Here is a 70863-nt window from a genome sequence, read left to right on the forward strand (position 1 = left end):
ATACTCTCTTGTGAAATGCATATAACGTTACAGCAACGCTGGGATACGCCGTAGCGATACGTACAGAGTGTACGGATATAAACACACGTTCGCAATGCAGCACAAAGGCAAAAAGGCCGAATATCTCACAGCGGTCAATAGGTTCCGACACAGCGGCCCAGACAATCCAGAAAAAGTACCATGGAGATCGGATCCCTTCGCTTTTCCAGCAGAACAAAGTGAGATACTTGGGACATAATCAATTTTTATTTTTAAAAAAACAATCCATAAGCAGTCTGACGCAGAACATTATTTCGTAAACATCTGTGTGTCATGGAGATTAATGTGTGTCGTCTTACATCTCAGAAAGAGGTTGTGTGTAATGCTCCTCCCACAAGTCAGAGTGAATTTGTCTTGTTTTTGTGAACAGTGTGTATGTTAATTGATTGATTGATTGATTGATTGATTGATTGGTACTTTTATTGGCTTTATAGCGATGAAGCTTCTTGAACTGACATGAAAACAGTCAAGTAAAATGCAGCACAAGTTAGAATTTGGCATGTGTATGGTTGTGTATCCCTGGTGCGGACAGGTGTGTGTCCTGCGGCAGCAGATCAGCTGGGGAGCAGCTTCAGAACTTGTAGACGCTCACCGAGAACGGAACGCAGGCCGGGACGCACGGGGCAGCTTGTCCCCCCAGGTGTGCGAATGTGTGTCGAGAGGACACCGGTGTGTGAGGGTGTATAAAGAAGGCAGGGAGTGTGTTTGGCAAACGGGAGAAATCAGCGGCGTGTGTGCATGGCTGGAAGGTCTATTTGAGCATTAGAGGTGAAACTAGGGAAGGGATCAGTAACTCCAAACAGCAACAAGTTTGTTTGATTTATTTATTTATCTATCTGTTTATTAATTTATTAACATTCTTGGGGCAAAAATGGTGTGAAATCATGTTCAAGTTTCAAGTTTTTATTGTCATAGGTACAAGTACCGTGTACAAGTATCATGAAATTCTTCTTGAATGCTTCTTCGCAGACAATGGACAAAAACAACAGAAATACTGCACAAAACAATGACAATGACAGTGAGTAATGCTAATAACAGTACATAATGGTAGCAATAATAACAATAAATAACAGTAGACAGCCAGAGAACTCAGAACGTGAGAATGCTTAAGTGGCAGTGTAATTTACCAATCATGTGCTTGGGTGGAACAGTCCAACTCTAGTTACTGAAGGTGGCACATTGGTGAGTGTTGTATAGTCTTACAGCAGTGGGGTAAAAGCTGTTCCTCTACCTAGCCGTGCGGGTTCGAATAGACCTGAGTCGTTTTGCAGACGGCAGGGAAGGGAAAAGTGCCCGTGCGAGGGTGACTATGATCTCTCGTGATGCGCGTCGTCTTTCTGATGCAGCGTCTGCTGTAGGTGTCCTCGACTGCTGGTAGCTGCGTGCCGATGATTTCCCGAGCTCTTTTGACCACCTTCCGTAGGGCTTTCTTGTCCTGTATGGAGCAGCTGCCACCCCAGGATGTAATACACAGGAAAACAATACATGGGTTTCAGCTGAACAAAAATCATTTGGAAAATGATCACAGGAAAAGCTTCCTTCCTCAAGCCATCTACCTCATGAACAGCTAAATGCCCCCCAGGGAGTAAACTGGTGCAATAAACAATGCTATTTATATGTACATTTATTTCTCACACCGTATCTCTTATTTACTTTCCCTTGCATTGTATATAACATACCTGTACAAACATATAATGTCTAGTCTCTGTTTTATATATTGTGTACTTTATACTCTATATAGATATTTATCTTTTATTAGCCCGCTCTATTTTTATTATCTGTGTCTTGTCACTGTCATTCTGTCTGTGCTGTGGAAGTTCCTGTCACCAAGACGAATTCCTTGTATGTGTAAACATACTTGGCAATAAAGCTCATTCATTCATTCATTCATTTGTATCCAGTGATTCTGAAGATCAGCAATTTTCACCACGTGACTCCAGTTTTACTCCCCAAACACTCTTTCCGGGTTTGCTGCACATTGCTGTGCTTTTCATTACTTTCCAGCTGCTGCATCACATAATTCTGCACCTCTGTGGCTGATGTACCTGGAATTTTGACACCGACTGTTGTTCTGTTCTCTTCTGTCTCTGGTTGCCTTGGAAACGCGGACCAAAATACTGACTGTCAGACCTCTTCTGTGGACACATAAAGGTACGAGACGATCAGTGTCAGACAAATTGTGATTGTCATCTATCTATGAATGTCTCTCTTTCCTCCTCTGTTTTTAAATGTTCTCCCTGTGTCTGTGTGGGTTTCCTCCGGGTGCTCTGGTTTCCGCCCACAGTCCAAAGACATGTTGTTCAGGTCCACCCATAGCGTGTGTTCCACTGATGTATGGATGAGAGACCCAGTGTAAGCGGTGTATCTAGCAGTGTAAGGCACCGCGGTGAATGAGGTGTGTGGGCTGATCACACTACATAGAGTTCATCGGGAGTTGCTTTGGAGAAAAACGTCTGCTAAATAAATACATGTAAATATAATATGCACACAGACACGGCTCAGCAGGTAGCATCGGTGCCTCAGCTCCTGGGCTGTGAGTTTGGATGCGGGTTCTTATCTGGCTCAGTCTGCGTGTTCTTCCGGTGTTGATGTGGCTCTCCATCAGGTGCTCTGGTTACCTCCCACAGTCCAAAGATGTGTTTCAGATGAACTGCTAACTCCGAATTGCGCTCAGCGTGTGTAAGCGTGAGGGTGCATCCTTCTGACCAACAGGACCTAGATAACGGGACCACTCACTTGCTCCATGTCATCACTGACACTCAGCATCAGGCTGCTGATTCGGTGCTGCCCCATCGCTCGGCTGAGTAAAGGGCGCCCCCTGCAGGCACTTTTGTAGAAGTGCAGTAACCGGGACCGCATGCGTACCACACATGGACCAAAGATGCAGGTAGATTAGCACTAAACACATACACACAGTGACTCCTCACATTTACATGACACTTACTGAACAAATCTAAGAATTTTTAGAAATGTATTAGCCATATTCCACATGGCAACACAAAATAATGAAATTGAAGTACTTCAGAATTGAAGCCTTTACTGACTGATGTGGTAGCAAAAGTTACTTTGGAGTTATGAATAAAATGAGTTATGAACAGCCTTCCAGTCCCAATTGTGTTATTGTGCTACATTCACAGCTATTATAGTGTAAAAACAACGTTTTAGTCTGCAGTGAAAATTAAGGGGACAGGAGAAATCGGAGGAAACTATATTTTATTTTACTCCACCTTGAAACATCTGCAAATACAAAGGAAAAACTAGACTTTAAAGGGACACACTACAAACTCATTAAGTACTGAAAAACGTACTGTACACAAAACAAAGTTCTCCCACTGGGGACATCACTGACATGAAGGACTCATCATACAGACAGAAAGAGCAATGCTGTGACCTGTAATTTGACAGATTCCACTTGTTCATTGAAGATGCTTTGTAAAAGCTTGGGTCAGCTGTGATTCCACGTGATGAAACTGATTCACAGTCAGAACCTGCAAGTATCTCAAGTACACAAGTCTCACAAAAAAAAGACTGACAAGAGTACACAAAGCTCTGCGTGTGTGAGGTGAAGATGACCAGGTCAGCAGCACTCCTCCAGCAGCCCCTCGGACCCAGGGCCACCCCGCTCCAGGACAGTGGGAACTGACAAGTGCAGCGGTCCACTTGAGCATAGCTGCGGATCCACGTGATGGACACACAAGTGCCCTTCACTCCAGGAAGCCGTCCAGGGTGAGAAGCTTGCCCTGCGGTGGCCGAGACACCTTCTTCCTCTTGGCTTTGATGGCAAGGGGACGGATCTCGGAGAGCGGCGACTGCGAGGGGAACACAGGAAGACAAACAGCTGAGAAACTAAGATGAAGCGCTGAGCAGACAAAATTACTCGACTTTTACATTCTGATCTTGACATTCATACCACATTGAAAATGACAGAAAACAGGCTGATTTGCACTGCAGTTGTGCAGGAAGAGCTGCTCATCTAGTTAAGAACATCTCCTCACACAGGGCGCGCGCACACACACACACACACACACACACACAGCGGTTCCTCAGCTTTTACACACAACAGTCTGTAAATTTATTTGGAAACCGATGTGGTAATAAATCCAGTGACCTTTTCCATGAGTTCACTGAATAAAGGCTGAATACTGAATATTTATTTGCGGGTTATATTTCATAAAAGCTATTATAAAGCTATGCAATATTTAAATAAATAAAACTATAACAAATGGAAAAAAATCTCAGTAAGAATTAACTTCAAACAACACTGAATTTAATTTAAAAAAAAAGACAAAATAAAAGCCCCTAATTTCAAGAATCTCCTGATCAACTGCAGCAACTGATCAGTTCATCCCATAAGAAATGCAGGTCAATTAATTTAGAAAATAGGTAAGTGGGGAAAAAACGTCATTAAAAACAACTAACTGGGAAATATCACCGTCTTCAAAAATCCGTAATTCAGATGTTATGGATCTGTTATGAATCAGTGTACATTTCACTAAAATACCACATTAATAACAGCTTTCATACCGGCTGGATGAATTTAGCTCTCCCTCCAAGGCCATCAAATCCAGTTCTCACCTAAAACAAGGAACAAAAAGAACGAGAACACCTGAAGGGCTGTTGGTTCGGAAGGGAGTTCAAATCCACCTCAGTCTGCATGGAGTTTGCATGTTCTCCCATTGTTTGCATGGGTTTCCTGCAGATGCTCTGGTTTCCTCCCATAGTCCAATGAGTGTTTCTGATGAGCCGGTGTCTCTAAGTTCCCTGTTGTGTGCGAGTGAACGGTTGTGTACATCTGCACTATGATGGACTGGTGTTCCGCCCACTTTGCCTCACACGCTCTGTTTCCAGGATAGACTCTGGACTACTGTAACGCAACATGGACCAGTGGTTACTGATCATAGACGGATGGGCGTGGCAAGAGGGGAAGAAACAATGCGAAGGTCAATGTGCTCAAACTCACGGTGCCCACTCTGCTCCGCGTGGGATCCAACATGCTCCCAAAAGTCTTCTTCCTGAAGAGGATGGAGTTGCGCAGGAAGGGCTCAATGAGGATCTCTTCGTCTCGGACAGAGCGGTTCTGCAAAAAGCATGGTGAGAAGCAGCGCTGTGTAGATGGCATCGTGGCAGCAGCGTGCGAGTGCTCCAGCAGCAATACCTTGCTTCCCGTTGAGGTGTTTTCTTCGTGTCTCGAAGGAGCCGAGCTGCAGAGAAAGCAGCGTTTACAACACACACACCAGAGACACGCGAGGGTCAGGAACCTCCAGGATTCCCTGAGAAGGCACTCACTCCGCAGCATCCATGCGCATCTTCTTGGATGGAACCGGCCCAGGCTTTCTGCCACCAAGCTCAGGGGTGGAGATGTCAAAAGTTACGTTGAGGTCAATGTCCTCACTGTCTGCTGGCTGATGGAGACGAGGCTGCTTCAGTTCCACTGGGGCAGGGCTGCCAAGGAGACACGCGAGCCATAAATGACGGGCAGTGACACCTAAACTGAGCACCAGTGTCCAAACGCAGAGCCGAAGGACTCGGATCGGGGCGTAGGTTCGGCTTTAAGAAAATATTTCCATTTTGGTTGGGTTTCTTCACAGTCAAATCGCTGCACCCCAAGGAGACTGCTACGCTCTTCCACTTCTACCCGCTTGGTGGTTCCACACACAAGAGGTCCAAAATCGAAAACCCAAAAGTTTTTGGTTGTCTGTGACCATGTGAGAAGAACGCTCTATAAAAACAAATGGAATTGAATTGACACACTGGTTCATACAGCGGTCTGAGACAATCGCACTGTACTCAACAATTACGTGTCTGCATCCAAATCGCTCCTTCTGCTGGCACAATGCCCTTCGCGTACTGTTGGTACTCTGGGATGCACGTGTACGAAATGAAGTCTCACACTGGACCGAGGCAGGTGGGGGGGGGGCACTGACTGATTGCTGATACTGCGACCGCATTTCTAACTAAGTGGCAGCAGCGCAGGCAAATGGCAGCAGCTCCAAGAGTTCAGAGGAGGCCTGTCGGCATCACTCCAAAAAAACCTCTGTTAATGTAAAGATCATCATGCAAGTTTTTATCCATACAAAGCATGAGTACAGCTCCATTTTGCTTTAGGAACTCTGTCTCAAGCAGTTATTGCCAATTGTTACAGTGCACTTTGTACTACATGGCTCCCGTATGCGATCCGAAGCCCCCTGTAGGGCCTCTCCGATGGCAACACGGGCTAATGGAGTGCGAGCAGGTTGTTCCCACCTCTCGAACACCAGCCTGCTGAGGGCTTCGTTGGTGCGAGTCGGTGTGCTGAGGGTCTTCTGCAGGATCTCAACCTTCTTCTTCAGACTCTGACGGAACACGAATGAATGAATGAATGAATGAATAAATAAATAAATGTCATTAATCCAAGAGGGAAACTCACTTTGGTTGCAGCAGCGTACAATTTACAACATACTCTATACACACGTAAAATGGAAAACAGGCAAACATGTTCGTAGAACAGGCAACCTGTACTCATAACCTGCATTTGTAGCACAGAGGAGCCCTTCTACAGGAGGTGTGTGTGATCAGAAATGGCTATCAGTGTGTTACTGTACTTTGACATACAAAGTGGCCTTTTCAACACATCACTTTCACTTCTCAGAAACAAATGAAGTATCTGGAGAAGCAGTAGAACGAAAGCCTGTCTGACATACTCTTGTGCGTGCTGCGTGCGTGCGTGCGTGAGAGAGAGAGAGAGATTGCTCTGTGACAGCCTGGTGCAACAGCAATTAGCAGGAGAGTAATGACATCACTGAACACAGGATCAGTTCACACCAATAGGGCCATCGCTGCAATGAATGAATGAATGAATAAATAAATACATAAATAGTGACCAATCACTTTGTTTTGTTTTCATCAGTACTTACAGTGATCTCCTTATCTGCGTTCTTCAGGTCCTCCTGAACTGTCCTCAAGTCCTCCTTGGACCTGTTCAGTTCCAGCATGGTCTTCTGCACCTGGAGAGAAAGAAGCCCATATGGATGCACTCAATCCATTGGTTTTGGTAACACCCATGTGCAGCTGCTCTCTTCCGGTCAGTAATATCTTACATCACAGGACAGAGTAAAGCAGTAAGGATCTGAGACCCGAGATGTGAGGACCACCGGTCCAGCACACAACGAGGTCACAAAAGAACATGAGAGTATGAGGACATCAACCACTGCGGGGGGGGGGGGGGGGGAGGGAGGAGAGAGAAGGGCTTCTTCTGCCAATGCCAGCATAAAGTATGAAATAAAGTGCATGAAAGTATGAAATGAAGTAAAATGACATGAAAATCACCTTTGAACTAGAAGCAAAAACTTCCCTCTTCAGTTTCTCACACATCTCGTTGGTGCTCCGGTAGCTCGTTTTGAGATTCTCGTACTCCCTACAGAGACAAAGAGGACACAAGAGCTCATTAAATGTAACGCATCACAGAAGCGACATGATGTGGGGGCAGCTGGTAGCATAGTGATTAGCGCTGCTGCCACCTTTGGACCCGAAGGTCACAGGTTCGAATCCCAGCTGCAGTACCCTTGAGCAAGGTACTTACCCTAAAATTCCTGTAAGGCACTGAAAAGAGTCAGCTAAGTGAATCAGTGTAAATGTAGAGGAGCTCTAGTTTCACTATAAATGTCACCCATTACTAACAGAAGCATCTTTTATTTATTTATTTATTTATTTATTTTTTTTAATTTATTTATATTTTAAAACACAAACCAAACTTTGCGAGATTCACATGGAAGCAGAAGCAGCACTGCTTGCTGTATCAGAGCTTTGGGGTTTTAAGCATAGAACCCCTAACACACGTCCTTACTACAGAAATGATCAATAAAGATGACTGCATTTTATTAACATAACTCATTAACCTGATTCTACATTTATTAATAAACGTGCAAACCTTGGATGACACACTACACTAGAGCAAAGGTGGAACTGAGAACAATCAGCACGGTGTCCGTCAGCCATTGCCACCCACTGCTCCTCCACAAAACCAGACAAAAGTGTAACCACGGTAGGAGAAGAGAGGGTGAACAGACTGAAGAAGCTGCTGGAGAAGCTGCGAAACAGGAAACAGCATTAGAGCACACTTACTTCTTGAGGGAGATGCAGTAGATCGAGAGCTGCTCCATAGCAGACTGTCCAACACCCATGTCTGCAATCATAGCTTCCACTTCAGCCCGCTGACCCTGAAGGAGCAGATCCAGGCTGGGGGAGCAGAAGCAAGTGTGTGCAATGATGCTCTCCATGCCACACTCCTAAAAGACCACCAAGTGTCCAAAAAAAACAGAGAAAACCACAGCAGGAGAACCAGACGCAGCATCTCAACCTCTCATAGGTCTTCATTTTAGTCCTCAGCTGTCGGGCCTCCTCCTTCGCAGACAGGATTTCGTTCTGCTGGTTCTCCAGATACTTCATTTGTTTCTGAGAAGTGAAGGCGATGTGTTAAAAAGGCCACTTTGTACGTCAAATTACAGTAATGCACTGACAGCCCTTTCCGATCACGCAGCACCACAATCTCTGCTAAATTCCCCGAGACCGAAACGTAAAGAGCGGAGACGTCGAAATACCCAACGCTTCAAATGACCCGTAACTTTGATTTCCAAGACAAAAGATGGGAAACATTTCTCCTTCACCGAAACGCTACGCAAATATATGACGGGATGGAAGATTTTTCCACTGCATGCGACACGAGTCCTTACCCTGAGCACAGAGCAGAGCATCTCCTTCTCTCCAACCTCCTTCCTGACACGTTCCAGGTCCACCTTCTGCCTCTCCACGGTCTCCCGCAGGCTGTCCACAGTCTTCTGCCTGTCCCTCCAGTCCCTCTCTGAAGCAAGGTTCATGTCAGAAACAGCACAGTAAACCAAGTGCAAGTGTTGTAAAAGCACCGCGCGAGGAAACGGGACACGTTCACACATACCGCTGCAGGAGACACATCGGAACGCTGGTTTTTCCGTACCTTTCGAACTCAAAAGAGCTTTCAATCTGTCCAGCTCATTCTGAAACGGGAACGGAGCAGCACGTGTCAAACTTTATCCTGCGAGGTCGGGCGAATATGAGTCCAGCAGATTGCGAATGAGAGGACACCTCACCTGCAAACTCTCTGGATCCACAGGAGAACTGTGCTCCTCCCCTCCCACATCGAAGAAGAGCTTGCTGATGATGTGCCTGGTGCTGACCTGTGAGGCGCCTGCCATCAGTCATTGGTCATCATCACAACACAGCTATTGTCAATTCTGCACAGCTCAATCAATGCACTTCCCTGCACTTCTCTGCTCATTTTCCCCTCACGTGCAGGAAAGACGACGTCACAAACCTGTTTCCGACACTGTGGACAGGTCTTACTGGGAGCTGTCTGGAACCACTGGAGAAGACTGAGAGAAAGCAAGTGATCAACAACCACCACGCCACACAGACTCAAATGTCAATGTGCCGCGTCCACAATTACGATCCGCGCTGTCCCGCGAAAGCGCCGAGTGCAGAAGATGATGATCCACAGCGAAGATCCACAGCGAAGATCCACACGTCGTCCACGTGACGTTTCTTTCTCTGATCACTGTGTGTGACTGTAGGGGCCACGCGATTCTCGCGAACATGATGTTGTTGACACAGAGCATAAAGTGAAAAGTAACCCTCAGATATTTAGCATCTGAAAACCTGTAACAGTTGAGTTTCCCCATGAACAGTTATGAGTTTTGCACGTCTTGAAACGCGGCAGAAAAATCTCACCATTCATGGTGGAAGGTGTGGCCACAGTGGATCGCCGCCACATCTTTACAGTGATCGAAGAAATCCGAACAGATTGTGCAGTAAGCTCGGATCGGCATTCTGCAGCCCAGCCTGTCAAACAAAGACAAGTAAACCCAAACGTGAGTTTAACTCCGACAACTGGGACATTCGCTCGCTCGCTCACTCACTCACTCACTCTGAGCAATTCTAACCCGAACACCTCCAAACCTCTTAACTTAAGTAAGAGAAAGTAAACAAAGATGAAGATAGAATGTATAGAGATGTTAGAAAAAAATAATAGAAACACTCCTCCTCGATTCGATGTTTCTCCCCACAAACTTCCCAAAAGAAGCTGGTCGGATCCGATCGTTTCGGAAGCGGAAACTTTAAGCTTCGTCACGATAAAACTGTGTCATGATGATGAGTGGACACGATCGTGACGACGATGAGACCGACCAAATCAAATGATCAGTGGATCAATAATTACACCTTTTGAGGACGATCATACAGTAAACGAGCATCACGACACATCGCACAAGAAAAATTCCCACCTTCCAATTATTACTGAAGGAACATCATCATGATGATGGTTATCAATCAAGTACGGAAATTTGCAACACCGTATAATCTCAATCCACCACAACGATGCCAATTTACAAAGCAGTTACTTCTTTGGCTTGATGAACAGTAAATAAAAGTTCTAACAAATGCTGCTATTTCCAGACGCGCAATTAAAACGTTTCTAAAACACTAACTAAGGTTTCCTGGCGACCCGGGCCGGACTCCGCGGCGCGCTCAGTTCAAACGCAGCGTTGGCTCCTCCTGCTCCTGCGTCATCACCTCTCGCCCGCCGTGAACAGGACAACCAATGGGAAGTTGTTTTACTCATCGAGGAATTCGCTTTAACCTAATAGGGAGTTGGTTTACTTGTGGAGTGGTCCACGTTCAGCAGTAGTAATTGTGGAGTTACGAACGCCTTGCCTTGTTCTCGAATTTGACGCTTAAACGAAAAATTTGCAAGAATGAGCTTCTTGTAATATTCTAGTGAAAGCGTTTTTATTTTTGATACTGGCATTAGCTTTATTTCATATGGGACATAGACATTTTACCTTGCATCTTGAGACCGCTTTCAACAGCAGCAGTTAGTAGAGAAGAGTGGACTTTTACTTTGTGTGTTCTAAGTCTTCAGTACAGCTGTATTTAGTAGATTAATTTATGTTTATGTGCATCCAAAACATGCCAAATGCACGTAGCTTGAAGAAAAGTACGAGAGTACTGACAGGTGGCGAAATTTAACATTTCAGTGATAGAAGGATGTACTTACTCCTGCATCAGTGTTCCAAATTAATTTTTCCCCTCCTCCATTACTTGCCGAGCTACAGCCTACGAGTGAGCCGTGACTGCCCAGTTTAGTTGGGTGGACAGACTTTTGTTTTTAATTCGTAGGCATATCCTTCTTTCTATTTGAGGAAACTCTTGTCTTGTGTCTGCTCTCGGCTCTGACACGGCTTATCCATAATTATTACATACATGATACATTAATTGAAAAATACGAAGTTCCTCGCGCTTGAGGGCACTGTCTGGTGTTTTAGTTTACAGATAATACATTTAGTTAAAATGTTACGTCATTAAGGTGACATTTAAGGGTAAACTACAGGTGAACAATAGGTTCAGTACAAAAACAATATTAGAATCTCCCAGGGGGAAGGCGTCAGAAAGATGTCGTTTAAGTCACATTGGAAAAAGGAGTCAACTAAATGCTGAATAAAATAACAAATGGAAAAAACGGCTAATATAAGTGTGTGCAGACAGACAGAAGGAAGCGGACTTCATTTCCCACAATGCCGCGCGTCCCGCATGTGGCAGCCGCGACCTCTGTGACAGATCCCGATCCCGAGTTCCTTTCACAGCGAGAGCGAGCGAGCGAGCGCAAGGAGATCATGCACTGTGTCGTGGATCACTGAGAGGTTTGTGCGTTTCTTTTCCTTTTCTGACACAGCGCAGTGTCGATCGCACCTTTCAGTTTGGCGCAGTTCAGCACTCTTTTAAAATATAAGTGCGGCGTCCCTCCGCGCATGGCATGGCATGGCATGCTGCCCGGCCTCGCGCTGCGCTAAACCTAAACTAGCGAACACTCAAGAGTGTTACACTCACTGACTGACATTCCGGGATTCCCCCCGAGTCCCAGTGGCTCCCGGAGAGACCCACACTGGGAAGCCCTTACTCTCTGTCTCAAACATGAATTTGCTGCATGTGAAGTCACAGTGACCTTTCCCTGAATGTGAGGAGTCCAGGCTGAATTCGGGTGTGCCCCCCCCCCCCCCATCACTCACTCCCCCCATCCTGGCTACTGGGCCCAGTGACTCTTTTTCCCCTCTGGAGTCTGGATACCTGATAAAACAGGTTTTTTTTTAAAAAAAAAAAAGTGGTGTGCTGCTGCACAGTTGAGCTGCTTCATATATTGTAGTTTCGCACAAGAAGTCACAGTTATTGGTGCATTGTGTCACTGCACATATCAGTCTGTAGGAGAAATTGCAGTGTAAAAGTGGAATACTGCAGAGTGCGTCAATATGACATGTTTTAAAGAGACTTTTACAGTGAAAGTACGGTAGGATGTTCCAGACAAAAGTGCTTCATCAGCTCTATTAATAAGTGTGATAAACGACGATACAAGAAGTGTCTTTCATGGCCTCACGGTGAACGCGGCCATGTGTTTGCAGGCGTTTGGAGCCGGTTACAGCGATGGCAGCTGATGTGCACAACAAAGCCGTTCCGTGGGAGACCGCGAATGGCAGCCTGGCCCCAGTGGAGCGCTTGCGCCAGGACAGGTGTGACAGCCCCACTCCAGGACTGGTGGAGGGGACAGAACCAGGTACAGTACTGCACCTGCACTTCCCTGCGATGCATGTCACCACTTCTTGGGTGGAAAGGTGTCTCAGGTGCTCTTTTGTCACATCACCGGGGTGAAAATAAACATTGGTAGTGATGCTGTCCACTGCGCTGAAGGACACTTAAGGTTTTGGATGGGGTTCAAGACCCAGATGCATTATCAGTAGGATGGTGGAGGTGCATCCATAGTTGAAATAGTGTTCACTCTAACAACATGTTAAGCTCTACAGTAATACTATATATACACACATTTAGATATGTTTTATAGAATACCAGTGGAAACTTTGGCTGCATTTGGCCAGTACTTGTACGGGATGGACTGGACAGAAGGGTGAAATCAAAGCAACCCACAAGTGTCCTACGTCTTGGGGAAGTGCAGCAGAACAGCTGGGATGACATGGCAGCTCATTTACTGATCAAACTTGTTAACCAAAGGCCTTGTGAAAAAAATTGTTTCCAGCAAATGTGCTAAACCTTTGAATGGAACAAATGGTGTGTGTGCGTACGTGTGTGTATATATACACAGTATATATTAAATATAGCTGTGTGTGTGTTGGGGACAAATCCAGTTCAGTTTGTTTGAACTTTGCATGTTCACACCATATTGCTGTGGGATTCCTCCAAGTGCTCTAGGTTCCTCACGCAGTCCTCAGATGTGTTTTTCAAGTGAACTGGTGGCTCTGAAATGCCCTTTGAGTGTACGTGTGTGTGTGAATGAGTGTGTGTCCTGCGATAGACTGGCAGTCTGTCCAGGTTGTACCATGTCTCACAAGCTATGCTTCCCAGATAAACTGGAAACCCTCCTTTGAAGAAGCAGTTACTAATAATCGATAGATATCTATGTGTGTGTATGTATCTAAAATGAGGGCCCTTCTGTACTTAGAAAAAGCGTTTGTTTCATGCAGAAGCCTGATGACAAATGTAAAGCATATCTCTTCCTATTATCCCAGATCCTGTTCAGACTTGTGAGATGTTTCCTCATGGGGGGAGCTGTCCTTCTCCATTCCTTGTTGTTACACAAGCTGCTCATCCAGAGAAGCGAAAGGTGCTGGGGTTGTGCTTCACGTGTTGCAAGTTCCTGACTAACTTGAGTAAACAGAACTAGTGCGAACTAGACTTGAATAGACTGACCTAGTGTGCTTAGGAATAATATAATATCCCAGGTGAATAAATTTTCACCCACTGATAAATATGAGCATCAAAAATGACCAACTGAAATTTTTCTAACTGAGTTTCCGGATGATTGGTTGTGTAATCATCACACGTGGAGGAGGAATGTTCTTGCTTGGAAAACTGCTACTTTGATATGAAGTAGAACAGAAAGTATCAATGGTGAAACAACTAGGTGGAAGCACTAATACTGGTCACAGAACACTGTTCAGAAAGGCTTCTGTTCTCATATTTTGAACATAACAGACAATAAAAATCAATGGTGTATGTTCGCTATACTCCATAAGAGAGCGAGGACACGGGGCAGATGGCTGCCATGCAGTTTCTGCAACATTTTCAAATGATAATTTACACACACACACACACACACACACAATCGTCTGAACCGCTTGTCCCATACAGGGTTGCAGGGAGCCGGAGCCTAACACGGTGTAATGCTGGAGGGGGAGGGGACACACCCAGGACGGGACGCCAGTCCGTCACAAGGCACCCCAAGTGGGACTCGAACCCCAGACCCACCGGAGAGCAGGATGAGGTCCAACCCACTGCACCACCGTGCCCCCCTCAATGATAATTTAATTTAAGGAAAAAAAAAGTAAAAATTGTACGCTGTTATCTAAAGATGGCTGCGAGATGCTGTAGTACTAATAGTGACGTGTGACTCTGGCTGCTGGTGGCTCTTCGGTGTGTACTGATCAATAACTGTAATGAAACACTCTTTGTGACAGCACAGGGAAACTGGCCACATTTTCTGTTTATCGTGTGTGAGAAATATTACTGTTGTAAATGTATATGCTGTTACAGTTGGACTTTGACTGCCATTTATAAAAAATATCCGTTTTGTGTTAGGGCATGCGCTGCATAACCAAAGTTGATATTGATGTGGTGCTGCTGTTTTATTGTGTGTTTAAGGTCACCTTTGCTCTGGGTGAGTTTCAAGTAGGACTTTTACTGCCGTAGTGATAAGACTCAAGTCTCTAAGGCCGGCGACACCCTTTCCTAGACATGCAAAAGGCAGTACGGGACATGTGAAGAAGCCCCGGGGAGATCAGTGGAGGCTCTGTTTTAATTGCTATTTTCTAAATTACCTGAATTCCTTTAACAACGATTTACCCATTTATACAGCTGGGTAGTTTTTACTGAAACCATTTAGGGTAAGTACCCTGATGAACTTGTGATTACAGCAGCAGATGGGATTCAAACATGTGTCCTCCAGGTTCAATGGTGCCATCTCTAACCCCTGTGCTACCTGATGCAGGTAACTGAATGTAATCCACCCAGTCCATCCAATGCATCCAATCCATCCATCTGTCTTTTCAAGTGAGAAAGCCACCTTTGGGTCCCAGTTAAGTTTTGAAGTCAGGGGACAACTGCAGTTATGAGCTGTAGTTCTACACCACTGCTGCCCCTCCCCAAGTGTGTGTTGCTGAGGCGTCCTGCTGCTTTCTTTTGGAATGACAGTCACAAGGCACAGCTGCAGCTGGAGTTTCCCAGCAACAGAAATATTTATGGAGATGAATGAGACTCTCATGCTTGTGTATTAAAGAGGCACAAAGAATTGTTGAAAGTGATGTACAGTGAGTGTACGACCATTAGACGTGAAAAGTAATGCGCTGGCCATGAAACGATTATCATGGTGGCTGAGCTGCAAAACATGAATAAGATTCTAACTGGACACTCTAGGATGTTCTGGAAAAGAGATTTTCCCGTGCAATTCAACTTTGTGTTTTTAACCATGAAAGTTAGACAGTGCTTCTGCTATCAAACGCTGGAACATTTCAGAGAAAAAAGTTCTTCATAAAGGACCAGATCTTCATCCCCACAAGTGTGTCATAATTGTGAAAATGCCTTTTCCCATTCATTGCTACCCATTTTCAACACGCACCCAGTTTGTCACATGTTGTTGCTTGTGATGTTCCTTTTGATTCTGAGAGTGAAAAATTCTTGTGAGCAGAGAACATATTGCAGATGTGTCACACATAACTAGCAGATGTGATTAAATGTAGGTTTTCTTGAAATGAGCCTTAAGAATCACACATCTGCATATATGTCTCTCTTCCTGCTAATGTAATGCACACATAGTATTTTCTGTGATGTTCATCAATTTGGAGAAAAGTGCCTGCTAAATGAATACATGTAAATGTAAATGAGCTGCTTTGTGGCCCTTGCAGTTTGGTGGAAAATGGCAATTTGGCATTTGAACTCAGACTGAGTGGTGGACAACTTTTGTTACAGGCGCTGGACAAGACAGCCACATGTTTGTCCACGCGCAGTCGTTTGAGGACCTGACGGCCGATGGCGATGACACCCGGGCAGAGGCTGCTGGGTCAGAGAACACGTCGAGGCTCGGGGAGCCGGCAGACGAAGGAGCTCAGGGTTTGCCGAGTGAGGAGGAACAAGTGGAGGAGAAGGAGTCGCACCCGGGCAGCAGGGCCAAAGAGGAGGACGTGACCAGCGAAGCGTGGCGCCGCCACCGGAAGCACGTGTTTGTACTGAGCGAGGCGGGGAAGCCCATCTACTCCCGCTATGGCACAGAGGAAGCCCTGTCCAGCACCATGGGTGTCATGATGGCACTCGTCTCCTTCGTGGAGGCGGAGAAGAACATCATCCGGTCAATCCACGCAGGTGAGGCAGGAACTCCAGGTGAGATTTAGAACCTGGCATGGGGTGGGGTCATGTTAAAAGAATTTAGTACAGTACCATGTATGTGATGGAGGAAATCAGTAATATAATTACAAAGCAACTGTATTGTATTCATTTGCTTGTATCAGCAGCACATTTTGCATTGTGGTTAGAGCTGCTGATTTGGACTTGAAGGACTCTGGTTTGAATCCCACCTCCTAGTGTGGTACCCTTGAACCATAGTTGCTTACCCTGAACTGATGAAGTAAAAATTACTCAGCCTTATTAATGGGCAAAACATTGCAAGTTCATTTGGAAATAAGAAATGTGTCAGCTAAGGGAGCCGCTTCCGTTTCTGTTGTTTTATTTAACGTGTTTGTGGAATTCTTCCAGATGGCTACAAAGTGGTGTTCTTGCGCAAGAGTCCTTTGGTCCTGGTGGGTGTGGCCCAGACCCTTCAGTCTGAGAGGGATCTGTCACGTGAACTCCACTACATCTACTACCAGATCATCAGCCTGCTGACCTTGACACAGCTCAACCACATCTTCCAGCACAAGCAGAACTACGACCTGCGCCGGCTACTCGCTGGGTCCGAGCACCTCACCGACAACCTGCTCAAGCTCCTGGACCGCGACCCGGGCCTCCTGCTAAGCGCGGTCACCTGTCTGCCGCTGTCCAGCTCAGTCCGGGATGTCATCTCCTCCAGCTTGCAGGCCGCCAAGGCCAAGAACCTGGTCTTCTCCATCCTGCTGGCAGGCAGCCACCTGGTTACACTGGTACGCAAGAAGGACCAGTACCTGCACCACATGGACCTGCACCTCCTCTTCAACCTGGTGGGCTCCTCGTCCTCGTTCCGTGAGGGTGAGGGCTGGACGCCCATCTGTCTGCCTAAGTTCAACACCGCCGGCTTCTTCCATGCACACATCTCCTACCTGGAGCCTGGCACTGACCTCTGCCTCATCCTGGTCTCCACTGATCGCGAGGACTTCTTCAACCTGTCCGACTGCAAGCACCGCTTCCTGGAACGCCTGCGCCGGCGCACTGCCTATCAAGCCCTGCAGGAGGCGCTGAAGAACCCCAGTTACTCTGTGTCCCAGGTTGGCATTCCAGAACTCCGACACTTTCTGTACAAGTCCAAGAGCTCGGGGCTCTACACCAGGTAAGCGTGATGGCGACAAGCAGGAGCACTTGCGCACAGGTCTTCACAGCTTCTTTTACAGCATTTGGACTCAGTATTTTTGCAAATGTACAGTAGTTTTTTGCACTGTTTTCATTATTTTATCATTATTTTGTTCTTAACAGGGTGATTTAGCTTAATCGACATTTAGGAGGATATTATATAAAGTATGAAGGCATTCAAATTATAGAGAACAAATGCAGAGTGGGGGGTCGTGGTGGCACAGCAGGTTCAGCCGGTGCCCGCTGTGTGGTGGGTCTGGGGTTCGAGCCCTGCTTGGGGTGCCTCGCGATGGACTGGCATCCCGTCCTGTGTGTATCCCCTCCCTCTTTGGCCTTGCGACCTGTGTTGCTGGGTAAGGCTCCGGCTCGTCTTGACCCCGCTCAGGATAAGTGGTTGTTGACAATGGATGGGTGGACGGAAATGCAGAGTGACGGATTCCACGCAAGGAAATCCCGTTATGAAAAACTGAAAGAAAAAAATTATCGTACTTCAAAAAGGTAAAAAAAAAATTAAGCTTTCTTTTTAGTTTTGCACCTCCTGTGCTTTTTCTGCACTGTTAAAGGAAAAAATATATCATGTTGACAACTTGATGGTCTTCTTTGAAACGTCATTTGTTGAGCAAAACGGATTGGACTTGACCTTGTCCTCGGTGCCTCCAGACCTCTTCTAACCCTTTCCCAAACATGTGCAGACTACATGAATCCATAGCTATATAGAATCATTTTAAACTATTAAGCTTTTTATTTCCATTTGTCCAGAAACATTTTGAAAAGTTCCAATTTTTGCACAGTTGTTGTTTTTGCACATTAATAAATGGGACCATCTGGCAGCACTCTCCATGGGAGCAACTCTGTTCAGCATAATGGGGTTCAGTCTCGCTGTTTCAGCAGCTGTTCCCTAAATGGAGCAATTAGCATAGTAGTTAGAGCTGCTGTCTTTGGACCCTAAGGTTTGAGGTTTGAATCCCACCGCTAGCTATAGTATCCTTGAGTAAGGTACCCTAAATTGCTCCAGTGACATTACCCAGCTGTATAAATGGGTAAATAATTGTAAGTAGCTTAACACTGTAAGTTGCTTTGGAGCATCAACTAAATAAATAAACGTAAGATGAATCTCTGCAAGAAAACACACAGCTGTGTGAATTGAGTCTGTGTGGATATTACATGTTATCAGTGTAATGATATGGAGTTTTATTTATTTATTTGGAGTTGGCCGGGGTGGCGCAGTGGGCTGGACCGGGTCCTGCTCTCTGGTGGGTCTGGGGTTCGAGTCCCGCTTAGGGTGCCTTGCGATGGACTGGCACCCTGTCCTGGGTGTGTCCCCTCCCCCTCCAGCCTTACGTCCTGTGCTGCCGGGTTAGGCTTCGGCTCCCCGCGACCCCATGTGGGACAAGCGGTTCTGAAAATGTGTGTGTGTGTCTCTATTTGGAGTTGTGGTTTTTAGTCACTTTCATCATTTCTTGCCTTTCACCATTACCCCACCCCCCAACTTGTTTTGGCAGCCCGGAGTTCCCAGTGCCATACCAGTCTGAAGAGGAGCAGGAAAGGATCATGGAGCTCTACCAGTACCTGCACAGTCGCATACATCACCCAACCCGTCCTCTGCGGTTCATTTACTGTTGCGGCGAGTCGGAGAATCTGCTGGCCTGGGTGAGTCCATGCTCATCACTTCCTGTAGAGAGATGGGCAGCCGCTGGTAGCTGGACTTCTACAGGTTTATTTTTCTCCCATTGTTCAAGTTGAGATTTTTTTTGTTTTTGTCTCTTCAGTTGCCTTAACACACTGCTGGTAAACCAGTTTGCTTGATTCTGTTTTCTTTCTTTGCTTGTGTCTCTAGTTCAGTGCTGTGCATAATTCTTCTTAGTAGAGCACTTTTTATAAAAACAAAATTAATTGATTATGTAAGGGCTAAAATAAAATAATTTGAAAAACCAAATTAAGTAAACTTTCAAATGGAGCCATGTATTCCAGAAAAGGTTTCCTGCACAATTTCCTAATTAAGTATCTCCATATGCCATGGGGACAGCTGGTATTGTAATAGTTGGAGCTGCTGTCTTTGGACTCAAAGGTTGCAGGTTCGATTCCCACCCCGATCTGTAGTACCCTTGTACAAGGTCCTGACTTTAAAGTGCTCCAGTAAAACTACCCAGCATTAAAAATGGGTAAATAGAAGATCAGCATTGGAAGCCACTTTGGAGAAAAGTGTCAGCTAAATGAATTAATGTAAATCACAGACATTTTTTTGCAGTTTTTAATGAGCAACCCCTGGATTCCATAAACACATTAATATGTAAATACATGAAGAGTATAGAATTGTAACAGACGAGCCAAGGATTAGTCACACACTCCCTCCCTGTTCCTCAGGTGACAAGTGGCTTTGAGCTCTACCTCTGTTTCAGTCCCCTGGGGACGAAGGCGTTGGCGGTATCTGCTATCAACAAGCTGCTCAAGTGGATCAGGAAGGAGGAGGACCGCCTCTTCATCCTCAGCCCACAGACCTACTGAGCCCCTGTAAAGGGAAGAAGCCCAGGCCGTGGCAAACCCTGTTGTCATTCTTGTTCTAACTCGTGCCACAGCTAAACTCAGTGGCGCGCTTTGGAATACCAGAGCGGAGGTACAATGTTAGCTTTGGGGTGTCACGTGTGGTTCTGCACACTTCTTTAGTCACACCCCATAGCTGCTCCTGTCTTTTTAAAGTGGTGGGTGCAGTTATAGTGCAGTTTGTGCTCTATTTCAGCCTGGTCACAGCTACTCTGATATTACCTGAGCTTCAGCAGTCATCATGTATCAGCGATGAAGCTGTAGGCTTCTATGAATGATCGTACTGTGTACTGATGGGTACACACTGGACACACCACTGAAGCCATAAGTGGAGGAAGGGCGCATGATTGTCTATCGCAAAAGAGCTTTGGTATTGTTTTGGTTGTGGTTGCAGACTGCTGTGCATTTCAACTGAAGATGGCAGTGATAACACTGGTAAAAAATTGTGGAAGTTCTTAAAATGCCTGAATTGTTGAACAAATTTTGTTTTTATATAACTGACCTTTCACTGTACTGGTTTGCTGTCCTAACATATCAAATTAATTTATTTTACTTTTTTTGAAAGGAACCAAAAAACTTTTAGTGCCTCACAATTTCAAACAGCTCTGCAAATCCTGTACAACTGAGGGCAGGTTTGAAATAACCAAATGAAAGTTAATGTTGAAGGCAACCTAACATGGAATTTGCTCCCATTTTGGTGTCCATCTTCATAGTATAACTGTACATGTGGAATTTCTTTTTTTTTAAACTTGTTTGAAATATGTCTGTGTGTGTTATATATAACATTACATTTTTTTTCTTTAAGGATGAAGGGGCCAATTATCTTTAATTCCTGTGGTGTATGTGGTGATTCTCTGTGCTTGTACAGTACCTCTCTTTCTTCCATCATGCTGCAGGAGTTCGGTATTACCTTTCAAAACTTTGCGCACCTGTATTTCTTTTGTGACCTAATACCTTCTTATACTTATGATGAACACTTTTTTTTTTTTTTTTTTTTTACTGTTTGCACCAATCAGCTACTTGGCTCAATTAATTTCAAATTGACATGTTCGTAGCATTAATTTGCTTTCACCATAAATTACTATTAATTATAAAGGGCAAGGGTAACTGAAAAGAAGTGATTTTTCTTTGTTTGCTTTTATTAGCAAATAGAGGTCTTGGTGCGTTAATTTACTGTGTTGCACATGGTGTGCTACTTGTTTTGGAATTGGAGAGCAGTCGAAGATAAACAGCTGATTGTCTCATATCACATGTAAATGAAAGCAGACCCCCTGCAAAGACAGTATGTATGAGGACTTAATACATCAATTCTTTTAATATTCATGTTAAATGAAAAAGAACTGAATTATTAGTGATTCTTTTCACTCCCTTTAATTTGTATCAAAATAAATACTATATACAGTGTACTTGTCTATTGTAAGTTGTGTTTTAAATGCTTTGTATGTAAAGGTACGCCTCCTTTGATTTGTTAATCTCCTGTACAGCTGTACCATTACTTATTAGCCAGGCACGGGTCAATCTTCAAGCGAAATCCTACACGCTGGACACTTTGCTTTCAGTGATAACTGTCCTGTTTTTCATTCAATTAACAATCACAGTTGGAAACATTTTAAAATGTACTTTAAGAAACTGTGTCATATAAAACAGTTGACGATATGAGTTCGCATTTAGCTGGGTACACAGTCAGTGTCAGAAAAGTTACTACCTCTTACTACAGTACTACTAATTTTATTATTTAACTGTCTCTTATCCAAAGAGAAAAACTGTACTCGATCCACTGATGCAGCTGGGTATTTAACTGGAGGAAATTTGTTGGTAAGTACGGTTCAAGTGAACCACAACAGTAGCAAGGTGTGTGGCCTGAACCCAAATGTTCTTTATAAAATTCTTTTCACCATAAAATGATAGAGGATACAGGTGTGAACAGGAGCGATACTCTGATTCTAGCAGCAGTACAGGGAAAGGAGACCAAAAAGTGGAAGTGAACGACCGCTTACAACATTACACCTGCATGACTCGGACACACACACACACACACAGGGAGTGCTGTTTGAAAGTATGCGAGCCCTGTGTGACCCTTAGTTTTACCACAAAATTATTTTGTAAGGAGAATCAGTCTTTCTTGTGATATAACAAGTGTGTCATGACCAATTCTATATGTTGCTTTAGAGGAAATCAAGCGTGTTGTAAAAATGCAATAGGTGCAGGTGCAAAAATAAGTGAAGCCCAAGTTGCATTGGTTAAATCAAGTGGGTAAGTAGAGTGAGGAGTGTAAAGAATATGTTAGAATCTTTTATTCATTTTATGAGATTTATAAAAGAATAATCACAATCACTATAGGGTTCACATACTTTCAAGCAGCACTATATTATTTTTATATTATATACCGGTATATAAAATGTGCACTTATACCAAGCATGCAGAATTTAAGTTAACAATTTGCAAACAGACAGAGAACTAGACTGGAAAAGTGTCGGTGAAGGAACTCACGGCGGTAAACCGGTAGCAACAATGTTTCAGCAGAGAAGGGCACCAGAATCATGGACTGGAGCCGACGTCTGTGGGTTCGAATCCCGTCTCAGGTGTCCAGGCTGTGCAGGGTTTCATCCCGGCCCCACCGACGCCTCTCCTTATTGCAATACGCACCCAAAAACACGCTGAGATCAGGACAGCCGCGTTTCGAGGACGTTCAACACTTTGAGCTGCGCTGTGTCACACTCACACTGTCGCTCGCTGTCACTGGAGGCCCGCGCGGCCAAAAAGCCACAACTCAACTGTGAACTCACTCAGACTCACTCACTCAGTGTCCAGCATCGACTTTTAGTGTGTTTTCACAGCAAACGGGCCAGCGTTGGCCAAGAGTGTCGCGAGCAAGCGAGCACAGGTGCGTGTGACCAACGCCGGGGGGTGGTAACAGTGGGCAGAAACACGGTAACGAAGGCGCTCTCTGAGGTACTGACCGAACGACCCGCCGTCGGGCCTTCGCTGCCCCGCTGCGGTGACGTCAGAGCGAGGAGGAACGCGCTGGAACGTTCTCGTCCGCAGGGGAAACTTCAGGGATACGAGGCCGTGTCTCAGACTTGAAAAACTGAGGCAAACTAAATCGGCCTTCATCTTTCGGTACAGTCTACAGGCGACGCCACCAATCGGGCTCTGTAGGGCGGCAGCAGGTTTCCGCGAACCGTCCGTGTGCAAAGCGAGTGTAAACGCTGTAAGAACGGTGTACGGAAGCGTAAACCGCAGCTTTGAGGCAGAGCGCAGCGCGTGCAGCTCCAGGTGAGGCGGGAAAACGAGACTCGCGGAAGGAGGAGCGTGGTGGAGTCGCGCGACGCCGGCGACGGCGAGCGCTGCGGTTCTTCGGCTCCCCGATCCGATGGTGGTGAAAGGAGCGTATGACTGAGGCGATGATGGATTTCACTGTACGCGCAACTTGCCGGAATTAAAGACGGAAAGACAGACACAGGGGGACCCCTGGCCGACAGGTGGCGTCGCTCATGGACCAGAACCGTTACAACAAAAGAACTTCTTGTTGTGGACAAAGAAAGAAGTCGCGAACCGCGAGTCTGATCGGGCGCCGACAGGTACAGGTAGGTACGTGCTTGCTTGCTTGCTTAGTTAGTTAGTTCGTTCGTAAAATACACACACTCACTTGTATCATGTATGTACTACGTGTGTGTGTATACGTGATGATGTGTGTTACACACACACACACACCTGGACTGAATGAAAAAGCTCTTCTTTCAAACACCACCGTCTAAACTTTTCCAAAAACAGGTTTTCACATTTAGGGAAAAACCGCCCGGTTTCTTCTAAACCAGACTGAAGTTCTCGTTTATACACCCATTATTAATGTGAAATTATCATGTGCATTTATTATTGCATTTTCCGTTCAGTTTGGTTGACATTTCGCCCTGTGAAGTGACACTGGTGGAACTAATCTGTTGTTTTTCTCGCTAAACCTTTGTGAAAATCAACGCAAAAATGGACAGAAAGAAAGAAGAACTTTGGGTGTCACCGGCGGCGTAGGATCCGATCAGTTGAGCACAAGTTTACATAATTTAAACTTTAATAGTTGAGACACGTGCGAATCGAAATGTGTGAATCGACGCTGAAAATTGAATTCTCTCGAACATAATAATTCCATAAAATTTATTTTTCTTTCTATCCGGAGGCAGTGTTGCAAAAGTCAAGTGACACAATCCGTGTATATAGCTTTCTACACGTGACACGTGTGTGTGTGTGTGTGTGTGTGTGTGTGTGTGTGTGTGTGTGTGTGTGTGTGTGTGTTTTCATTGATGGTTCATTGATTGAAACGATGCCTTCGTTTCCTCCAGTCCAGATCCACGGACAGAGTCACAGTGAGTGTATAAGATTTGTACAGAAGTGTTTCCCCTCATTTCCTCCCTAAATATCCCTTGCTTTTTCACCATTTCCTACACTTTCTTACACTTCTTGTTGAAATTCTCTACTGTCAGCTGTACCTCCCTTATGCTCTCAACACCCCATCATGTGTCTGAGCTATTTGTCCACCACTTGTTCACTTTGGGTTGGGGATTCAATAATTAAAAAACAGCATTCTACAGGGCATAGGTTATGGAATTTGTAGCACTTTTCTTTGTGAAGCTTTGTGCTTCCAAACTGATCATGTATCTGTACATTCAGTGCTGACTTCAAATACTGTACTTTTGGTGCATGTTACTCATTTTGGGAGGGACATTTTTATTTGCAAAAGCTACAAAATGAGTCTGAAATCAATGTCAAGTGTAACATATTGCTGTGTGAACATTAATGGGAATATCTGTGAACTACGTGTAAAAGCAGGTAGTGTTCTGCTAGTGTTTGTTGGTTGCTGGTTTGAATCTCACTCTTGCTGTAGTACTTTTAATCAGGGTACTGAACTGCAGCTGATACTGTGAACATACCGAGTGGCATAAATGTTGTAAATGAATGTGAAGCTGCGCATCTGGCATCTTTTATGTTGCCAGGGAATAATGACTTTTGACTTTTTCTTTGGCCGTTTGGGTGGTTTATCTGACTGTGTTTTCTGGGGTTTAACACTGGTTTGTACATCTTACCTGTTTGCAAAAGATTTTGGAAACATACGGTGGTATCGGTATAGAAAAAAACTGCTTGTTCCCTTTGACTGTGTCCTCTTTGGGAAGTAATTTACCCCTTGGTTCATTTGTTCTGATTAAACATTTTCAAGCAGTTAAGAACAGTGCTTGTGTTTGCACATGGATGTCACCATCCATTCATTCATCCATCCATCCCCACACAGTCTGTTTTTTGTAGCAGATCCCTTTTTATGCATCATTTCAGTGTCAGTTTGTAAGAAAATGGCAAATGAATGTGTTGCGTTGAAATATTTACAGAAGTAGTTTCTGTAGATTTTCCTACTTTTTTATCAATTGACACATTCGGAAAGTTGCAAAGGCACTAAAGGTTGAGTTTTTTTTTTTTTATTACTGAGTTCAAATGTACAGTTGTGTGATCAAGGTTAGGTCCTTGGTTACTGTGCTGCCTATTGCTTGTAAGCACTGTTTCAAAGTGTCTTTCATGACCAGAAGATGTAGAGAATTAATTGAAACCTCTTTTTGCTTGACTCTGGGTTTTATTGGCCAAGAATGTAAAAATAGAGCAGTCTGTCGTTGCTATAAATATGTATACTCATGTCCTTCTGCCCTTCTTCAACATTTAGCCCTTGGCTGGAGCCAGTTCTGTGGGGGAAAGACACGTTAACATATAACGGTCCTCATAACGTGACTGTACATATCTATACATATATTACACATTCCATGAGACCACTGAAAACAAAAGCTTATTTGTTTTGTAAAACAGTAAAATAGTTGCAATTTTAAAAATGTGTTTTTCTTAGTTTTGCTATGTGGTACAGTTGTGAGTAAAAAAATTTATAAGGGATATAAGGCAGTCTACCCTCTCAGACACACACATACAAGCACTCCCACACATAGACAGAGGCACTTAATTCTCCTGCTCCAGCCATTAAAATTCCACGGCACGTATTTGAGCGACCAGTTCATCTGTAACTATGGAAGACAAGTGTTGCAAAACCATCGGTCCGTGTGCATCTTTTGCTGTGAAAAGCACGCACGACTGTGACAGGAATGCCAAGTGGAGACATCCGAGGTCTCGCAGGCGGCCCGTCTCTCTTATTCTCTGTTAATTAATGTCCATGGAAACACTGGCATTTACAATTTACTGGCCTGTCTAAAAGCAAGTGACATGTTTTCATAGGAAACAAGGAGGTGCAGTTAACCTAAATAGCACACATAATTGGTGTACAATCAAATGTTACACAGTACAAAAGGAAGTGTTTAGAAAACTTTGCTGTGGAAGTTATACATACTTACTGCTCAGCAGCCTTTATGCCTGAAAGTGGGAGAAGAAAAATCCAGGACTCATACTCCTTCAGGAAAGCAGCCATTTCTGAAATTGTACTGAATTATATTTTTAATCTTTCATAGTTTCACCAGCGGGCAACTTGGAATGGAAAGTCTTGACTAAGAGGCTGGTTGCACTCTTGGTCACTAATGTCCTTTGAATGTCTGCTACTCCCTATATCAGTACCAGTTGTTGCTAAATACATTGCTAAATAAAGGGGGTGTGGTGGTGCAGTGGGTTTGGCCGGGTCCTCTTCTCTGGCGAGTCTGGGGTTCGAGTCCTGCTTGGGGTGTCTTGCAACGGACTGGCGTCCCGTCCTGGATGTGTCCCCTCCCCTTCCGGCCTTGCACCCTGTGCTGCCGAGTTAGGCTCTGGTTCATCGCAAGCCCCGTCAGGACAAGTGGTTTCGCGCGCATTGCTAAATACAGAAATGAAATGGAAACACGTAGCAGTAGACAAAGGTACGTCAACAATTATCTGCAAAAGGCTAATTCACTTTTTATATTTTGTGGGGACCTGGCTTTACTTGCGCTTAAATTAATATCAAGTGCCTAATAAGGAGTTGGGCCTCCCTTTGCCTTCACTCTACCCTGGTGCTCATCAATCCACTCCTAAGTTACTTCAGCAGTATGTATCGGGGTGTTATCTTCCAAATCCCACAGCGCCCAGCTTCGTGAAGCTCCCGGCATGTAGTTTCTCTAGAGACTGGGTCACAGAGTTGCTGAATCACATCTGTGCTAATGTTTGCTGCTGTACATTTGTGGTTTTTAGGCCCTGCCAGTAAACTTTGACTCGTGACTGCTGTTGCTCTTTGCTAATGCAGCTTGTTTACGTTTCACATATGTTTTCATTATTTTTGAGACTGTTCTTTTGCAGTTTTTGTGACCGATGCACATGCGATTCGGCCACCGACTGCTTGGCCTTTCTGGAGCTCTGTGGTTTGTTGAGTCCTGTTGTTTTGAATGCTCTATCAAAGTGGTCATTTTAGAGCTCTTTTACACATGACATATAATTGGTAGTCAAATTAATGACTCAGCATTGCAGCTGCCTTTTGAGAATGTGATTGTTATTCAAAGTAAATCTCCTTCATTACATGATTATTTTTGTCCACTCCTTTGCATGCCTATCTTACATTGTCAGCGTGAATCACAGCCATGTTGTAGATACTCGGCGGCAAAGTTAGTAACCTGGATTCAGTGGAGCAGGATGAGGGCCTGGTTTATGGTTCCAGAGTAAACTAACTTACCAGCAACACAACCACCTTCTGCTGTTCATGCACGCAATGTGTGCTGTTTTTGCATTAAAAAAAGCAATAAGTGCAGCGGGTTCATTTCATTTGTGTGGGGACCTGAGTAATCAATAACAAGCAAAGCACATGGGCTCCTCATTCACATACACATCTGCAAGTGGCTCCAAAAGGGATTTAAGCATGAACTTGCTTCCCTAACCTTTGCACCTGTATACGTGATTATGTGCATGTTGTACGTTGCGCTAATAAGTGTTCTTTTCATTTCACACAGATTTCCAAGAGAGCTTCAGAATGACCTGTGCCAAGCTGCCCACGTGCAGGTAACCTGTCAAGTTGCGTCTCTCCTTCACTCCTCCTGCTGCCAGAGAGGAGATGGTTCGTGCAGCTCTGCTGTGGGTGACGTGCATCTGGATGCAGAGTCTCGTGGCCTCTGGTCTGCTCACCTGTCCCACGACACCCCCTAAAGTTGTGGACTTCTCCGTAAAGTACAGCCTGCCCTACTTCGAGGCGCACGGTCCCATACAGAACATAGTGACCAACTTGTACTTCCATGAGGTCTACGTGGCCTCCCAGAATGTCATCGAGGCGGTGAACAGCAGCCTAGCTAAGGTGTGGGAGCTGCGCACGGGGCCCGTTGGCAGCCCAAACTGCACATTCTGCAGCTTGTGTGACGTGGAGAGGGAGATCAGCTCGCTGGAGAACACTGACAATGAGGTCTTGCTGCTCGACAACTTTTACATGTATTTGTACACGTGTGGCAGCTCCCAGCATGGTGTGTGTTACTTCCACCAGCTCATCCCCAATGAAGTGCCTTCGTCTTCCAAGTGCATGTTCCGAAGAGAGCACAACTCGCCGTCCTACTGTCCTGACTGCATTGCCAGCCCGCTCGGCACCAAAGTCACTATGGTGGAGGAGGGTCAGACGGTCTACTTCTTTGTGGCGGCTACTGTCAATGACAGCATTGCTCAGAAGTATGGCAGGCAGTCCATATCAGTGCGTCGGCCGCTCGCCACAGAGGACGGCTTCTATGCCGATGTGCGGGGGCTCACGGTGCTGCCGGAGTTGCGCTCCTCCTACCACATCCACTACATCTACAGCTTCTTCACGCAGGAGTACGTGTACTTCCTGTCTGTGCAGCGCGAGAACCCGTTTCAGGCCGGCTCGCCCCTGCAGACGCGTCTCGGTCGGCTACCACGCAACGAGTGGGAGATGTGGCGCTACCGTGAGGTGGTGCTCGAGTGCCGCTTCGAGCCCAAGCGGCGGCGTCGCCGGAGGAGTGACGAGGTCTTCCGGGACACGGTATACAACGTGCTGCAGGCGGCACACTTTGGCAGGGCCGGCAGGGAGTTGGCCGACGAACTGGGCACCGAGGAGGAGGACGACATCCTCTTCGGCGTGTTTGCTGTCACCAGTGAGTCCGGGGAGCCTAAGCATGACTCGGCGCTTTGCGCGTTCCCCATGGACAACGTGAACGTCGCCATCGACAAAGGCGTGGACGCCTGCTGCACTTCTGGCCCGGAGCAGCTCTCCCGTGGGCTCTGCCACTTTCAGTCCTGCGAGAACTGCCCTCACGAGGTGAGTCCTGTATCCTGTAGCCTGTGAGGCCAGACCTGAATAAACGAAATTGGAGAGCAGCAGGGTGTTGCTCTACAGGAAGTGTTCTGGATTCCTCACGGCCTCTGCGAGTGAAAAGGTGAACTTGAGGGAGTTCAAAGGGAAGTTGGCGGTGAGTTGCTGTTTGGGTAGAACCTGCAGCATCTTCCCTGCTGTCACCACTCTTAGACACGCTTTGTTACTATATCAGTAAAATATATGGTAACAGCAGAGCCCAATAATGAAACTACTTCATTACATGCACAAGTGATGTCAATACAGTGCATAATGGTTACAATGTAGAGCTTTAATATTTCATGTAATTGTTGTCCCACTGGACTGAGCTGGACTGTAGCCCAGGCTATGAGTCATAACTCAGTGGAATGACAAAGAACAAATGGAACAACGAGGTAGAAGAATAACACACAGAAAGGAATGAATTCAGAATGAACGTTGTCAGTATCTCACAGGAACGTTGCAGATATCGTTTCCCATTCAACCCACATTTGTCAATGAGTAAACTGTCAGAGTCCAGTTAACACCATTAACTTCGCTCTCTGTGTGACTAGAAATCATTCCTACAGGTGTGTCTGTGAAATTAGTCAGTATCCCATCCATTCATCCATGCATTTTTATTAACTGGTTGTCCTGGTGAGGGTCGAGGTGGTCTGGAGCCTATCCTGGACTCACTGGCCAGAAGGCTGGGCGGGGTACACACTAGTTGGCACTATATGATGTCGTTTGGCCATTTGGCTATTTTGGTTTCTGTTTAAATATTATCTATGAGTTTGAGTTCAGTTAAGTTAAATAAAAATTCAAGGGCACTCTGGATGTGATGTCAATCCAATATAGGGCAAATGCACACAGCTTTTCCCTTACACACTCACACTCTCACAGTAAGAACCATTCATGGTCCCCTGGAAAACCATCTTTGGACTGTGGGAGGAAACCAGAGCACCCAGAGGAAACTGAGAACTCCTGAGAACTGAGGGGGAAAAAGGCACTTCTGAAAAGAACTTCCCTACAGTGAATATGCACTGAAGGAGGATGCGTGACCTCGTCCCGCAATGGGAAATTCTTTTGAATCACATCTGACGAGTCACAGCCACCATGATACAGCAGAACACATTCAGCGTTTGGCCTTTGCTCCACTAGACAACTGTGTTGCACTCCAGCTCTTCAGACATGCATTTCACACCATGATAAACAAAAGGCTTAACTGAAGGCAGATACATAAGCTCATGTTAATGAGACACATGGCATAAAAATGCTGTCATCCCGGTGTTTTCCGGTACTGTACAAACCTGAGGGTGATACCTTTCTCATGGAACAGAAGTGCTTTCTGCACCCCTCTTTATATTTATTGTTATTTTATTGCCCAGATGGCAAGGACAGATATGCAGGGAGACTTACCGTTCCGCTCGTTTTCTCACATTTTATACCTTGTACTGCAGCAGGGCTCCTCCTTTTGCTACTGGACAAATGGAAAGTATTTTCACTTTGCTGTTACCTTTCTGTGTACACAAGGACATATTTGGGACTCTAGTGTAATGACTGTGGAAATGACCTTCAGGTGCTTATGGGCCACAACATTGTAACAGGCCATCTAATTGTTGTCTTCGTTTTCTTTTCAAGACCGCTTAGGTCTAGCTGATTAATGCCCCAATTAAAAAAAAAAAAAAAAGTGATTATATTCATACATTTAGTGTGTGTGTGTGTGTGTGTGTGTGTGTGTGTGTGTGTGTGTGTGTGTGTATATATATATATTACACACACACACACACACACACACACACACACACACGTGCGGCGTTTATACTGTATGTGTACATAGTGTGTATAAAAGTACATACCTGCTGGTGCCAGAGTGTCAGACGCTGTTGGTGGCTCCTCGCAGTTTTGTTTTCCCTGACCTTGTAAGACATTACATTTAGTGCTGTTATTAATTGTATGGGAGGTTTAACCAAATATTAATGGTGGGGGTGCCAATAATTTTGTAACCCATCTTTTGCAGAAAAAAAATTGCACTACTCAAGGAAATTGTTTCTGTTTGAAGAACTCAGTATTTTATATTCACTAATACTTTTATATTACTGTTAATACAGTATATCTATATGGTTTCCCGACATGCTTAAGCCCAAAATATCACCTATTGCATATGTTCATGTTATATATTAAATTTTGCTCATTTTAATGAGCGTTGACTGTATCAATCTCTGTTTGATCTGAATGTAAATATTCCACAGTTTATTAAGCAGTTCTGTAGGCTTTGGAGTCCCAACAAAATTCGCTGCCAACTTCACAGTAAGTAGAAGTAGTAGAAATTTACACGTGTCATGACCCAGAGCCCTCTTTGCAGAACACCAATATTTATAATACAATTGCAGCATTATAAAATTAAGAAACAGACAAAAAAGTGCATTAATTCTAAGGAATAAAGACACACGCATGTTGTCTGAAACTGCTCGTCCCAAGCGGGGTCTCTGTGAACCTGAGCCTAACCTGGCAACACAGGGCATAAGGCTAGAGGGGGAGGGGACACACCCAGGACAGGGCGCCAGTCCGCCACAAGGCACCCCAAGCAGGACTCGAACCACAAACCCACAGGAGAGCAGGACCCAGTCAAACCCGCTGTGCCACCGTGCCCCCACAGAAATAAAGATAGATACACACACACACACACACACACATTTTCGGAACCGCTTCTCCCATACGGGGTCGCGGGGAACCGGAGCCTACCCGGCAACACGGGGCGTAAGGCTGGAGGGGGAGGGGACACACCCAGGACGGGACGCCAGTCCGTTGCAAGGCACCCCAAGCGGGACTCGAACCCCAGAAATAAAGATAAAAAACAAAAATAAATTCACCTTAATTTTGTGAATACTGTGAAATTTGAGTGGAAAGAATTGAGGCAAAAAAAACTTGCATGACCTGAAACGCTGACAGGTATGACAAAACTTGCTCAAGACAAGCACGTCGAAACTGATTTGAGTGGGATCAATGGCTGAAACAGGTGTAAACTTCTTCTCAGTCTAAACTTAATTCCCTCATAAAGGTATGTTAGTCATAGATTGCACAGTAATAGCAAAGCATCTGGATATAGTGCTGCACCATAAGGAGAGGACCTACCTATTGATGTATATACTAAGTATCCCACATGAAAATGTTGAGACTGAAAAACTGTGTGTACTGTGCAAGCAGAAGGCCCTACAAACTGAAGTCACTGGAATGTGAAACATCAACACTGGGGAGGAGGCGGTTGGAATATTCCAACAATTTGGAGAGGCTCCCAGGCCAACTAAATGTCTCAGAATTTGTGTTATGCCCTCTTCTTGAATGTTCCCACAAGAGTTTGTTCCATGTTCACTTTGTTGCTGTTGTGTTGAATGGCAGCTCTGAACCGATAACCATGGACAGAAGTTGTCTTGTACTGCGTGGAAGCACCTGTGTGGGGTTGAGTGCACTGTTGAGTGTTGCCATGTCACCTGCACTGCCCATGTTTATCAAAGCAAAACGAGTTTATTTGCCCATTGTGTGGAGCAATGGGTATGAATTTCCACAAGCTGTCATCTTTCTCTCTCTCACACACACTCACACACACACACACACAGTCTGAATCCTCATGTCCCGAGCAGGGTCGGGGCAAACCGGAGTCTAAGCCGGCAACACAGTGCACAAGGCTCGAGGGGGAGGGGTAACACTTCATGTGAAATATGTGCAATATCTAAAAATATTCCTCATACATTAATATCTTTGTAATGGGTGATGGTGCACATGATGCTGTTTTTTTTTGAATGGCTCATAGTTATAAGCACTTGCGTCTCAGCGGCAGTGTATGTGGCATTGGGCGCACCTTCAAGCACAAGGTATGGAAGCGGTCAGTTGTGAAGTAACATCTTGTCAGAGTGTCCAGTACTGGACAAGAGAGCTGGATGCTCACAGAAACAGGAGAGTGTGTGCTACTAGCACAGTGTGTAACACACTCAGTTTGTGTGTAGCACTGTCCTGATGATGAGTCCCTACCACAATAGAGTGTGTGCATCTAATATCTTGGTGATATTGTACCTTGGGTACATTATTGTACTCTGATAGAACAATATAGGGAATATTGTTTGTTGTCAATATTTCAAACACAAGTTTGTTGTTTCTGGGATGCCCCCACAGAACCATTTAGAATAAAGGTAAAGTACAGTGTCTTATTATCTCTGCCAAGAGGAAGGAATTTAGAGGAAAAGCTATTAAAGGACATATCTTGAAATGCTGTTATCCCCCAAGGTGTTTAGAGGTTTGCTGAAGAGCAGTACTCAGATGTTGTGGTTTTCCCATGACTTTGACATTTTCAACCCTTTTCGCAGCTTCTTTGTGATCAAATGTTTGGCCCCGGCAGGCAGAGCTGCATACGGCTGCAGAGGCACAGATTGTTTGTTTCCTTTGTAAGTCAAAGGTGTAAAATGTAATAATGGGAAACAGGTGGCACACAGCCTGCCCAAAAAAGCTTTGAGCAGCAATGTGTGTCCATGTCAGCGTGAATCCTAAATGCCAAAATCGAAAACAGAGCATGATTGTGCACTGGATGGTGCTGGAGGGAGTCTGAGGAAGCTGGGCTTCCTGATTCATTTACTTTTACATTTCTTTAGCAGACACTTCTCTCCAAAGTGACTTCCAGTGAACTCTATATAGTGTTATTAGCCCGCACACCTTATGCACCAAGGTGACTTACAGTGCTAGATACACTACTTACATTCAGGCTACAGGCGTACTTACCAGGAACCATTCATTCAGAATTCAAACATTGAAAAGGAGAGTGACCTGAGACTCATGTTATTGTCCAGAATCACAATATTTTGCTGAAGGATTAGAAATATTTACATTACATTTATTCACTTAGCTGGCACTTTTCTCCAAAATGACTTACAATGTTAAGGTTACAATTATTTACCCAGTTATACAGCCGGGTAATTTTACTGGAGCAATTCAGGGTAAGTACCTTGCTCAAGGGTACTACAGCAGGAGGTGAGGCTTAAACCTGTGATTGTTGGGTCCAAAGGCAGTTGCTCTAACCACTACACTACCAGCTGTCCCATATGGTGAATACATTGATGTCGTGCAGCTGTGTTGTTTAAAAGCTGTTTGTTCATTAATGCGTGTGGCACATTCGCACAGGTTTTCCTATTTTACAACTTTTTATAACTGGCAGCTCAACAACATTGCCGAGTTGTTTCACAATTTATAATGCAGACCTGTACCTCAGGTGGCACCGTGGCACAGCGAGTAGTGCTGCTGTCTCACAGCGCCTAGGTGGTGTGAGAGAACGTGGGTTTGATCCCTGCTCAGTCTGTGTGGAGTTTGCATGTCTTCCCTCTGTCTTTGTGGGTTTCCTCCCACAGTCCAAAGACATGCTGTTCAGGTTCCCCCATTGTTTCTGTGTGTGTGTGTGTGTTTTTCACTGATGCATGGATGAGACACTACTTACAAGGGGTTAATCTAGCAATGTAGTCACCTTGGTGAATAAGGTGTGGGCTAATAACACTACACAGTATCCCTTGTAAGTTGCTTTGGACAAAAGTGTCTGCTAAGTGAGTAAATGTAACTGAAGGTCAGTTAGATGTCATCTTTACTTTTGGGTCCCCAAAGTCATTGGCAGTGTGTTTTTATATTGATTTATCTGATCCCTGATTGTTGATGTCAGAGCATGGAAAACAGCGCTACCTGCAGGGACCACCCCACCATGGTGTCCAAGCCATACTACAGAGTTGACCTCTTCAACAGACAGATGCAGGATGTCCTGCTCACTTCCTTGCTGGTGACCACCATACAGGACAAGACCGTTGCACACATTGGGACTTCGGATGGACGGCTGCTGCAGGTACCAGTTCCCCCATCTCTCTTTAGGAGTTCGAACAGACTGTTATAGCTTGCAGATTCTCCACTGCATTTAGTATCTATTCATTTAGCTGAAAGTTTTCTCCAGATCAGCACACAGAGATATGCTAGATGATTTACTCATTTATTCAGCTGCGTAATTCTTACCAGAAGAACTCTGGATAAATACCCTACTTGCAGGTACAGTAGCAGAAGGTGGGAGTCAAAAGGCAGCTCTGATAACCACTGTGTTACTTGCTGTCCAGAGAAGGGATGCTTTACTACTTACTTCTCATTTTCAAAACCATATTTAAGTTTTGGTTGGTATTAAACCATTTATCTGTCCCACCTGGAAAATGAGAACTGCAGTGATGTGTATTCTGCAGCTATGGGAAGATAAGATTTTTTTTTTTTTTTTTTTTTTTTTAAAACATCAGAGGCTTTGCTCTGTTCTGCTAATATTAGGGTTCTTTGCTCAGTTATTGCAATTTTGCATTGGTACGTTTGTCCAGATTTGGATATTTTTATACTACGTGTATTTGGCTGAGGCAGAAAGGGAAACATTGTTTACTAGGAACATATAAAACAGAGCAATGAAACACAGTTAAGGATCAGAGGAAATAAAATTAAGAACTATACATATGCAGTTTATCCACGCTTATGCAAAATCTTATCTCTAAGTGGCAAAGCCGCTGACTGATTATTCAATATTGTTTTGCAGCTTGTCTTGAGACGATCCGGTCCCATCGTATTTGCTAATTATTCCCTGGTGGAAAACCAGAAAGTATCCCCAATCGCATCAGTCTTCTCTGCAGAATCTCTCCTGTTTGTGGTTGGGAACAAGGTACAGTTTGTGGTAACTGAATGAAACAATTAGCAGTAATTGATAACATAGAACAGAGCACCTTCAAACTAAAACTTGAGAAGACTGGAGGGGAACGGAGGCCACCATGGCAGTCCTTTTCCTCCAAGTCTCTCACTTTCTGCTTTTCTGTTTGCTTCATACAGGCCTAAACTTTTTTTTTCCCCCCCCCCCTGAAAATTAAACATTTTTCAAGCTTCATGAATCCAGTAGTCATTAATTTGATAAGCAGTGTCAGAATTCACTTCCACAGCCATAAGAATCTTGCAGTTTTTGGGCATTATTTGCACATAGAGCTCAGTAAAGAAAGGATCATGTGAGGTAGTGTAAGATGATGATACATACTTCCTGTAAGATGAATAATACTTTCTGTCTCCTGCTTATGTCAAAATCATGTTTTCTTTTTTGCTTCTCAGATGTTCCTGGTACCCCAGAGAGGTCCAGGCTGCCGCCACTTTCTGACATGCAGCATGTGTCTGAAGGCGCCCAAGTTCATGGGCTGTGGGTGGTGCTCAGGACAGTGTACTTGGGAACCTGAATGCCAGGCTGGCTGGAGGAATGAGTCCTGTGCCCCTGTCATCACTGAGGTGGGCACACATCCAAGATACTCCTTCCCTCACAAGCAATTTTCCCCACATCAGACTGTTTTGTAGCTGTGTCACTGTAACAAAGATGACTTGCATGGTCTAATGATTTGCATTTAGTGGCCTCAGGCTGCTGATTCACCCTTGAGCAAAGAATTTAAATATAGTTGCCAATTTTCCAGAAAATGGAGTGTTAAAAATATGTAAATTCACCTCAGTTTCACCAGAAAGCTTTACTCATCTTGTGGTTTAGTTTACTACTTCTGGAAACTTACTCTTCTGTCTCAAACACACAAGATGTTGGCTTCATGCAGCAACTATTATCATTTCTTTCTTTCATCAGACTTAGGTGTCTACAGGTCATGACAACATCCTTATGATCCTTTTAATTAGTGCATTTATAGAAAGATAAAATACTAGCTATAGGGGTTGTATGTTACATGATTCAGTATCAGTCCAAAGTATGAATACGCCCCAGTGAAACCACATTTGCCTGGGCAAAACAATCACATAAACTGTACATTTGAAAAATGAAAGTCAATCTTATGAATTAGTGTCAAAATTTAAAATATTTGGGTCTAACTGCTAAGTATCTGTAAGATGCAGAGAGAGTGAGCACAAGTTGTGCCTGTGTGGTTTCCACTGTCCAACATGGAGTTGGCTGTGTGGTGAGGTGGGGTTGCTTTGCTGGTCACAGAGTTGGTCTTCTTTACCAAGTCAATGGCAGTCTCAAACAGCATGACTATCATAGTGTATTTCAGACATACATCATTGCATTGTGATTGTGGCTAGTTGGCCAGTCTTCAACAAGATAACAACCCAAAAAACTAACATTTCATTACATTCACATTTATTATTTAGCAGATGCTTTTCTACAAAGCGATGTACATCTCATAGAAAATATAATTTGTGCATTACATTAGGAGAAAGAGACACAGATACAGACGTGCGGTTCTTAAGTACAGTTAGTTTCTTTCTTTCACTGTATGTACCAACGGTCATACCACAAGGAGCTGCATAGAACTTTACCGGAATATCGCCGATTCCTAATCATCTTCCTAGTAGTCTTTTTTTTTTTTTTGAGATACATATAAACATTTGTTACATTGCAGGTGTGGCTCTGTAAGGATTGATCTGAGTATGATCATGAACATGTATACCTTTACAGGCATGAACATTTATACCTTACATGAACTTAACAGATCATGGGCGAAATGAGTTAGGAAGAGGTGAGTTTTAAAACCCTTTTTAAATGTGGACAGAGTTTCAGCAGTTCTGGGGGTGGTTGTTCTACCACAATGGAGCCAGAACCGCGAACCTCCGTGCTTTACCTTTCGTACGTAGGACCACCAAATGGGCAGAAGTAGATGAGTGAAGCAGTCTGGTTGGGGTGTAACGAATGATCAGGTCTTGTAGATATCTGGGAGCAGTTTTTGTTAATGCATTTGTAGGTCATAACCAGGGTCATAAATTTGATCCGGGCAGCTATGGGAAGCCAGCGCAGACAAATGAGTAGTGGAGATAATGTCAAACGCTTCGGCAAGTCAAACGCGACTCGTAAAGCAGCAACAGCGTTCTGTATGAGCCGTAGAGGTTTGATGGCAGTAGCAGGAAGGCCACACAGGAGAGAGCTGCAGTATACATACGGGATGTCACCATGGCCTCGACAAGTAGTTGCGCGGAGTCGGTTGTGAGCTAAGGACGGATCCTGCGGATGTTACACAGGATGTATCTGCAGGTCTGGGTTGTGGCCTCAGTGTGCTGAGAAAAAGATAGTCTTGAGGCAGTTGTCACTCCCAGACTCTTAGCTGAGGAGGTAGGCAAAATGAGTGCTTTGTCCAGTTTGATCGAGAGATCATGACAGGAAGACAGGCCAGCTGGGAGGTGCACGATCTCTGTTTTGGAGAGGTTGAGTTTTAGGTGATGATCAGACATCCATGCAGAGATGTCCAACAGGTAGGCAGCGATGTGTGCGGAAATGTCTGATGCTCCAGGTGGAAAGGAAAGGAAGAGCTGGGAATCATCAGTGTAGCAGTGATATCTCAATCCGTGGGAGGCTATGACAGCCAAGGGAGGATGTGTAGATTGAGAAGAGCAGAGGACCCAGTACCTATCCCTGTGGGACACCGGTTGAGAAGGGCAGAGGAGAAGAGTGGGAGCCCCACCAGACCACTTCATAGGATCTGTCAGATGGGTATTTATTTGCCATGTTTCTCCCAAGCTACTGGGTAGTTGATGCTTTTCTCCAAAGAATCTTACAGTGCTTCACCATTTTCTAAAGGTTTTTTTTTTTTTTTTAATGCTTTTAAACTCAACGTTTGGTTAAGTACTTTGCTTGTATGTATGACAGCAGGGGTAGGGTTTGGACCTGAGTGCAAGGGAGCAGCTTTAACCACTATGCAACCCACTTCCCCATAAAGATGTGCAAGAACTCATAGGACAACCAAAATCAAAGTGAAGGACAACTCAAATTAATAACCTGGAGGAAAAACTTTGTTAAATTAGAAAAAGTTTCTAGCAAGTGTACTCAAACTTTTGGCTGATATTGTACAACATTTTGCAAGAACATAGTCTTCCAAGGTAAAGAAGTTTTACTTTTTGTTCTGTACAGTTCAGTTTTATCTTTTCCAAGTGTGGCTTCATTGGTCATTCACACCAAGTGTTGCTTTCACATGCTCTGCAAAACATCTAATTTATGCTGATTATGCAACTTTATGCATCTGCTGTGTCGCTGGTGCAGTTCTTTCCAAAGACAGCTCCCCTAAATGGCGAGACAGAGCTGACCCTCTGTGGATGGGAGTTTCACTCCCCTCAGCGGCCCTCCATCAGCTCCTCAACTCACCGTCTCAAAGTGGGGAAGAATACATGTGCCGTGCTGCCGGAGAAAAGCAACAACACACAGTGAGGACTGAATACATTATCACCCCTGTGGTGTGCTGTGTTTGTCAGGCTTTTGCACCAGGTTTTCACAAACTCAATTGGGAACAGCTTACACTATCTTTCATGTTTGTTAAATTTCAAGTGCAGTCTTTTCCATTTTGATTTCCTATATGATAAGTTGGGCTAAGTGAGTATTAAAAACTCAGAAACATGTGCATTGAGTGGTGCACTCGTAGTTAGTGATATTCAATTCCATTTTCTTTTATAGAGCACTGTGCTCAGCAAGGTGTTCTCACCACTGAGGGCTGAACAAAGCTTAGGATACAGTACAGAATACAGTACAAAGATACAATACAGAATAGCAGCAGTTATAGGTAACTATTAGGATAAGCCAGCTGGCAGCTGAGGAGAGGAAACCCAAAAAAATTGAAGTATCAGTGGCAGGGGTATAGTCTGTGTAAAGTAAGGTAGATAAACAGGCCCATACAGAAAAAATGAGAAACACTGACTCAGAGGGTGCACCACACCCTTAATTCGAGTGACCCACACTTCCATACATAGCAGAACATCAGTTACTGATTCATTGTGTAACTCTACAGTAAAGGGGTGGACTTTCAGTAAAAGCAAAGTCTTGATTCTGTGACTTTCTTTGGCAGTGGGGAGGGTGGTGCATCGGCGTAGAACATAATGGGTTGAGATGAGCCCACTATTTCGCTGTTCCCTAGCCTGGTGTGTCGGATTAGCTCCGGGATGACTGTGTCCTTCAGGCCTGTCAGCATTACTGTTACGGTGCATGAGGGAAAGGCGGAGGGGCTGTATTCCATCAATGGAGAAGCAACAATAGGAGGATTCACCTTTGTGGTAAAGTTGGCTTTCTGGGTCTTGCACCTCTATGGCAGACCTGTTTAAATCTGCTAACCTACATGCTTATTAAAAAAAGCCATAATTTATAACATATATAGGCTTCTGTCTGTTTGGATCCTCCCACCCAGGCTTCATCCAGCCCAACTTTGTTCCAACAGCTGCCTGAAATCCTGATGATTCAGCCAGACTATGGACCACGCGATGGGGGAACCCTCATCAACGTGACTGGTACTCACCTGGATGCTGGGAGGACTAGGAGAGTCACTCTGGATGATGAGGATTGTCCAATACAAAGGTTGAATGCCTACCAGTTCAACCCTGTCTTTTGTTGTTGCTCATGGATTTATTTGTGCAACTGTGTATGTCACATCATAGAATATGGTTGAAAGTTTAAAAGTGCCCCGGCTGTTGTTGGTGTTGGTCTGAAGAATAATTTATTCGGCTACATTCGGGGTCTTTGATAACTGGGTTTGTAAGGTTTTTTCCCCTGAATGTCCTTTGAGCAGTGATCCCTAAACCAGATGTCTTTTGAATCCTATGGTGAACCTGTTGCATCCTTCTTCTCCACCCCCAACAGTGTGTCGCTGTCCAAGGGCAATATGTCTTTGATAGTCTGCCTCTCCAAAAGTGTGCCGGAGGTCAAAGATGCAGTGCTCAGGGTGTATATTGATGATTCACCTGTACACACAACGAAGGATTTCCACTACAAAGAGATGCCAGAGATCACAGAGGTGCTGCCGGACTGCAGCTTTGACAGGTTCGATTATCTGCCCTGTGGGATGTCTGCTCGTGAATCCCCAAGAGCATAGTGTATGAATATCTTTGATAGACCCTTGCAAACATCTCATGTCATACTATAGCTAAATAATGTGTATGAGCTGGATATTCAGATAGTCCTCCACTTATAAAGGGGTTTTGTTCTGACAATCCTACTTAACCTTAACCTCATCCCTAACCCAAACCACCTTAGACTATATTATGTAAACCGCAGGGATATATAAACAATGAACATACATGAATGCTACATTGTACAATGAGTCTATGTTGTATTTTTCATTAATTTTAGACATTCATATTTAAATTGTGGTAATATAGAATAAGGCGGGCGCAGTGGGTTTGGCCGGGTCCTGCTCTCTGGTGGGTCTGGGGTTTGAGTCCTGCTTGGGTTGCCTTGCAATGGACTGGTTTCCCCATGCTGGGTGTGTCCCCTCCTCCTCCAGCCTTGCACCCTGTGTTGCCGGGTTAGGCTCCGGCTTGCCACAACCCCGCTTGGGACAAGTGGTTTCAGATTGTGTGTGTAATATAGAATAATACACAGTACAGTATTACATTTTCATGCTGCACTATTCTTATTTTCATTTCTATATCCTTTTTCTTTTGTGCACCCCCAGAATACGTATGTTTTTACTTGTCAGCCTTTGTGTAAAAAAAAAAAAAAAAAAGAGTAATGTTAATAGACTCATAATTGTAATGTTCTATAAACAGATCAATTTTGTTGATAAAATTTGATTACAGATGGACACACTGAGCCAATAATGAATATGCTTCCTTGCATTGTTTGTTGTAGTAGAGCAGCAGATAGAGGGGTCATTGCCAGGTGTTAGGACCAAATGTCAGGACTTGAAATTATATAGTAAGGTTAATGAGACTGCCATCATAAGTCACATATGCCGTAAGTCGAAGACGACCTCTGTTGTACTGATTCATTGTACTGTTTGACTACTGCACACAACACAGATTTAGATGAAGGGTATCTTTAATTGTTCATGAGCAAGGAAATTACCTTAATCAGCTGCCTTGACATTAAAAAATATGGACTCTGAAATGCTGTAAATTGTCACATGGTCCTGCAAGAGTCTGGTTTAACCTGCTCTTTCCGCCAGGCTTGCTAACCAAAGAGAAAAGAATTTAATTTTCCACCCTATATGTTAACTGCAGAGGGTCCACAATTACCATCAGAGGCCAGAACCTGGATTCTGTCTACATGACCAAAATCCACTTTACACCCAGAGGGAACAACCTGAACCGTGTGTCGAGGGTAAGTGCTGCTCCAAGCTCTCACCGTTTCCTTTTTTTAGATTGATGCTGAGCAGCTGACACCTGTATGTGTTTGCTGTTATCAACAGCTGGGCACCAAAAAGCAAAGTTCTCTGAACTTCTTAAGCAGGTGTTTCATATAACCCTGCTTGGGAGTGTACCTTGCGTGATTTTGTTTTACAATTTTGCTCCTTTCATCAGTGGTATGCTGAAAGAACCATCAAACATTTTTCTAAATTTAACAGAACTTAATATTTATTGCACAAGTGATCTTAACATATCCACTTAAAGTCCTCTCAAGGACTAAAGAAGGTTTAAAGCAGAGGTGTGTATCAGCTAACACTGCATTATTTCACACCGCTCCAGGACTGCGTTGGCACGGCAAGTGCAACCGAGATGGTGTGTTGTACTCCTAAATTCCCCCGTGATGAGTCGCAGGAGGGAGAGATCTCCTTTGACATGGATGGGGCTGTTGGCCTCTGGAAGCGCGGCTTCTCCTACCACCCATATGCAGAACCGATTCCATTTGAAAATGAAGGCAACATCCTGCGGCTCACCTCTGGCGAGGATGAAGTCTCACTGCATGTGCGTAAAGATGTATATTTCTCTTTTCAACTCAAATCTGTGCTGCTTACTAAGAGAAGTACAGGTGATCTTTGGTGTGCGGTTGGCTTCCGTTCTGGCACCTCGTGTCACGAGTTGACTTTGTTGTAAGTCAAAAAGCCTTACATGATTTGTAAGAATATATAGGTTAATGCAAGGCTTTGTTAAATAACTATATATATGGTATATATTGGTAATTTCACATTATTCTTAATACTAATATCAAACAACAACAATACAAATACAGTGGCATATTATAATTACATTTTCATGCCACAAAATTTTCAGTTTTTCTTTTGCCTTTTCTGCTCCATGAAAATTCTCCCAAAAACTCCCGTTTTCACGTGCTAGCTATTGTAAATAAAACCTAAAGTAGACAAAATGTAGTCGCTGCTGGACATGCCACTAATAAGAAATATGGCTGCTAAGACGTTGCGATCAAATGTTGGGACCCGAAAACAATATAAGGTTAATGGGATGTCATACGTCCAGGTTGTCGTAAGCACCATATGTCATAACTGAAGGACTACTGTGTTGCACATGTCAGTCTTTACATGTGTGTACTCTGTACTGTGTAACACCTGTAATATTTGCTATAAATACAAGTAAACGAAGTATAGCTTTGGAGTATATGAGAATATGAACATTTTTATTTTTTTATTTTATTTTTTAACAAAATGGTTGTTACAGCACCAGAGACTGAACCTAGTCAGTTCCTGTATGAAGATCACCATGACGGTGGGAGGGGTGGACTGCAATGCCATAGTGCTGGACAATGAAATCACCTGCAGGATCCCTAAAAACCTGACCATTCCCAACGAAGGCTTACCTGTGAAGGTGAGGGGTAGTGATGCTCAACTGACATCTTTATATGCTGAAGATTCTGCCACCTCAAGAAAAACTAGAGACCAGAAACAAGTTGTTGGGGGGGCTTTGCAATGGCTTCACATTTCAGTTTGTGCAGTGCATTCATTGCTGTTATTATCATAGGTGTTCATTCCCAACTTCCATTATGTACAACAAAGAGACACCTAAAGAGAGGGGCTCATGAGTTAGAAATTTTTCCTTCACATTGCAACTGACTTGCTTAACAAATAAGGATGAACAAATACATAGAACTTGCAGCACATGCTCATAAATGTATGCTTGATTGCTAAAATTTCAATGCCTTGTAATATCCACTTGTAATGCAGGTTTTGGTCAACGGCAAGGTGATGGATATGGGCCGGGTGGTCATTGTCAGTAACCACTCTGTAGTGGGCATTGTGCTGGGCATCTTGTGTGCGCTGGTGGCTGGAGCTGTGCTGGCCTTCATCATTATGAACCATGTGAGGAGGAAGAAGAAGAAAGGTAGGTGTGTGTGTGTGTGTGTGTGTGTGTGTGTGTGTGTGTGTGTGTGTGTGTGTGTGTGTGTTTGCTTCCTTCTTTCCTGAACCCTTACATTTAGGATGTTCTGCTCCAGATCTTGTCTAGAGTGGATGCATGATTTGTGCATCTTGCCAGTCATAAATTATAGAAGTATTCCTCAAGAATTGCTTTTCTTTGCTTTTGTGTTTGAGCCACACAAAATATGTGAAAGCAGTTGATCTCCATTCTAGCTAATTATTTCAACACTTATTAAATTTCCAGCATCCATGGCAGAGAACCACTTGTCTCATTTCTCAAGCAGCCACCACCGAAGAATGAGCCGTAATGTGGACTCCTCTGCTGTGGGTGACTATAGACATGGTGAGGTGCTTTAAATCCATCAGCTGGTGAATCCTAGCACTAGTGAATTTGAAATAGAATTGAAATTGATCAGCCAGTTAAGTTTTCCAAAAATTGGACCCAAAAAAAGTATTACAACTATAATACAGTTAATATCATATTATTATATTCATTTATCTCATGTATGACCTGTTATTCATTAGGTCTGTATATTGACCCAGTTCAGTCAAGTCCCAAAAAAATAAACAGGAGTTAATTAGGCAGATACATTCAATTCAATTCACTTCAGTTCAATTCAATTCACTTAACTGTCTTCTTGTCAACATACAGGTAGAATAAAAGTCAAAGATCAAATTGGAGTAAAATAGAAATTATTACAAATAAAAATGTGTAGTTTTGTTGTAATATTTAGTTTATTTAAATATTTTTTTGTCATTTTTTTATTTATGTTGGTGTAACTGCGTTTGCTTGTAGGTGTTGTGTTGACCTGCCGGGTGTGAATTTCTCTGCAGGGATTAATAAAGTAGTATCCTGTCCAAAGATTAAAGATGGACACTTACCTTGCCGTTCTACTTCACTCAACGTGCTACTTGGACTGGAACTGGAATTAGTGAGTTACATGTCCACTTTTATAACCTCTGTACTGATAGTGTTCCTGTCCTCCAGAGCTTTCCAGCACCAACAGTGGTGGTGCGACTGTCATCCTTTCTGGCCCGGCCTATGCCAGCAACATGGACAGCCTGCTAATGCCTCTCATGCCTGCAGAGAAGATCTCCATCTCCAGCTTCCGTCCCAAGCTACTCGAGGAGGTGAAGGATGTGCTAATTCCTGCCGAGACGCTCAATGTCCAGCACGACCAGATCATTGGGAAGGGTAAGGCTCACAACACTCACACCATGTGTCTGGATGTCATGGGTTTACATCAGTCATCTGCACTTGTATGGTTTGGCACATCCTTTGGGAGCATCTCATTTTCTATGTGTTTCTTAACTAGGTTGTGAATTAATGAAAACTGTGATTTTATTTGCATTTCTTCTTGCAGCTCACACTTTTCTCCAGCTTAGTGGAGAAAACTGCACGTGGTGCTAATAAAACCACACTTAGTGTTAATATACTGAAAATGATTTATCCATTTATATAACTAGATACTTTTACTGTGTCAATTCAGGGTAAGTACATTGCTAAAACTTGCAACCTCCATGTTCATTGTTGACTCTAACCACTGTGCCATCTGCTGTCTGCTGCCTTCATTGTTCCAGCATCGACAGGGCCACTGACCCCCCCCCCACCCCTTTTTTTTTTTCTTTTTTTCTTCTTCAGGTCACTTCGGAACGGTGTACCACGGGTATCTTACGGATCCAAACAATCGTGAGATTCACTGCGCAGTGAAATCACTGAACAGTGAGTGGCACTGGGAAGGGATCCTGTTTGCAGGACCCTGTGGAACACATGTAATGAATGGTTGCTCTTTCATCTCGGCAAAGTGATGTTTATAATGTGGTCAGTGTGCTCGTGAGCTCAACGGTTACAACAAACCTGGCTGTTTACAAGAGTCACAGCACACAGTAGCACACAGGTGCTCAATGCATAAGAGTCAATGCCCTGAATATGAAAAGAAATAAACCTAATAGCATTCCCTCCATTTCGTTGGTGTTACATAGGTGGTTCTTGCCTTGTGTCTCTGTGATTGGCTCTGGACCTCCAGAACAATGAACCTGATGAACAATGAATGAATGTGTTGCTCTGTGGTGAAGAGTTTTACACTGCTGTTGATCAAAGAGTTGGGTACTACTGACCCCTCACCCTGCTTCAGGGATCACTGATGTGGAGGAGGTGGAGCAGTTCCTCAAGGAAGGGATCCTCATGAAGGAGTTCCACCACACGAACGTGCTCTCCCTGCTGGGGATCCTGCTGCCCCAGGAAGGGCTCCCCCTCGTGGTGCTTCCTTATATGAAGCATGGAGACCTGCGTCACTTCATCCGCTGTGAAAACAGGGTGAGGCAGTGTGGCTGATAACACTGTGCTCATAAAACTAATGACATCACGCATCGCTCCACAGGAAATACATGCATCAGCTTAATAATTGACTTCCTAGAGCAGTTTATCGTGGAAAAATAGGCTGCATACTTTTCACAACAGCATCTTAAACAGATAACTATTGCGTTTGCAAATTCTCTGATGATCTCAGAATTGGAACGAGCTTTATTGCCAAGTATGTTCACACATACAAGGAATTTGTCCATGCTTTCTGTTGTCATTCACCTAGATCATTCTCTGATGTCTGGTTTGCATTAGTACTCCTGCATTGAAAACGCTCTTTCTCGTTGTATGCGGAAGTTGGGGGCAGCAGATAGTGTAGTGGTTAGTGCTGCAACCTTTGGAGTTGGAAGTTGCTGGTTTGAAATCCCACCTATTGCTCTCGTGTTTTTGAGTAATGCTTGGGTGAAAGTTACCCTGTTGTATAAATGGATAAATCTTCCTAAGTTGCTTTGGAGAAAAGCATCCGCTAAATGTCAATATCATTGTAGGATATAATTCTGACCTAATTCTTTTTTAAATTGTGATTTCTTTTATAATTTTCACTTTCCTAAAATAAATTTGATACTTTTCTGCCCCGTTTCCATAATAATCATTTGCGGGAACAAGTACCCTTAACATTAGATTTTGGCTCACCTTGTATGATTGCGTTTGTTTTGAAACCGGAGAATGAAACTTACTATTTCAGTTAGTGTAAAAGAAAGCTGTGCTTCAGTACACAAAAGCAGCGAACAAAAATGTAAGGCAGAACTGCCATTCTTTTCATGACAGCTCTTCATTTTAATGTTTCCTCCCAGAATCCAACAGTGAAGGATCTCATTGGCTTTGGCCTCCAAGTGGCCAAGGGGATGGAGTATTTGGCCCAGAAGAAGTTTGTGCACAGGGACCTGGCAGCTCGCAACTGCATGTGAGTCAGCACCTTGGCATCCCGAACCTGGCTCCGCCTTCTTCGCCCAGCCTTGTGCCTTTAATGGATGGAGGCGACTGGGGGCAAGCTGTGATAAAGTGTGCTGTCTAAGTGAGCAAATTCAGTGCCCTTGAGTGAAGTTATTAGCTGGTCATTGCTACTTTCACCATTTCCTTGAAATGTTCTGTTTGTGCTGCAGCAGCTACTTTTCCAAAAGACATCCTAGAGATAGGGCTGCTGGATAAGCTCTTTTAGGTTTGCAGTTTAAATGAAAGATCCAATGGCTTCCCTTTCAACAAACTCCATCGAAGGTTCAGGTTTAGATTTGGATTCGGCTCAGCGGGCAGGAGTTCTGCCTTAATGCTTTAAGGTTGTGGGTTCAAATCAGATACCAGCTGTCCTGTATTTGAGTTTCCTCTGGGTGCTCTGGTTTCTTCCCACTTTCCAGAAACATTCTGGGAACCCTGACTGGAAAATCTGTTAAATGACATGTCGATATTTGGATGGATATACAGGCACCTATTCAGAAAGTGAGAAAATAAGTTTGAAAGTAGGCGACCAGCAAGTGTGACATTCCATGGAATTCTTAGTTAAATGAAGACCATGTCATCATTTGGGAGAGATTTCACAGTTATTCTCATCACTGCAGCTATGTTGACACCTTTGGCAGGCTTGATGAGTCCTACACGGTGAAGGTGGCAGACTTCGGCATGGCACGTGATGTCTTTGACAAGGAGTACTACAGCATCCAGGACCACAGGAAGGCCAAGCTGCCCGTCAAGTGGATGGCCATTGAGAGTCTGCAAACCCAGAAGTTCACCACCAAGTCGGATGTGGTGAGTTCTATGTAGGAGGAACAGCCAAACAAAAAATTTGTCTTATTCGCATCATTCCTGCTCACATTAAACTATATAAATTATATATGTGAATTTAAGCAGGACCCTTTCCAAAACAAAGTTAAATCTTTATGTATGGAATTCTTGAGTAGATAATATAAGTAGGGGGCTGTGGTGGCGCAGTGGCTTCGGCCAGTGGCCGCTGTGTGGTGGGTCCTGGGCTCAAGTCCTGCTTGGGGTGCCTTGCGATGGACTGGCGTTCCATCCAAGGTCTGTCCCCTCCACCTTCAGCTTTGTGCCTTGTGTTTCTGGGATAGGCTCCGACTTGCCGCGACCCCAGTCGGGACATGTTGTTGACATTGGTTGGTTGGTTTTTTACATAATCTAAGTAGATAATCAATTTAAAACTTAAAAGTGAAGAACTATTGACTACATTTGGGGAGGAGCTGGATTGCTCCATCTAAGTAGGTGGTGTCCTATCCTTTCCTTTAACGACACCTCTGTTTCATTTCAAAAGTTCACTCCTGTAATCCAGCTGCTGTTTGGATGAAATGCTGATGGTTAGAAGAAACTGCCCGGTCTTTGTTGGTAACCAGGACTGTTAACATAAATATGCGGTTGTTTTTCCCTCTTGCAGTGGTCCTTTGGGGTCCTGATGTGGGAGATGCTGACCCGAGGGGCCAGTCCTTACCCAGAGGTTGACCCCTACGACATGACCCACTACTTGCTGAAGGGACGCAGGCTACCCCAGCCGCAGTACTGCCCCGACCTGCTGTGAGTGGGTTACCTTTTCCCATAATGTTTACTCAAAGTCAGCTTTATTGTCATTCCCACAATATGTCTAGGACAAACATAGGAGTGAAATAGCATTTCTCCTGGACCACGGTGACAACATAGGGGACAACTTAAAGGACAACATATACATATATCAAGTGCAGCGATATGTTCAGTCTAATAATAAATAAGTAATGTAGTAGTGCAAAATTCTAAGTTCTTTTTTAAGAATTATAGATACCGAATGTATTAAAAAGGTTTCAGCAGAACAGTCAGTGGCATAAAAAGACACGTCTGTAGAGTCCATATTAAAGTGCCTGGAGTCATTCTTTACTGGTGTCATGCTGAGCGCTGTGATGTCAGTGTCCTTCCTAAGATCGCACTGACATCATTTACTTATTGGTTTTTGGGGGATTGAAGCAAGAATCAATCCAGAATCCCTGAGACAGCCACCTCTAAATGAATAAAAGTACACACACATACACACACACAAAAAATTGTCTTTATTTTAGATATAGATATATGTACAGATTATGCAGAAAAGAAAAGAAAATTTAAATGTATAAGTTATTTGTAATACATGTAATTAGTACATATACTACATATAAAACTGGCCCTGGGCCTGGAGGGCCTATGTTAATGGGATGATTCCAGGCCTTTGGTGTGTAAACGAGCACAATGCCCAGCAGGAAAATTCTGTTTTCTTCTACAAAGATCAGTGAAAGTTTGCTGAAAAGACCGGGAGGGAAACAGCCAGACACGGTTCAAGGTTTGCCGAAGGACGGTGTGCCGTTAGTGCAGCTCACACATCCGCTCAGAGTTTCTGTAGAAGCACCTGGCCTTCTTGAGCAGATTCAGACCACTGAGTCCCGAACGTCCGTCTCCACCTTTCTCAGACACTTGGGGCTTCGCATTCGGAGTACGATGTTTAGGTCAAGCGGAGGGAGAGGCAGCAGCGAGCTCACAGCTGACCTCTCCGGTAAAGCAAGAGAGCCTCGAGCGCATTGGGGCGGAGGATAAGTTTGTAGCAATTTCGGTAGAAGGGAGTACATTTAACTGCCGAGGAGCTCATGTGTTTTGTGCACTTCACAACATGCTGATTACATGTAAAAGTACTCTATATTTACCTTGCTCTCGCCACCAGCCCCCTACACTAGGCAGCAGTCGTTGCTCGTGGACAGGTGGACCAACAGCAGGTTTCTTCTTGGGGGCTTTGAGCCTCCAACCACTTGGTATCAAATTTCTTTTGCAGCTTTTCACCAGTGTTGTCCACATTCGCTATGACTGTGAAGGTGATAGAGCCACAGGTTACGTGAACAAGCCCTTATCTTGGAGTAACTTCAGGTTTCCAGCCGGCCACGTGTGGGTTTTAACAGCATGTTCATGTTCGCGTGTTCTCATGTTATCCCGCCGCAGATATGCCATTATGCTTCAGTGCTGGGACCCAGAGCCAGACACAAGGCCCACTTTCGCGTCGCTTGTCTCAGAAATCCTGGACATCCTGTCCAACCTGGAGGGGGAGCACTATATCAGCCTGAAGGTGACCTACGTGAACTTGGACCACCCGCTCCCGTACCCTGCGCTTACGGAGTCTACCGATGAGTACGAGCCGTCCGACTGCGGCGAGTCTGACGGAGACGCTCTGTGAGGACAGCAGCGCTCCATGACCTGCCAACAGATGCCAGGTCAGCAGAGGGTTGCTGAGACCACCCACGAAGCATGGCTTTCATAAAGAGGTTTGAAGGAGATCCCTGTCGGAGCAGACAAGTTGTAGTGAGTGTAGATGACGGCCTTACCCACAGGAGATGGAGACACAGAGACACGCGGGGTGTACGGTGGACTCTTGGACAGGACACAGCTGGCAGGTGGACAGGGCACTTCACTTTTACTGTCACTTTCATTTCCACTTTCACTTTGCCTCGTTGTGTACATGTCTAGACGCTTGCTTGCGCTTTGACGGAGAGATTCCTACTAGGACAAAGAAGGTTGTTTCTCAGTAGAACCCAGAGCTTCACTCCTGGGCAGAGCACACTGGCAGCCGGGGCACTGAGCTGTACCATCAGATTGTGTATCTATGTATACTTGAATTATTTTGATTGTATATTTTGAATCATAAATCTTAAAATAGGGCAAACTTTTATATATAAAAACTTAAAATTGCACTTGTGTCCTCCTCCTTGATTGTATCTTTTTTTTTTTTTTTTTTTTTTTTATAAAAATATTCAGAATTTTCCAGAAATGGAGAGAAGTGGTTGGTCAATGAGCAAAATAAAAGCCAAATTGATTCAAATTCTTGATACACAACATAAAAATGTTTTTCTGGAAATGCAAGATTTGAAATTACTGTTGCATTTTTTGCAACCCCCTTTTAGGATCAACAGAGTTTTCACCCTACTTGAAGGATATTGGGACGAAATGAAGCTTATAAAAATACAAGAAATTAAGCAATTCTCTCTCTCACACACACACACACACACACACACACACATAAACCTTTTTTGCTAAAAGCGATTTTATTAGGTGACAAGTACCACCTGAATCATCTTCACTTGTACATGTTTTTAGGCTTAACAGTACTTCTTATAACTTGTGCTTGACGGACTGCTACCACTAGGGGTCCCTGTAACCCACAGTTCCTGCTTTGTGTATCATCGCCGAACTACGGCTTTGGGGCCTCTAATGAAATACACATCCTATGCAGCTCTTTCCTTAGCTAGAAAAGCCTGAACTCTAAAGAACCCAGGAAATCCCTAAAGAAAAACAGTTTTTCTCTCTCATTTAAGAGAAAAGGTGGAGTGAAGGCGGCGGCGGCGGTGGCGGGAGGGGGGGTTAGTTGGCTTGAAGTCTAGTCACATCAGTTTAATATGATTTAATTTGTGTTAATGATGTTGTAATGTTTCTAATCTTTGGAATCCCACTAATTACGACTTGGCTCTGTTTCCTGGCACCTCCACCTGCTTCTCAAGGCCACAAGATCCTTCAAGGGACCTCTCATGGGGGCCATGACAGTGACACATGCCTTCTAGCGATGGGTCCTCCCGGACTTGTCGCCACACACTCCTCGTGGCACATTCCAGTCCAACTCCCTTCTCAGTGTGTGTCTCAGTGTGTGTTCACTCTCCGGCAGAGAGCAGAGGCCAACAAGATTCATACTTTATGTTCTTGACTGTTGGTATGAATCCAGCAGCAATTAAAGTTTCAACAAATCAAGGAAATGACACCGATGGGGAATAAAAGTGTAGCAATTAGGGGGATTAGGAGGCATCTTTGCCAGTTCCTAAGTAATTTTATGAATCACCACTGAACCACCCAGCCAGCAGGAGGCGCTCTGGAGTCACTGAGTTGCACAAAGCTCTCTTCATCACTGGGATTTACTCATCTCTGTGTATGTGTGTATGACATTTTTGTTTCCATTTAATGTTATATTTGTTTCTGCTTCACCCGTGGGTATGCAAAAGTGCTCACACACACACACACACACAATTGTGGTTGGATGTCATGTTGGTACTGTTGTCCTGTTCACTGATCATTTGTAAAGAAAAGTATTAAGAAGGAGTGGCTCTGAATGAGCCGAATCGACTCCATTATTATTTTTAAATTGCCGTAAAATTGAAATTTTCCACTCCATATTCTTTTCAAATTTCCTTACTGTTTCTGCGGCTCCAGAATGAAGTCAAGAAAACAGCTACCAGATGTGGCAGAGCGTCCATGTAGCGCAGTGCTTAGTGCTGCTTCCCTCCCACATCCCACCTCCTCCTGTGCTACAGTACCTTTGAGCGTGGTATTCATCTTGAAATTGTTGTAAGAATTACCCAGCTCTATAAATGGGTAAATCATTGTAACATCACTGGAAGTTGCTTTGGAAAAATGTGCTACATAAGTGCAAATGTCTCACGCTTAAACGTATAGAAATATCACATGCTCTCCATGGCAGGACCAAAGTGTCCTGCCATTTATTGCACTCCAGAAGTACGATAAATGGAGTGCAACACTTTCAGAGAAGTAAAAACACAGTAAGTGTTCCTTCTCGGTGTGGTATTGCAGAACCCAAAACCAGTTGATGCTAAACTAGTGAAATAGTATTTACTCAATGAGTAACTCCCTTCAAATTAAACTGGAATTTCTCTCAAGCTGTCACCTTTTGCTGTGTAAACAATTACAGTGATGCTTTTGTCTCTTCCATCCGTGGTAAATCTTTAATAGCTAGTAGAGTGGTGGTTAGAGCTGCTGCCTTCGGATCCCCCCAAGGCTGCAGGTTTGAATCCCACCTTACTTTTTAAAAATACGAGCATAAATGTCACTGAAACAATCATTGTCCTGAACCTGAGTGAAGTAAAATACAAGTGAAGTACAATATTTTTCCACGTACACTATAGTGAATGTGAGTGCAAAGTGCTGCCACTGTTACGTCTCGCTGTTCTCTTCAACAGTCACGTGTGTCCTAACGAAGCCTCTGTCAGAAACCCTGCTCATGGTTCTCAGAGGTGTTTTGTGAAGCCTGGAAGACCCCCAGGCTGGAGTAGAGGAGATCGCCCTTCCACTCGAACGGTGGACGTGCTCAATATGCTGTACGGCATGAATAATTGAGAGCGCCGAGAAACGGAGACGGAAGGAAGAGACTCGTTGACATCCTTCAGGGTCCTCAGCAGGGCTCAGATGAAGAGCTGCTCCCCGATAAATGCTCTTCTCCTGGTGATTCCAGTTAAGTGAAGTTCTTGCAGACTTTGCTGTAACAAGGGCTAAATTAGTGCTCCCCGTCATCACTTGTAAATGTTATAAAGCTTCACTTACCCCCACCTCTCCTACTGGTCTCAGGTCTAGAAACAGCACTTTTCACAGCACTGCTGGGTAGATGGACACACTGAACTGTGGGTGGTGCACATCCTGCTCTGAACGCATTTACTAAAGTTATACCTCAGTAAACTGTTCATATCCTTGCTCTTATTAATGCACTGAGCTCCTGGTTTTTTTCCACATACAGCTTAGACTGTAAAGTTTGAAGAGCAGGAAACTTGCAAGTGTGTGACCCCTTCATACAGGTGGGTATTTTTTCTCTCTCACTTCTGGGTCAGTACCTTCATCAAGGGCACCACGCAGGAATGAGGATCCGAACTCGCGCCCAAGCTGCAGCCGCCGAGGGCGATGCGGGCGTGCTACGCACCGCCCCGCATGAGCTCAAAAGGACCTTTCTGATGTTTTGTCACTTGGAATTAATACAAAACTGTAAACTGGATCATTTTTTAGAGCACTGACTGGAAAACGTAACCCAGTGAACTTGTTCTTGGTTCATTGCTGATGTAAATGTTTTTGGACACTTTGCGGGAGCAGTTCCTACTTGTGCTGTTGCTACTATAATGTGGTGAGTTTACAGTTACATTTACATTGATTCATCACCTCCGAAGCGATGTACATCTCAGAGAAAAATACAAAGTGATTTACTGTATATTAACGATAATTCAAGTAGAGTTCATTTCTCACATTCCACCATATGAACCGGTGTACATCACACCAGTAGCTGCATGGAGGTTTATCAGTTTTTACACAATTCTAAACACAAAATGTTTGTTTATTTTTATGAAACACAAATATTTACATGTGTGTCATTCTCTTAAGAAGCAGGCGGCGCAGAGGGTCCAGTTGTCTTCTTCCAGTCAGCGAACTCGGGTTTCAACCTCTAACCCTGCTGTCGTGGCCTCGATCGGGGGTCTTACCCTGAAATTGCTCGGACCGAAGTGCATAAATGGGTAAATGACTGGATGTACTGTGGTATGCAAACCTTGCACTGGAAGTTGCTTTGGAGAAAAGCATCAACAAAATGAATAAATAATGATAAATAACACTTTCTCACAGTTCTTATGGTCACATCTCGGTTCCAAATCCTATTTTTATGGGTTTATGTGATTTTCTTGAGGATAAACACCTTGAATCGTGGGTTCCTAGGAAACAGCCAGTTTTTTGTGTCCTCTGGGAATTGGTTCACTTTTCTTATTTTTCTTATGCCATTTTATCGAGCTTTTGTAAGACAGAGCCTTAATGTTCCCCTAAATATTGCATGAACCCTTGGAAATGGAAAGGGTGCTAATCACCAAGATTAGTCTCAATCACTGTTTAGTTCTCAACGTTAAAATACTGAATAAAGGACGCTGCATTTTTCCTGCTGTCCAGCAAATGCCCCCAAACTGCAATTTTCACTCTCGCTCGGTCCTTTCCCTCTTTTCCCATATCATTTATCATGACATCATTCTAATGCTCTGTTTTTGCAGAAACAGACAAAGAAAAGAGTCGAAAGCAACACCTGCTGTTGGGAGCCGCGTGGATGGACTGTGTCAGGGGGCCACAGGGACGTCTTCATTACAGGGAGTTTCGCTGCACAGCAAGGTATTTTACTACGTTAGCGTTCAAATGAGCTCAACAGTCCTACTGGACCTCAGACCTGCGCCGCAGACAGGTGTTTGCTGACAGGTGACACTCGTGTGCAGTGCACACGCACTCAGCTATGGAATGAGCCTTGTGCAAATGCAGTCAATGTTGAGAAGGTAACACTTGTACCGCTGCTCTTTGCTTTGCAGTCGGTGACACTTGAAGAGCCGCCACTTGGATCACAGCTGCTCTTTGACAGCAGCGCGTTCCCTTCTTTTCCCCACTCCACTTGGTTTGGCTCCTGGAGTATGGAGTGGGTCACATGCACACTTACTCATTTACTGACAATTTTCTCCAAAGCATTTTACGCCGTTAAGCTACTTACAGTGATTTACCCATCTCCTCAGCTGGGAAATTTTTAGGGTTAGGGTAATAAGGGTAAGAAGGTTTAATAAGCCCTCATAACCCCAATCCCAGGAACCGGAATTTCAACGTGGATCCTTCGAGTCCAAAGGTGGCAGCTCTAAGCACTACGCCACCTGCTGACTGCCTGCTGTATGTTGTGACCACAAAGAGAGAATAACGGCACGTGGTTTAAATACAACCGAATCACTTTTATGAGACAGGTTGTAAAATGGTGCTGAGGACAGGGACGAATCCCAGTAGCGGTTCCTCCTCATCAGCTCAGTGGATGAGGCTTCCAGGGAACAAAGGTCAACACACATCGCTGGGCGAACACTGCCACTGGTACTGTGTGAAACTGGTACATTCACTTTGCTTTTTTCTCTCATCCATCTCTGAGCGGTTGCATTCGGCACTGATGCTGTGTCCCGGGACAAAGTGACTCATTGCTTTCAGTTTTCTACTGTGTTGACATGCAGAATCACCCAGGAGTTTGGTCATTAATATTTCTACACTCGCAAATGTCTTTAGTTCGCAGCCGGTTCAGTGCAAAGAGGTAATAATACAGTGCAGCTATTTTATTGTACGCTGTTACATCCCATCATGTCTCAGGAGTTCCTCTTTGCTCCTATTGCTACCACCAGCTGATGCTTTTCTCCAAAGCAACTTACAGCGGTTCACCCATCTATACACATGGGTAAATTTTACTGTAGCAGTTTAGGGTAAGTACTTTGATCAGGAGTGCAGCATTGCAGCAGGAGGCGCAATGTGGAGCTGCGGCCTCCAAGTGCAGAAGCGGCGACTTGAAGCATCGTGCTGCTTGATCTGAACCTCATGCCATCATTTGTTCAGCTCCTTTGGGGTGTGAGGCTCTGCTGGAAAAGAGTGAGGGGAGAGAGCTGGGGACCAGAAGGCTTCCGTTTGTTCATGATAAACACATTTTACATTTCTAATGTTCCCCTTTAAAGACCTTCTCAACACTTCCAGTGGACATGCCTGTTGGGTTCCGTTACGGTGGGTTTGCCTCGTTTGCATTTTGGTTACTTCTTCCACGCATGTATTTAAATTTATTTCGTTAGCTGAGCCTTTTCTTCAGAACATGAGCTCAGTGAATTGCATTCGTGCAGTTGGGGGATTTTCTTAACGGAGCAATTTTTCTTGCTCGAATGTACCACAGATGGAGGTGCCACTTGAAGCCAGGCCCTTCAAGTAGAAGATGAGAGCACCAGCTGTTCTGCCACCTAGTGCCCTTCGAAGAGACCTGAACAGCCTTGGTCCAGGGACACCATCAGGGACACCTGATCTGTGTGTACTTGTATGTATGCAGCCGTAGCCTTGTGTATATTTCCTTCGGGAACAATATCTACTCATCATTTGCGATGCGGGCAGAGGGCTACAGCAGAAGGTAGCTGAGGCCAAAGAAGAGTCTTATTTCTTCTGAACAATTTTACTGCTACTTGTTTCATCTCTGTGTTTTTCCCTTTAATGCTCAGTACATTATTGACTTTGACGGACAGAGTTGCTGTGATGCAAAACTGATTTCTGAGAAATCGGACAAAAGGAGAATCATATCAGTCGTATCACATGGCATTTTATTGTTGAGTAGCATGAGGTCATGAGGTCAGCTGGCAGAGTTGGGTCCCCAACGCAGGAAGACAGGGTGTCCGACGCACAAATTATTATATGTTCAAAGAGCACAGAACTGCTGTAGAGTCACTGCCGAGATGCTGCAGTACCGGAGCGAGCTGGAGAGCTTCGGCTGGCTGAAGGCAGTAAATAAAGGAAGAACGAGAGCCTTGAGAAACATGAGAGAAGCACCTGGGTAGTGGAATGAGTCACCGTGGTGGGGAGGGGGAAAGGAAAGAAGGGCGCTTTCTCTCTCTCGCTCTCTCTCACGCACGCATGCGTGCACACATATAGAATTTATGAAAAGAAGGCATAACATTCCGGTGCATAAAACATTTCTTCAGAAGTATCAATTCCGCAGGTGTCGTGCTAACTGATGACCTACCAGTCGACAGAAAAACTGGATGTGGAACTCAAAGCACCGATTTCTGAGAGAAATGTGCTGTTGAGTTACTGAGTAATTGAGGGACTGCAGTCAATTCTATTACTTGGTCAAAACTAATTTATTCAGCTTTATGCCAGGAGCACAAATTCATCTTGCATTAGTATTAAATAATTGATACGAAAAGCCTATGGTTCCTTTGCGGGACACGGAGTCGTGGTGTGATCCAGTACCGCATCAGTTTTCAGACAAACGGAGAGTTAATATGTCCATCTTTCACACTGTACTTCTTTACGTATCGAAATCTGTACCAGAAAATGAGGATTCGTTCCCGGCAGCTTCATAGTACTGCATGTCTGGAGAGTGTTTAGTGTGTAGGTTCCACTGCAGCTTTATAAGGGTCCATTTGGAAACTCTGGGTACAAGAAAGTGGGGTCTGGGTCCTTGAGGGAGGCCATTCTTTCTCTTTCTCTCTCATGTACACACACACACACACACACACACAAAATCATTCCCACTAAGGAGAGTTCAGCGTGAGTAAATCCCCACAATCATGTGCAATAAAGAGTAAACCTGCCTAGAGAGGTAAAAAATATCCAATTATCACACCACAATTTCGAACAGCACATGTATAAATATCACCAAATTTCAGTCCATCTGTGGTCCAACACATCAATAACAGTCTGTTTAGCACTGCAGCAATATGTCCAAGTTTTTGTGTATACAGCACACAAAAGCTGAAATAAAAACTCTGCTTGGGTTTAAAAAGAGGGTGAAATGGAACATTTATAGCGAAAAACATTCCCCCCCCCAAAGTTGTGTTTCTGAAATATCCTGCATAAGGGAAACTTTCCTGCATCAAAGACCTCATTTTCATATGTTTCAGTGGTACAGCAGTTTTTTTTTTTTTTTTACACTTGATATACAGTAAGTAACACTGTAAGTCACTGGATAAAGATGTCAGATGAAAAGTAGCAATGGCTGGAAGTCGCTTTAGAGAAAACACAGTTGTGGGTGTTTCCAATTACTTAATTATTAATTATAAATAATTACAAGTTTTTTTTTTTTCCTCCTTGAGGTGTCTCATCCAACGACGCAGTCTCTCTCACCATTGCAAGCACTTTACTTGTAAAAAGTACTGTCGCTGGTGGGACTCTGCCCATACCAACCCTCCACTGGACTAAGAGCCAGAGCCAAGTGAGCCCTTTTGGAGACACGAGCACCAGGTGTGGCCAATTCGCAATAATAGGAGCCGTGAAAATAAGACTGACGAGCGAAAGCAGCTTTTTCCATTTAGTCTTATTTTCCCTTTTCCAGTGGATCATGAGAAACTTGAGAGAACAGCTTTTGTGAAGGGACGTTTTTGACAGAGAATCAGAGCTTTGTGTTAAAGTTTGACTGACGTTCTATGTAAGCGCTGCTCGTAACTTGTGCATCAAGGATGAGTCTTTTCAGTTTCTGTATGTGACTAGTTATTTAACAGCTCTGCGGAAAAGGCATAAAACTTGGTATAAATGGACCTGCCGTTGCCCCCCCGATCATTCCCTGAACCTAACGAGTTGTGGTATGTTACAAGTCTTTTCTAATGTAAAAAAAATGAGTATATGAAGTTGTTGGAGGCGGAACAAATCTCTATATATAGAAAGAATCCACAGGATGTGGGCTGGAGCCACAGTTGCACATTAATCACCTGACAAAGTTAAAAAAAAATAAAGGTGTAATGATTGGTTGCAAAAATAGTTTTTTTTTTTTTTTTTTTTTTTCTTTTTTTCTTCTTTCCCCCCTGTGTTTTAAGCCATCGTTCACTGTTTGGAAGAAAGCTACGTGTCATTAAACATTTGATCATCGCTCTGCCATTGCAGGGGGGATGACGGTACATCGGCACGCTTTCTTCATTATTAATCATAATTGAAACATTAATGTACAAACAGGAATGTTATTTTTCCTCCGGCAGCTGAGACCACTTTTAAGGCCAAATACAAGTCGCAATGTGATATGAGCCACATCGACCTTCTGTGGAAAGTTACCGACTTTGATATTTTCATCTCACTGTGAGACACTGGGCTCTTCTCTGTTGACCTTTCATATGTTTTTAAGATACTTTGTTTTCCACTGCAGATACCTGTTGCACATCTGTTCATGTGAAACATTTCAGACCAGGGAAGGAAATATTTCATCTATTTATTTTTGCAAGTGGGCTCCAAACTCTTGCAACATGTGAACGCTTCAGAGTGCTTTTTCACTCCGGAGAGCAGCAACGCTTCCCTTTTGTCACATCGGGACGCTCTGTGCCACTGGTGGAGCCCCAGCGTGTGGAAGCTGCTTTCCTGCAGCCTGTGTGTTGTGTTTGGCTCATTGTGAGTGTGTGCGGTAGCTGGGTTCACCGGGGAGTTTGCATGCGCTTCTGTGCCATGCAGGCTGTCTTGTCAGTTTTTGGCTGATTATGAATGTCTTTGACATGTCACCAGGGCATGCTCTCCTGTGCTACACTGCCATTCACGTTCCCTTAAATCAAGCTTAAAGTTGCTTGCATTTTAAGCAGGATAATTTGATGGGCAGGGATTTGTTCTTCATTTCTGTAATCTGATTCTTACAGTATTGGGATACTAGCAAATCTATTAAACGCAGATATTAAAAGTGTCCATAAGAAGTAAAAGTTCACGGGTGACTCTGAATTCAATTACTCACCTGGCTATAATGTGTACAGTATTAATTACTTCAGCTCAGTTCAATAACATTTTTATAGAGCACTTTTCTCACACAGTGACTCAGGGTAGCGAACAAAGGGTTAGAGGCATCGTACAAATAAGAGGTTGGTTATATATTAAATTACATCAATAATTCTGTCATTAACAAAGCTTTAAGTAAGCCAACTGGCCATGGTGGAAAGGAACTAAAAAATTCCTGTCGAAAAGACAAAGGAGAAAAAAACCCCTGGAGTCGACATGCCAGTGGCTGCCCACCCCTCTTGGGCATTCTAGCTTTGAAAGAAGGCTTCTAAGTCAGTTTACAGCTGTAATGTTGTTTCTACGTGCCATGTTAATGAGTCGATGTCTCCTTTTGTACATGTATGTCTCGTCCACCATGGCAAGAAGTCATCAGCATCTGTCAACAAGGAGCACTTGCCTCCTCAGGTCTGGCCATGGGGAAGCAATGCCTAACAAGAAAGAAAGGAATAGTAACTGGTGACATAACAAAATTTGGGAGTTTTATGCTGAAAAACAAACGCAGCAAACATGAAATACACCGATACACCAGAGCAAACATGTAAGTCTTAAGCCTGGATTTAAAGGCTGAGACAAAATTTAGATGCTCTATAGCTAATGCCCTCCTACTGAGATCTTATTGATCACAGGTACTTTAAGGTAATCTACATCCAATGGATGAAGACAATGTTCAGCAGCAATGCCAAGTACTGCCTAATAGGGCAAGAGCAACATTTTATATTCTATTCCAAACTTAACTGGAAGCCAATGCACTGATTTAAGAACCAGAGTTAGAGAGTTATGTGGTCGTGCAGCAGTATTGTGCATTAAATGTAACCTGGATACAGCCTGGTATGGGCAGCCTGAGAAAAGTATTACCGTAGTCCGTAGCAGCTGTGAACTGTGCACGTGTGGCTGCAAACCAGACCAAAGGTGTGTAAAAAGAAAATTTAAAAAAAAAAAAAAAGGTTGAGTCCTGTTTCCTTGGCTTCTGCTGCCTCTGGTTTGCCTGTCTCGCGAAAAGACCAATTTGCCGGGGCATCATGAAAGAAAAACGCAAAACGGGATCTCTGCAAATGGACAAATTGCTCAATATTGCGGTGCTTTATTGATGTTTTATACATAATATTGTGTGAATGTGCAAAACCAGGTTTGCTGTGACCTGGAAAAAACCTTAACATGGTTGTTTTTACGAGTAAAAGCTGCGTATATGAATACGACACTTTTCAGCACATTCTTAGTGGAAATGACTTATTTGCAAGAGCCAGCAGCATTGAATGGCCAGAATGGCTCCTTTGTCAGTAGATGTGCTCCTAAAGAAACCTGAAGACACGGCTCACTAAAAGCAGAATGTTTTCAATGGCCTGAAAGAGAATCGACCTCCTTCCCGCTGTACGATGTCGTTTTGTGACACAAAAACAGTTAATTGAATTCCGTGTTCAGCTTGAAAATGTGCGGCTCCTTGGACCTGCGGTAGAAAGGTTTCATCTGATGAACTGTTCTTGGGCTTGCAAAGAGTCTGACAGCGAGCAGTGAAGGACATGTCTTGATATTTCATACGTGAGGGACATGTCGTGCTTCAGCATGAGACGGTTCAGGGCCAGATTTTGGTGTTCGCAGCTCCTGGGCTCTTTCACCCTGAAATGTGCAAGAAGGGGCTCTAGACCAACTGATTTCCAATGATGGACACGGTGCGCTTTGTTTGTGGGACACCAGTCCATCGCACGGTGGCCTCTCTCTCTCACACACACACACACACACACACAGAGAATCACTCACTAAGGGCAATTTAGCATCCCTGATCCACCTAAACTGTGCATCTTTAGACCGTGGGAGGAAATCCATGCCGACACAGAACATGCAAACTCCACACAGACTGGAGAGGGTTCGCATCCTTGTTCTCTTTCACCAGCCATGTAATGTAAAGGGACAGAACCCCTCGCTGTGCTGCTTTGTTGTAACGCGAATGGAAATTTTCTGAAATGCATAGAAATTCTGAAATGCTTTTGGAATCCAATGTACCAGTTTTGGTTGCACTAAATTTGTCTCAATCTTTTTCCTTTTTTTTCCTGCTTTTTAAGCTTTTCTCTTCCTTCATAGGCCCTCGGCGCTGTGCCTACAGTGTCTCGTGGGAGATCCAGCACAGATACTATATTTGCACCCAGGACCACCTGCCAACTGTTTAAAATCACTATGTTAATATTTATTGAGCTGACATTTTTCTGCAAAGAAACTTACACTGGTAAGGTGATGATTTACACACTTATTCAACTGGGTAACTTCTGCTGGAGCAGGAGACGTACTTTTCTCAAGGGTACTGCAGCAGGAGGGGGACTCGCACTCAGCCCCTCAAGCCCAAAGGTGGCTGCGGCTCTCGGCGCGGACAAATTCTGATGCTGCACGAAAACTAGAGACGACCACAGAGTTTAGACTGTTGTGTGCCGCTTGTAGCTGCTGCTTCTACTGTTGTCATCTATGGCTTTATGAATCGTAAACCACAGTTGCGAATTCTGGTTACGATTATTGTGAAATAACGCTATTGAAACATTTCATCTCCTTTACAAGAGTGTTTGTGTTTTTTTCCTGGAATTTGGGTGTCGAGCAGGAAACTTGTGTCGAAATGATTGAGTTACCAGGGTAGATTCTCGAGGTCTCCGTTTGCTCGTTTGCTAGCCGCTGATGTTTTGTGCAGTTGATGAAGCGTGATGTTTCTCCGGCTGAACTTTCATTTTCACACTTTACGTTCAGCTGATGTTTCCAGCTTTGCTTTGCTGGAGGTCTCAGTGGGGGACATCTGGGAAAGGTATTTCAGGTGATGTCCTAAACAGTGACGTGAGATACTCGAGACATAATTTATTCTGTGGCTCGGTTGCAAACAGGATGACTGAATGCATGCGACTCGTAATGATCAGCTACCAAGTCTTAGAGTCGTATCTTCTCACATTTACATCTGCTTTTCACCAAAGCAACATGCAGCCCATAGCTGGGAGATACACAACTTACACACAACTTTTAAGTACATATTTGAAGCTTTATTAGTTTTGAATTACTGCTGTCTTTTCTGAAGCACATTAAATAAAACCCATAGAACTGATAAATGACTGGGACAGATGACCTGGAGAGAAGTGGGTCTGAGTGAAATGCATTCTGAGACTTTTCGTGGCTCTTGAGAGATTCGGCAGTTCTGAGGTGGAGCCGAAACCAAAAATCCGTGACCGTTTCGGGCCTCTCGTGTACGGGACCACCCAGGAAGCAAAGTTGGAGGAGCCTAGCAGTCTGGGGAGGGTGATCAGATCAGGGCTAAATGTGCAGGGAGAAGCAGAGATTGGAGTTGATTGTTGCTCCCAGGTTCTTGGCTCATTGAATTAGATGAAATGAGCAAATTGTCCAGTTTGATACCGTTTCTGACATGTCTGAGTCAAGCTGTTATACGAAAGGATATGTCTGTAGCTGTTAAGGAGCTGAGTATCATCAGCATAACAGTGACGGGAGAATCCATGAGAGGCAAGCAGCGTAGATGGAGAAAAGTATTGCCTTTGATTACCGATCGGTAGAATTTTGGTCACTGTTAAATATCCAGTTAACAAATGTAAAGAAATGTTATTGATGTTTGTGTTCAAGGGGGATGCAGTGGCGCAGTGGGTTGGACCACAGTCCTGCTCTCCGGTGGGTCTGGGGTTCGAGTCCCGCTTGGGGTGCCTTGCGACGGACTGGCGTCCCGTCCTGGGTGTGTGTCCCCCTCCCCCTCCGGCCTTACGCCCTGTGTTGCCGGGTTAGGCTCCGGTTCCTCGTGACCCCGCTTGGGACAAGCGGTTCCGAAAATGTGTGTGTGTGTGTGTGTTTGTGTTCAAAATACTGATACTCGTTTATCAACAATAACTGTACTGAGTTTATTTGCCAGGATCATTCTTTTACACTTAAAAAGTGAGCTTAGGGATCTCCTGTAAACCCTGTGCTATAGAACACCATCAAGTCTTTGAGGATTTTTTTCAATAATGACAAAATATCTTCTCTGTACATCACAAGGAATGACAGAGCACTTTATTTTTAAGAAAGTCTTGACGGCCCGGCAGCGTCGCCCTGCTCTTCCTCCCAGTTCTCTGTTCTGTGCCTGAAGATGAGCAGATTAGGTCTGAAGTGCTTTGAAATGGACCCCAGTATGTGAAAAATATGGCCTGTAATTTGTCTTGGAGGTCTAGCATGAACTGGAGTGTTTTTCACCTCGGTGCTCCTGTCGTCTGTGTCGTCGGCCCGACGTCGCAACCCAAGGACACGTCGCAATCCATTTGTACCTTTTCCTCTCCAGAGATTTACACTGTGGTGCGCTGCGGTTCTTCCGTGCGGTGAACGTCTTTAAGAAAAGCTAAGAATATTGTTCAACTGCTCTCTTCAAGCCAACGTTGCGCGTGCAGGGCTGCACAAGTTCGGTGCTTCTTGGGCCGAGTATAGAGACTCATGAGGACGGAGACACTTTGTTCCGAACGCTGCCGTTGCCTTCGCGGTGACGGAGCGCCGAGTTTGCGGCCGCGCAGAAAAGCTCTAATTTCATCGCAAAGATAGAGAGGAGCGAGATGCACGACCTCCGGCATCAGCTGTGGAAAATCACAGCTGCCTCTCTGCCCTGATGCGAGGGAGGCTCCGAGGGACATCGGGCACACAGATTGACATCTTTCGCATGGGCTCATCCGTGCAAAAAATGTGCTCGGTTTGTTGGCGGCGTGCAGGTTTTGCCAAAACCGTTTCGGCTAAGTTTTCCGGAAGTCTCAGAGTCACTTTCATTCTAGCGGAAAGTGTGCGACGTGTTTTCCAGAGTCGCGGGTTGTCGCAGTGCTGCTTATTGCTAATTTCCTGTTCCTTTCCTTCCGCTGAAAGAGATGAATGAGCCTTTCTGTCCCTGAAAGAGGAAACATTTGCCCGTTGTTGCAGGACATCCTGGAGATCCTGTGCGGAGCTTCACCCGTCCGATGACAGAACGCCCCTCCGATACATGCCTACGCTGTAGATGGCTGGAAGTCCGCAGGAGCCCATGTACACACAATCTGTAAGAGCTATATAGTAACTTTCACTTTCTGTCTTTCTTAAATACCATTTCCACTAACAATAGCTATAAAGTGATTTTTCCATTCACATTTATTTCTTTAATTTTCTCAGAAGCAGCTCACATTGCCACTCGATTCACCTATTTACCTGATCATTACCACTGATCCACCTGTTTTTACTGGGTTGGCACCTTGATCAAGAGCAGGACTGTGGAAAGTGAGATTAAAACCTGGATCTCTGGAGAGCACAGTGCGTCCTTTTAAAGTTCAGATTTACTTCTTCGACCCGCTTTTGAACATACACATCCGCTCAGTCTGGGGGTTACAGGAGGAAAGGGTTCAACCGACAAAGGAGGATCTCATCACGAAAGGATGAACTGATGGTCTGCGCGCCACAGATGCCCGGTTCCATCTAATGACAGAGAATGAAGCACGACCAGACAGAAGACGAGGAACGTGGGTGACGGGGGAGGGCCAGTAAAAGGATCTGAAAGCAGTGGGTTCGTTGATATCTCCTGGAGATGCTGCTGTAGGTCCTGCGACTCATCTTCTATGTGCTTTGAATATGGGCTTTGAGGTAACGCACTGGTAACCCAGAGCTGGGTCCAGAGCCCTGGCTGGACATCCCCAACGTGCCTCGTACGCAAGCGGCGGCTGAACGCCACCGCTACGGCTTTGCCTCGACACACGGAGCCGAGGGCTGGAGGCAGTCATGAGGAACTTCGGGGACAGAATCATCTTCTGATTTGAGGGCCTGCTTTCCCCAGGTGGAGTGTTTGTACTTTGGCTATTTAAAGCAGTTCCACGAATCGCGAGTCGCATCTGTTTTGAGTGGGGGAGGTAAAAAAAACAGCCTAATGCCCCTCACCTTTCCCAAGGCTGGCAGCGTGGAGAGCGCTCAGGGTTTCTCTGTCGGATCGCTGAGCAGCTGCGGCCAACCCGTAGCAGAGCTGCTTGCGACGCCGACCTGCTCGTCGTTCATCAGACCGGCGCTCAGTGACCCGAGCTGTGCCGTGCCACGTGATATTCAGCTCAGACGGGTCCGCTGGTGAACTGCGATGTGTGTGTTGGACAAACCGTTTTTGGATGGAAAAATATATGCTACCATCACCAGCTTTCAGGTCTGATAAATCGACATTTACATCTGTTGTGTTCTTTCAACAGGCTTTTGTCCAAAGTGAGTGACAGGATATGCTAGTAGGTGGCTTCCGGTCTACTAGCAGGGGGAGGCAAACGGAAGTCACAAAAACGTCCGTCCGTCCATCCATCATCCATCCATCCATCATCCATCCATCCATCCATCCATCCATCACTAACCACTTGTACTATGTAGGATCACACTGGTCTGGAACCTGTCCTATTAGTGTAAATTGTGAGCCAATGTACGCCCTGGGCAGGATGCCAGTCTATCACAGGGAAATCACACATTTTTTCACACACATCCACATATGATTGACAGCACAGGGTCACTAAGTCACGTGAAACATATGTATTTGTTCTGTGGGGGGGGGAATTCAGAGCATCTGGATGAAACCCATGCAAACGCAAGGCGAACATGGGGAGAGCATGCAAACGCCACACAGTCTGAAGTGGATCAGGAAAACATGTCTGAGCCCAGGGTCCAGGAGGCACCAGTGCTACACACTGCAGCACTGCAGCACTCTCATGAAAACACGTGAAAACCACATGCAAATGCATCACTACATATCTCTTTTATCCTCAAGTGTGAAAGAGGTGGAAGAGAGATGCAAACTAGTAAGAGCGAGACCCCCCGTTCTGTGTTCCCATGATGCCCCCACCTTCTCTGTCCCCTGTGGCCCCTATGCAGGCTGCTGGGCGAGTGAGATACCTGCTGTCCTGGGGAGCCCTGTTGCGCTGAGCAGGACGGGGTGAGGGGGGTGGGGGGGCACTGGCATCTCGAGCTCTTCCTTCAGCCGCCACACTCTGTTAATTAGCTCCCGGAGCCTCGGAAACGCTGCTCGGTTGTGCTAAACACTCAGTCCAAACACAATGAATAAGACAAAAGCATTTTTCTCTATTCACAAAAAGTGTTACTAATGACTTCCCCTAAAGACTTTTCACAAAACAGACACGCAACTTGCAGCGTTACGAGGAGCGTTTCGACGCTGCTGCTGAATCAGTAAATGCATTGGTGACGAGATGATAATATTGTTTTAAAGCGGGGGCCTTAGTGTGTCGTCAGTGGCATAAATTCAGTTTACTGCCCAGGAAGGACTGAGAAGTCTGTTGGGAAGAAGCTACCGATGCGAGATGCACCACATTAAGTAGAGCACGGTAAAGTAGCACGGTAAACGGGGCCATTAATAAGTGCAACAGCAGCATTTGTTTAACATTTTGTACACGCTGCTCTGTATTATAGAAGAACGAGGCACGACTGAGGAATTCTGGATCTGCTGTCATCCCCTGACACACACACACACCCCCCCCCACCACCGCTTCCCCTCTGGGCTTCCTGGTGTAAACCTCATTGACCCGTGGGCAGATGAGACAGAAGAAGCGCTCAGGCCTTCCTGAACCCATCCTCTAAGGGGTGTACGGCTCATCCATTATTCATGTTGCTTAGCTGAGACAAGGTCATATATTTTTCATAATGGCCTTTGACACCTGGTGTGTGCCTCTGTGCAGACTCGCAGTCGTGCGTGGACACATGCGTCAGCACACACTCACACACGCACGCGTAACACTCCCATCAGTGGTGTTAACGCTCACGTTATGTCTCTGCGCAGTTGACATCTGCTAATCACAGTTATCTGAAAGGGACATTCGAAACGTCTTATTGTGACAAAGAGCAGTGCTGTCATTGCCAGTCTTTGCTTGTATTTTCCGTCTCCACGGTAACGGCTCTGCGATCGCACCGTCGGCGTGCATTAAACCCGTTAATTTAATATCATTATCGCTGTTTATTGATTCGGAAGTGGTTAATTGACCGTTTTATGTCACACAACTGCAACAAAAGCAGACGCACCGCAACGCTCTTCCTGAGAGCTCCGGATTAGCTGTAGCGCTCTTCAGAAGAACACGGTAATACAGCGGTACCTTGTGCGAATGCCTCATGACTGATTGAAAGGAAGCTTTCAGCGACCCTGTCTTTTATTCCAGCCTCTCATCGCACGTGAGCTCAGTGGGCCCGGAGCATCCGGAGCTGCAGGTTCGCACACCGTGAGCCAATGGCCCCCCACCCCCCCGGTCGCTCCACAGACTCTATGCATGGAAGATATACAAGGTCTGCTCACTTGGCAGGAAGTTTCTCATTTCTGTAGAGCTTTAAGACGTCACAGAGTGAGGTGAAGTTCAAGGAGGCTGAGCCAGTGTGCATCCATCACCTCATGGCCAACATCCACACACACACACACACTTTCTGAGCTGCTTGTCCCATACGGGGTCGCGGGGAACCGGAGCCTAACCCGGCAACGCAGGGCGTAAGGCCGGAGGGGGAGGGGACACGCCCGGGACGGGACGCCGGTCCGTCGCAAGGCACCCCAAGCGGGACTCGAACGCCAGACCCACCGGAGAGCAGGACCCGGTCCGACCCGGTCCAACCCGCTGTGCCACCGCACCCCCCGGCCAATATCCAGTTCATGGGAAAAGTGCCAGATGAGAGGTGAGCAGACAGTCTGATGCCCACGTCCATCTTCAAATGTATGTCGTCCATATTGACTGTAACATTTTTGGAGACCTTACACTGCAATATTCTATTTAAAAAGCAGAAAAAAAACAAACTGGTTCTGGTGATGTGGTAGGCGCCTGTGGAAAAGATCCAGTGCGTATGACAGGAAGCGAAGCGAAGCGTGTGCGATAACATCAGACGCATCTGTGTTTCCCCTCTGATGCTGTTTCTTAGCAACAGCCAATATCTGTGCATCAGGGCTTCATACTGTTCTAATGTAATGCATTTAATTTTTCGGCACACTAAACGCAGTTGTCAGCTCTTCTAATACTAATTTTCATTTCTTATCTGCTGTTTTAGGAAATCGGTGCTCATTTTATTGTTGTAGGGGAAGAACACAGATTGCTTGCAGTTCACTTATGAACTATATAGATTAAATTAGATGCACTTTATTATTATACTAAGTGGTATCCAGGAAATTATTGAATCGTTTTTTAAATGTTTTAAAAGTATGCATATTATAATACATTTTAGAAGTAATTTGGCATTTGTTTGCTCACTGTTCTTCATGAAGGCTTTTTTACTTCTAAAATGAATAATGAAAACCCATCTCCTGCTGACAGCTCAGCTCGAAAATTGAATCAGCCTTTGGAAATATTGTAGACACACATGTTCACGCTGGCTTCTTTTGGATCAACCAACCAACCAACCAACCAACCGACTTCAATAACTGCTTGCCCCGAGCGGGGTCGCGGTCAGCTGGAGCCTATCCCGGAGACACCGGGCTCCAGGCTGAAGGGGTGGGGGGGGGCACACCCTGGATGGGACGCCAGTCCATCGCAGGGCTCTTTTGGATCAGTTTGTGTTAATGACAGTATGTACAGCACTTTGATTTCTGTAGACGGGCCACAGTAATACCTTGAAAGCAGGTTTGCAGTGAGAGCCCTTTGAATGAGGTTTTTTCCAAAGTCGCTATCAGAGCTTTTTGAGTATCGTGAGTCTTATGTTTCCTTGCGGGCTCGACTTCCTTTCCATCGAAATCCTCTACTGCGCTCTGTACGAACTTTCCATAAATACCTTATTGTTTTGAAAGGGTGAGAAACACACAAAGTGACCAACATAGGAAATCTCTGCCCAAGTCCTGAATTTTTTAGCTTTTTAAAAGCTAGTTACATTACAGCACATACTACTATTTAGACACGTCTTGTGGAAATGTTGTTTACAAATATTGTTTATGACACACATTTTGTGATGCACCTGGACGCATTGCCAGCCTGGGGTGTTTTGGCTCTTCCGGCATCAGACACCTACCTTTACCTTCTGACTCACTTGGGGTTGATGAGACC

General features: G+C 44.6%; 3 protein-coding genes across 12 annotated transcripts; 2 read left to right on the forward strand and 1 right to left on the reverse strand.

Annotated features, from left to right (window-relative positions):
• Nucleotides 1-3243: 3243 nt before the first annotated feature.
• traip (TRAF-interacting protein) lies at nucleotides 3244-11250 on the reverse strand. Of its 7 annotated transcripts, none has more exons than XM_018734203.2 (16): nucleotides 11102-11247; nucleotides 9778-9888; nucleotides 9365-9422; nucleotides 9141-9227; nucleotides 8969-9047; nucleotides 8748-8875; nucleotides 8375-8469; nucleotides 8140-8253; nucleotides 7345-7432; nucleotides 6933-7022; nucleotides 6283-6371; nucleotides 5326-5481; nucleotides 5195-5240; nucleotides 5000-5116; nucleotides 4564-4614; nucleotides 3244-3848 (listed from the first exon to the last, which is right to left on the reverse strand). In XM_018734203.2, the coding sequence occupies exons 1-16, from the start codon at nucleotides 11107-11109 to the stop codon at nucleotides 3744-3746; spliced, it is 1422 nt and encodes a 473-aa protein (XP_018589719.1). In that variant the 5' UTR covers nucleotides 11110-11247; the 3' UTR covers nucleotides 3244-3743. The 7 variants fall into 7 exon arrangements, with proteins under 7 accessions (XP_018589719.1, XP_018589713.1, XP_018589718.1 ...); XM_018734204.2 differs by having other exon boundaries at nucleotides 3744-3848; nucleotides 9008-9047; nucleotides 11102-11245; XM_018734197.2 differs by having other exon boundaries at nucleotides 5000-5240; nucleotides 11102-11250.
• Nucleotides 11251-11506: 256 nt separating this feature from the next.
• Nucleotides 11507-21562, forward strand: mon1a (MON1 secretory trafficking family member A). 2 transcript variants are annotated; one of them, XM_018734196.2, is made up of 6 exons: nucleotides 11507-11744; nucleotides 12498-12649; nucleotides 16072-16461; nucleotides 16852-17617; nucleotides 19140-19287; nucleotides 20002-21562. In XM_018734196.2, the coding sequence occupies exons 2-6, from the start codon at nucleotides 12520-12522 to the stop codon at nucleotides 20140-20142; spliced, it is 1575 nt and encodes a 524-aa protein (XP_018589712.2). In that variant the 5' UTR covers nucleotides 11507-11744; nucleotides 12498-12519; the 3' UTR covers nucleotides 20143-21562. The 2 variants fall into 2 exon arrangements, with proteins under 2 accessions (XP_018589712.2, XP_018589711.2); XM_018734195.2 differs by having other exon boundaries at nucleotides 20037-21562.
• A 1919-nt stretch (nucleotides 21563-23481) lies between these two features.
• mst1rb (macrophage stimulating 1 receptor b) lies at nucleotides 23482-51529 on the forward strand. 3 transcript variants are annotated; one of them, XM_018733989.2, is made up of 21 exons: nucleotides 23482-23769; nucleotides 28101-29404; nucleotides 35112-35288; nucleotides 36006-36128; nucleotides 36563-36733; nucleotides 39471-39631; nucleotides 40336-40471; nucleotides 40633-40769; nucleotides 41052-41231; nucleotides 42413-42512; nucleotides 42878-43096; nucleotides 43805-43951; nucleotides 44308-44464; nucleotides 44744-44842; nucleotides 45488-45694; nucleotides 46142-46222; nucleotides 46635-46816; nucleotides 47656-47765; nucleotides 48436-48601; nucleotides 49239-49375; nucleotides 50792-51529. In XM_018733989.2, exons 2-21 carry the CDS (start codon nucleotides 28202-28204, stop codon nucleotides 51021-51023), a joined length of 4125 nt encoding a protein of 1374 aa, XP_018589505.1. In that variant the 5' UTR covers nucleotides 23482-23769; nucleotides 28101-28201; the 3' UTR covers nucleotides 51024-51529. The 3 variants fall into 3 exon arrangements, with proteins under 3 accessions (XP_018589505.1, XP_018589504.1, XP_018589506.1); XM_018733988.2 differs by having other exon boundaries at nucleotides 23482-23765; XM_018733990.2 differs by having other exon boundaries at nucleotides 23482-23765; nucleotides 35241-35288.
• The last annotated feature ends 19334 nt before the right edge of the window (nucleotides 51530-70863 follow it).

Source organism: Scleropages formosus, chromosome 22 (genome assembly GCF_900964775.1).
Source record: "Scleropages formosus chromosome 22, fSclFor1.1, whole genome shotgun sequence".
In the NCBI taxonomy this organism is placed as follows: Eukaryota; Metazoa; Chordata; class Actinopteri; order Osteoglossiformes; family Osteoglossidae; genus Scleropages; species Scleropages formosus.

Excerpts from the sequence above, each read along its gene's own strand:
- traip (XM_018734197.2), bottom strand. Across the intron at positions 9,228-9,364 it reads GTCCACAGTGTCGGAAACAG|GTCAGCACCAGGCACATCAT; the intron begins GTTTGTGACGTC and ends GGCGCCTCACAG. Across the intron at positions 8,876-8,968 it reads CCGATGTGTCTCCTGCAGCG|AGAGGGACTGGAGGGACAGG; the intron begins GTATGTGTGAAC and ends ACCTTGCTTCAG.
- mst1rb (XM_018733989.2), top strand. The coding sequence starts at position 28,202 with ATGGTTCGTGCAGCTCTGCTGTGGGTGACGTGCATCTGGATGCAGAGT. Across the intron at positions 36,129-36,562 it reads TGTTTGTGGTTGGGAACAAG|ATGTTCCTGGTACCCCAGAG; the intron begins GTACAGTTTGTG and ends TTTGCTTCTCAG. Across the intron at positions 46,817-47,655 it reads TCATCCGCTGTGAAAACAGG|AATCCAACAGTGAAGGATCT; the intron begins GTGAGGCAGTGT and ends GTTTCCTCCCAG.
- mon1a (XM_018734195.2), top strand. The coding sequence starts at position 12,520 with ATGGCAGCTGATGTGCACAACAAAGCCGTTCCGTGGGAGACCGCGAAT. Across the intron at positions 12,650-16,071 it reads GGTGGAGGGGACAGAACCAG|GCGCTGGACAAGACAGCCAC; the intron begins GTACAGTACTGC and ends CTTTTGTTACAG. Across the intron at positions 19,288-20,036 it reads CGGAGAATCTGCTGGCCTGG|TCCCCTGGGGACGAAGGCGT; the intron begins GTGAGTCCATGC and ends CCTCTGTTTCAG.